The 70761-nt window shown below is 47.7% G+C and overlaps 2 protein-coding genes across 3 annotated transcripts; both read right to left on the bottom strand.

Annotated features, from left to right (window-relative positions):
- Positions 1-12296: 12296 nt before the first annotated feature.
- On the bottom strand, positions 12297-22895 carry LOC123365221 (maestro heat-like repeat-containing protein family member 1). Its single transcript, XM_045007926.1, has 14 exons — positions 22711-22895; positions 22148-22254; positions 21696-21818; positions 21138-21217; positions 20605-20710; positions 20036-20131; positions 19283-19381; positions 18713-18848; positions 18397-18491; positions 17665-17816; positions 16560-16707; positions 14653-14793; positions 13479-13636; positions 12297-12916 (listed from the first exon to the last, which is right to left on the bottom strand). Exons 2-8 carry the CDS (start codon positions 22205-22207, stop codon positions 18717-18719), a joined length of 696 nt encoding a protein of 231 aa, XP_044863861.1. The 5' UTR covers positions 22208-22254; positions 22711-22895; the 3' UTR covers positions 12297-12916; positions 13479-13636; positions 14653-14793; positions 16560-16707; positions 17665-17816; positions 18397-18491; positions 18713-18716.
- A 6561-nt stretch (positions 22896-29456) lies between these two features.
- LOC123365222 lies at positions 29457-54304 on the bottom strand. 2 transcript variants are annotated; one of them, XM_045007927.1, is made up of 12 exons: positions 49757-49861; positions 42284-42448; positions 41092-41609; positions 40530-40630; positions 40073-40195; positions 39522-39601; positions 39009-39114; positions 38460-38551; positions 30971-31060; positions 30401-30536; positions 30085-30179; positions 29457-29503 (listed from the first exon to the last, which is right to left on the bottom strand). In XM_045007927.1, exons 4-11 carry the CDS (start codon positions 40587-40589, stop codon positions 30174-30176), a joined length of 693 nt encoding a protein of 230 aa, XP_044863862.1. In that variant the 5' UTR covers positions 40590-40630; positions 41092-41609; positions 42284-42448; positions 49757-49861; the 3' UTR covers positions 29457-29503; positions 30085-30173. The 2 variants fall into 2 exon arrangements, with proteins under 2 accessions (XP_044863862.1, XP_044863863.1); XM_045007928.1 differs by lacking the exons at positions 39522-39601; positions 40073-40195; positions 40530-40630; ... (1 more) ...; positions 42284-42448; positions 49757-49861 and adding exons at positions 53245-53324; positions 53775-54069; positions 54249-54304.
- Positions 54305-70761: the final 16457 nt, after the last annotated feature.

Here is a 70761-nt window from a genome sequence, read left to right as displayed (position 1 = left end):
TCCATTTTAAGTAAAGTGTTTTGCATCAGTTTGCTTAGAATATCCACTGTTTTCCTTAATAGTTGCATATATTGTAGAACATGTTATACAAAATTCACTGAAGTACAATATTACATCCATGTGCTGCTTAAGCCTCTTTCTCTAACCAGAGATCTCTTAGGTTAGGCAAACTGACTCCAGGGCAGATTCAATTTCAATTTAAGTTGTTGTGTGGAGATTTTATATGTCAAGAATGCATCAAAAATTGATAGCTGTTTTTAGAGGCTCTCCAAACCACTAAGAAAACAAACAATCAAAAGTAGTGATAAACTCTGAGATGAAAAAGCCCCAACACACAATAAATCTTTACAACACATAAGTGCCACCTCAATTTATTTATTAGTCATAGGAGACTACCTGTAATTTACAGATAATTGTGGTGCCTCTTAAAAAGAGCACTTTAACATTGGAAAGGGGCACTTTTTCCTGATAAAACCATTTACTTGGAAGGCAAAGAACTCATCTTTGTTAATAACAAAGCTGAACAAAACCTTATAGCTAACAATGACTGACAAAAACCCATTAGTGTTGATGGTAAATCCATCTTTTGCACATAATCAGCTGGTTGCCATAATGCCTAAGTTTTACCCCTCAGTTAGTGTTGTGGTCAAGCTGTACTAGCATAATCTCAGCTTCCTCAAAAGACACTGACTGATCATGGATAACTGGAATGTGAAGCAACATTTTCAAACTGGCCCTTAAAATTGCTCCCCAGTTTTGTGCATTCATTCTTTGTGTCCCTAATAGTCTGCGTTACTTTGCTCAGCTACCCATGTGCAAATGTATCATTTTGTAGTACAGTGGGTACAAATGCACATTTTGCAGAAGCAGGTTTGAGGCCAACTGTTAAACATTTGCCTACATATATCACAACAAGATTGGGATCTTCCCAGACTCAGTATGGAGCATCTGTTGGGAAGGCTACATAATGAAGGGTGACCACCTGAAAGCTTAGAGGTCTATTTCAGTTTTGATCAGCAACCAGAATTTTGGATGTATATGCAAAGCATCTCTGAACTGTCTGAAGCTCTTAAACTGGCCTAGAAATCTCATCAGATCAGACTTTGTTGTGAGATTTCCAGTAATGAATACTTTTGGGGCAGAAGCCAAGAGGAGAAGTGTGTGGCTGTCAGGATAGTATATCGAAAAATAGTAAATAGAATAATAATAGGGAGTAGTAGAAATTAACATAAGATTTTCAACCCCCAAAAAGACTTCTGGTTTTAATTGTGTCTGGAAAGTTGGGGAAATTCTTATGAGTACCAATATGCCCAGCACAAAGGGTGAGATTTGGTAAAATGGAAGAATGGCGATACTGAGTCAGATCAGTGGTCCATCTGGCCCTATTTCCTGTCTTCTGACAGTGGCCAATGCCAGATGTTTCAGAGGGAATGAACAGAACAGGGCAATTATTATTCGATTCATTCCCTGTCATGCAGTCCTATATTCTGGCAATTGGTGGTTCAGGGAGACCTGGAGCATATCCCTGACTATCTTGACTAATTTTCATTGATGGATTTATCCTCTATGAACTTATCTAATTCTTTTTTGAACCCAGTTATATAGTAGTATACCTCTAGCTGCCAGTGGAGCTGTGTGAGCCATAATTTAAAAATTACCCCGTGAAACGGGGCCATATGTTTGCCAAGAAATCCAAAAATTCTGTGAAACTTGCTTGGTCTTAAGTTTCTTGACACGCCTGAAACCTACACCATGTTTGTTGAAAGGATCACTATGTTTCACAGATTCTCTGAGTGAACTTGGGCATATTTTGCAGTGAAATCATGTGAAATTCATTATTTTGCAAAGTTTGGATGCAAAACAAGCTCTGGCGCTGGTGACTTTTTTGCTTCTTTTTTACAGCCAGCAATTCTGTGCACAACCCTTTCTGGGTCTCCAGGGAATCCTAGGGAGTTCTGTGCCCACACAAGAAGAATCGGACTTGAAAAAGATTCCTGTCCCATGTTTGTCTGTAGGATTGAGGATCCAGACAGAAAGGGGTTAAGTGCCTGGAGGATCAAGATTGCTAAACCTCATCAGTTAATGAAATCCAGATGCTTTATGTACTAAAGAAGAAGAGAAAGAAAAAAGACAGTCTGCTCTGAATGCAGAAAAATGTGGACTGAGTGGTTTAGAAGCTACCAGTAAGATTTCTGGTTAACTTGGGACTGTGTTTTGTTAGGAAGGGGAGAACTTTATTTGGGGGCTGTATCTGTACACGAGAGGTGGTGGCAAGCATTGCAGGCTGGAGAAGCCTTGGGACACAGCTTGATTCTTCAAACCTCAACCACATGAGCAATCCTTACTCAAGGAGTAATCCCAATGAAATCAATGATATTACTCACATGAGTAAGGATTACTTACATGTAGCAGGATTGACTCTTAACAAACTATGCTCTTTTCTCTCCACCCTTTTTTCCCCACTCCATTTTCTACCTACAAGTGTGAGGAATTTCCTGATTTCTTCCATAAAATGATCACTGCCATCTTCAGCAAAACCACGTCTTCCAATCACCCTACTTTAATCCCTCTGTGTTCACATGCCTCATCTCCTTTTCAAGCTCCAGCTTTAGTCTTTTGTTCAGAAGTTGCACAGATTAAGTCTAGACATAAATGGGTGCCATACGCCCAGAGAATCCAGTGGGAGTTGCATCTGCTTGCACTAGGACTACGGATGGCCCAAAGAAATAGTCATTAATACCAAATTAATAATATGAAAGGTGATGTAGCAAAGTAATATGCACTAAAAATATGTTTAGAATTGTTTTATAAAGGAAAAAAGAAGAGTAGATACAAGATATAAATCTGGGAAAAGCACAACTATCATTCAAAATCTATCAACTGCATAAAATAAGGAATCTAAATGATTAACGGGATGTAAAATACAGTTAGAATTTATTAGATGATATATGACTATCTTAATTCTTTACACTGATGCAGTATTCAAAAGTCCTTTATACACCATAATGTATGTATAGTCATATGCACACATTATAAAGGGTTGTGCAGGTTCTGATGCTTATTGTTAAGATTTCCTGATACTTCCCATTATCAGACTCTGTTCTCAGTTGCTTATAACTTTACTAAATTTTAACTGTTTGGGGTGAAATTTTCCAATCTGAGTGTCTTCCTCAAGCTGAATTTGACGAGCAAGGGGCATGTGGAGGAGGTGGAGTTTTGGCTAAAATAGTTCAGCTGTTTCTGAAAATAAAATTAAGGAAAATATATATTTTTCCCTATGTTAAAAAAAAATCTTATAATCATTTGATTGAGAAGATTTAGTGCCCAAATATTTTGGAGCAGGAACTTGAAAGTTGGCAGGGGCCTACTCTGGCATCAGGGATGTGCCTTTTGCCATCCCTGTGAAAATTTGCCCAAATTTGGCCAAGTTGTAATTCTCCAAAATGCTCAGTTTGCACATGCTCAGTAGAGACTTGTTAGAGTTTGGCAGCTAAATTCTCTGAATAGTCTGTCTGCACAAAGGATGCTCCATCTCCTCAGAGCTCCTCCATGCCAACCAGACTGTACATACCCCATCCCCAGACAACAACAGAGCATGCTCCAGCCCAGAAATACAGGGGCAGAGCAGGACTTTCCCTGCAATTGTCTCCCAGTAACTGGGGAACACTATAGCACTGGGCACTAGAACTGAGACTGTCTCTTTTGTGCTCTCAGTGGTCCTCCTGCTGTTGTCTAAGCAGTGTGGATTAAGTGGAGGAGGCAGTCTGACTCAGATGTGGAAAGGTAAAGAATGGGTGGTTATGGGGGGATAGGGACAAGGTCAGGATCTGAGGGGGATAGGAGCATAGGCAAACAGAAGACAGGTGGGGATAGAACAAGCAGGGGAGAGGGGCAGGAGAAAAGTGGGTGTGAAGGGGGGAAGACTCAAGAGGGGAGGGGATAAGGGCAGGAACCATGGAAGGAGAATAGAAGTGTGGGTGGGCTGGGAGGGGGACAGGAAAGAGCTGGGAGGATAGCAGCAAGAGAGAGGATAGGGACAGGACAGGAGCTGGGGAGTGGGGCATAGGAGCAGAACAGGATAGGGACAGGCTGGGGGGAGGGGGGAGACAAGGGCAGAAGGGTCTCTAACCACTAAGGAACACTCCCCTTTAGAACTTGTAACTGAACCCAGGAGTTGTGGATCTCAACATTCCTTTGCTGTCTAGGAAATAACTATGAAATCCACTGGCAAAGCATGTGTCTCCATCCACCTGTAGTCTATCTACATAGACAATAACAGCCTTCTACTGCCATCAATTACACTATAGGTGCAAATGGTAGGGGACTGCATACTTTGATCCCAATCCTGCTGATGGCCCATGTGGAGGATCAGTATGGTTCTACATAAGAAAGTTTGTTTATTCAATTTTTAAGACTTTTTAAAAAAAATATTAGATTTTACTAAGTTAAAAGAACATGCATGCACAAGGAAGTGTGGTCAGGGGATTGAATTCTGCCTACATGATACTTCCTCCAAAGTTTTAATAGGCTTTTGGTATTCTTCACTTCTTGTCCTACATTATTGTGTAGAATTGCTGTCATCTGTTGAACAACTGCTGGCTTTCCCTTACCTCAGATAAAACATCCGTTCAGCTGTAAGATATATATATACACAGCGCGGGGGAGGAGGGGGTAGATGCGTGTATGCACCCATCTTCTAGAATTAGCACTGCAAGAGCTGAAATACTAGATGAAAAATCTATAAAATGCACTGTTACTGAGGTATTTAACTGCTTTAGAATTTCAGTATATAAATTATAAGTCAAATGAGGCAGGAAAACAAATAATTGAGAGGAAATCCCTTCACATTTAGACCAGTTATGTTTCTATAACTGGAAACTTAAGAAAACAAATGAAGTGCCAACTTTATTTTATGTGGGAATTATGGTTTGGTAGGAGATAAAATATTATCTTTTTTTTAAAAGGCCTGCTTTATCTTCATTAAGTTGGATGGGGAAACAGTTGAGTACTGTATTTTATACAGCTGTTGCTGAGGTTTTGAAATCCATTTTGAAGCGTAAGGATGCTATCAAATGGGCCAGTTGTTCAAGAAAGGAACATTTTTAAAATGTGGAAATGCTTCAGAGAGATTTTGACTCTAATATCTGTATTCCACTACGTATAAATAAATTAGTATTGGTATGCATTACCACCTGCCCTGGTTAAATGATTTAGGGTAAAATAGTTCTAGAGGGAATAAAAACAGATTCTCTTCATACAAAAGGCCTAATTTCACACATGCTTAGTGATGATAAGGATGGAGGGCAGGAGAATGGACATCAAGAGGAAAGATAATCTCATTGGTATTGGTACTAACAGGTAGGTGATCTTGGCAGCAGAATGACTGTGCCTAATCATCAAGGAGTCTGGGTGAAACTGAATAGAGACAATTAAGATGTCTGTACGCCAGTGCAAGGAGCTTGGGTAAAAAAGTGGAGGAACTAGAACTGCTGGTGCAGGAAGTGAAACCAGATATAGGGATAACAGAAACATGATGGAATGGTAGTCATGACTGCAGCACAGGTATTGAGTGGTCTGTTTTTCAGAAAAGACAGAAATAAAGGTAAAGATGGTGGAGTAACATATATTCATGATGAAGGAGTCTGTGAGGAAATTAGAAGTGATGGAATGGCTAAAACGGAATCTGTTTGCGTCAAAATCACTTTGGGAAGAAAGGTAACAGAGGCACCACTGGGATAGTGCTTGGGGCTTGGTACAGACCCTCCAGAATCCAATTTGGATATGCTTAGAGACCGCTTTAATATTTTAATGAAATAAATACTCCTGGGAATTGTGTGATTATGGTGTACTTCAATTTATTAGATATAGGTTGGAGGACTAATGCTATTGATAATAGTAGGGTCCAGATATTCCTGGGTATAATAGCTGATGGATTTCTTCATCAAATAGTCACCTAATCAACAAGAGGTGATGCCATTTTAGATTAGTATTTATAAGTAGCGAGAACCTCATAGAAGATCTGGTTGTAGAGGACAGCCCTGGTTTGAGTGATCATGAGTTAATTCAGTTTAAACTAAAAGGAAGGATAAACAAAAATAGGTCTGCAACTAGGGTCCTTGATTTCAAAAGGGCAAACCTTAAACTAAGGATATTAATTAGGGAAGTGGACTGGACTGAAAAACTCAAAGGTCTGAATGTGAAGGAGAAAGATCTGAATGTAGAGGAGGCAATCTATCTGAAGCCTGCATCTCAAGCAAGGGGGAAAACTGTAGAGAAGGGATGGAGATCAAACTGGATGCGCAAGCATCTCAAATAGTCTATTAAGAGAAAGCAGAAATCCTATAAGGAATGGAAGATGGGAAGGATCAGCAAGGAAAACTACCTCTTGGAGGTCAGAAAGTGTAGGAAAAAAGTGAAACTGTCAAAAGCCAAGTAGAGTTGGACTTGGCAAAGGAAATTAAAACCAATAGTGTAAGGTTCTATAGCCATATAAATAAAAAGGAACCAAAAGAAAAAAAGTGGGACCATTAAGCACAGAGGGGTCTGGAAATTAAAGATAATCTAGGCATGGCCCAACACCTAAATGAATACTTTGCCTCAGTTTTTAATAAGGGTAATGAGGAGTTTAGGCATAGCGGCAGGGTGGTTAATGTAAATGACGATATGGAAGTACATAAGAATGGCCATACTGTGTCAGATCAATGGTCCATTTAGCCCAATAGCCTGTCTTTTGACAATGGATAATGCCAGGTGCTTCAGGGGGAACGAACAGAACAGGCAGTCTTCAAGTGATCCATTCCCTATCGTTTAGTCCAAGCTTCTGGCTGAAATTATCACATTTGAGGTGGAAGTCAAACACAAACAATTTGATGGGACCAAATCTGGTGAAGGGGCTTGGATAATTGCCATCCAAAAATATTAAAGAAACCGGAACTTAAAATTACAGGAACAATAACAAGGATTTTTAATGAATACATAAACTCTGGGGATCATACCTTTTAACTGGAGAATTATTAATATAGTACCCATTTTTAAGAAAGGGAAAAAGGTGATTTGGGAAACTACAGGCCTGTTAGTTTGACCTCAATTATATGCAAAGTCTTAGAACACATTTTAAAAGATAAATTAGTTAAGGACATAGAGGTAAATGATAATTGGGATAAAATACAACTTGGTTGTACAAAAGGTAGATTGTGCCAGACCAACTTGGTCTCTTTCTTTGAGATAACTGATTTTTTTAGGTAAAGGAAATGCACTAGATCAAATCTACCTGGATTTCAGTAAGGCATTTGATACAGTTCTACAGGAGACTCGTGTAGACTCACTTCTCTGCATTTGGCATTCATTGTCACAAAACACTATCATTGATCAGAGGGGTAGCTGTGTTAGTCTGGATCTGTAAAAAGCAACAAAGAGTCCTGTGGCACCTTATGGACTAACAAATCTTTGTTAGTCTATAAGGTGCCACAGGACTCTTTGTTGCTATTATCATTGAGAAAATCCACATCTATTAATGGGGTCATTCTCTCCTTTTCCTAAATCTTGCACAAACCTTTCTATGAGATGTCCCCCAACATGATCCTGAACACTAATATTAGAATTTCCACCTCATCACGCTCTGCCATATTGGCTTCTCAGGAAAAGGCAGGGTTAGAAAATGCCTGTGACCTTGTGAGTCAGGGGACAGCACTTTTATAATAACAGGTTGGAGTTCAAGGCTCAGTTGTCAAAAAATAAGCAATCCATTGATGCTGTTGGTTAAATCACAGTTTGAATCACCCTTGGGTGGAGGGTCTGGGGGGTTGAGCAAGTAAAGTGGGGGTGTCCCCCTGTGAGTAGAGGCAGGTGGAGGGAATTTCCCCACGATAAGCTGATGCAGGTGTGATGGGTTGAATCACAGAAACCCCCTTGGGAGCTGCCAACTGATGTGCCAAGGCTACTTCTGCCCCTGATTTCCTACCCTGGCAGCTTAGGACTTCAGTGTCCTGCCTGGTTTGAGCCAGACCCACAAGCCTGCGGCAAACCCAGACCCAGGTCTGAACCACTTCCCCTAACAGCTGTAGGCTTAACTGAAAGCAGCTAACAGAGGTGTTCCTGTCTTTAACACTCAGATGCCCAACTCCCAATGGGGTCCAAACCCCAAATAAATCCATTTTACCCTGTATAAAGCTTATACAGGGTAAAGTCATAAATTGTCCGCCCTCTATAACACTGATAGAGAGATATGCACAGTTGTTTGCCCCCCCAGGTATTAACACATACTTTGAGTTAATTAATAAGTAAAAAGTGGTTTTATTAAATACAGAAAGTAGGATTTAAGTGGTTCCAAGTAGTGACAGACAGAACAAAATAAGTCACCAAGCAAAATATAATAGAAGACGCAAGTCTAGATCTAAGAAACTGAAAACAAATAAAACCTCACCAGTTCCAGTAAGCTTCCTTTTACAGACTAGACTCCTACTTGTCTGGGTCTAGCAATCACTCACACCGCACATGGTTACTGTCTTCTGTTCCAGTTCCTTTCAGGTATTCTTGGGGGTGGAGAGGCTCTCTCTTTAGCCAGCTGAATACAAAATGGAAGGGTCTCCCATGGGCTTAAATAGACTTTCTCTTGTGGGTGGATACCCTCTCCTCACTCCTATGCAAAGTCCAGCTCCAAGCTGGAGTTCTGGAGTCACCTGGGCAAGTCAGAGGTCCATGCATGACTCACAGTTTTTACAGGCAGAAGCCATTGCCCACATGGTATCTTGAATGTCTCCAGGAAGACTTCTTATGTGGATTTGAGCATTCCAAGATGCATTGTTCCTTAAGTGCTTCATGATTAGGCACTTAACTTTGCGAACTCCTTTCTCCAGGAACTGACCAAATGCTCTACTAAGGTTATTTAAAATCAAGCCAGTAAACGGCCAATATTCATAACTTTGAATACAAAAATGATACATGCATACGTGTAGGATTAATAGATTCAGTAGATCATAACCTTTACATAGATATGTTACATGGCATATGTAGCATAGACCGTATTCCAGTTATGTCGTATATATTCATAAGCATATTTCCATAAAGCCTTATGGGGAGAAGGGGGGCACTGTCACAACAGGTATGGGAGACAGTTGTGTGACACTAGGTTTGTAAGAGATAAGTACAGCTGATGATGTTTCTGTTATACTAGAAGCCTTTCTCCTCTAAAACAGTTAATATGGAAGGAGAGGCCACGATTCTAGGGCTAGCATCAGAGAGCAAATTATTTTTTTGAAATAGTTCCACTGGGTTGCATTTAGCTTATGTTGGGGACACAATTTCTGTGTGATGCTGAAGCAGGGAGGGGCACGCTGTCTGACCGGCACGATATCTGTGCTGTGTGTGGAAATTATGGCTGACATCTTAGGCACTTGTTCAGCAGCACTGTGCTTCTATAGTTAAGAGCTGACCACACAGTGCTACTTTGGTCATAAGTGTGGAAAGAAGAAAAATGTAAATGCTGTCTTGCAAATCTCTCTGCTGAGTGGAAGATTTACCTCAGATGTCAGGATACATAACATACAAGCATTCTTTGACCTTTACAGAAACCTTTTTATAGACTCTGCTGTAAAGCATAGACTGGTCTTGACATGGAATGACTTGCAACGAAATGAATTATAAATGAAATAACTCTCCTTACAGATCTGTTGAGGGGTTTGAGCAATGCCGTATCTTTAAAATTGTTTAATGTCTGGGAAGGCTGTGAGGTGATGCCCAAGTAGTCAGATAACACTGAGCAGTAAGGATTTCAGTTGCCTCCCTCGTATAGATACCCACACTTGAAAGTACTTTAGTGACTCCATTTCTAGGAGTCTTGCCAGACACTGTTCAGTGTTCTTAAAAAGCACTGTGATGGGGTATACAAATCCCACACTGGAGAAGAAGGATTAAGGAGCTCAGGTGACCCTGCCTTGCTGCACCTCCAGAGCCTGCACAAGCTGGAGACAGAGCTTTAAAAGGGAAGAAGCAGAGCAGCTCAGAGGGAGGCAGCCAGTGGATGGGAGCAGATCTGTGTTTTTGTGTTTGGGTTCTTTACTTTACTCTGGGGGAAGCGGGGACACTGGTAGGAAGAAATCCAGGGAGGCAGCTGCATGGCACTGCAGAATGCAGGTCTTCACTGTCTACCATTGAGCCCTGGATTGGAGCCCAGTGAAGAGGGTGGGCCAGGGCTCCCTTATCAACCCCTAAAGAAATGATAATGACAGAAGTCTATCTCTTGCTGGGGAAACTAGTTGGGAAAGATCTTGAAGGTGCAAGGGTCCAGACCCTAAGATCCTCACCCTAGGAGGAAGCCCTGAAGCCCTTGCTAACTTCTGAAGACTTCCACATTATTGAACTCCTTATTTGCAACCTGACAGGGGTGGACTTCAATGTATGACCTGGCTGTAAGGCTGAGTCGCTAAAAGGACAGACCCTCCCATGACAGAACTATAGTGAGAAAGGGGACTGCCCAGGAGGAAGACAACCAGGGGTGCCATTTAGGAGGGGCAGAGGGGCTCCTGCCCCCCGCTGTGTTTTGGACCAGAGGTCTGCTCCCAGTGCATGCTCTAGCTCAAAACAGAGCTCCTAACTGCAGCATGGCTTGAGTGTGGAATGTGATAAATTCTGTGCTGCTCCCAGCTTCTGCCCTTGGGCCTGGGAGTTTGTTTATAAACAGAGGCAGGGTGATTAAGATAACAAAAGGCTTGTCATTACATTAAATTAGGGATCATTAGATGTTCCTGAAAGCATTGCCAGGCACTCCAGTTAAAAGCTACAAAACAAAGGGTAAGAATAAATAATCTGTTTTCAGAATGGAGAGAGGTAAATAGTGGTGTCTCCCAGGGGTCTGTACTGGGACCAGTGCTGTTTAACATATTCATCAATGCTCTGAAAAAAGGAGTAAACAGTGAGGTGGCAATACAAAAAATTACACAAGATAGTTAAGTCCAAAGCTGATTTCAAAGGGTTACAAAGGGATCTCATCTCACGAAACTGGGTGACTGGGCAACACAATGGCAAATGAAATTCAGTGTTGATAAATGCGAAGTAATGCACATAGCAAAATATAATCCCAATTATACATACAAAATGATGGGGTTTAAATTAGCTGTTAGCCATCAAGAAAGAGATCTTGGAGTCATTGTGGATAGTTCTCTGAAAACATCCACTCAATGTGCAGTGGTAATCAAAAAAGCGAACAGAATGTTGGAAATCATTAGGAAAGATCTTGAATACTGCCTGCAGATCTGGTCACTCCATCTCAAAAAAAGATATATTGGATTTGGAAAAGGTACAGAGAAGGGCAACAGAAATGATGAGGGCTATGGAACAGCTTCTGTATGAGGAGAGATTTAAAAGACTGGGACTTTTCATCTTGGAAAAGAAATGACTAAGGGGGGGATCTGATAGAGGTTTATAAAATCATCACTGGTGTGGAGAAAGTAAATAAGGAAATATTATTTACTCCTTCATATAACATAAGAACTAGGGGTCACCAAATGAAATTAATAGGCAGCAGATTTAAAACAATTTAAAAACTATTAGCCAGGATGGGCAGGGATGGAAAACCATATTCTGCATGTCCCTAGCCTCTGTTTGCCAGAAGCTAGTAGTGGACGACAGGGAATGTATCACTTGGTGGTTGCCTGTTCTGTTCATTCCCTCTAAAGCACCTGGTATTGGCCACTGTTGGAAGACAGGATAGATGGACTAATTGGTCTGGACCATTGGTCTGACCCAGTATGGCCGTTCTGATATTCTTATATATAACCCAGATGTATCTGACCCCCACTGTAACCCACTAGACCCCACTCCCCTCCCAGAGCTGTGATAGAACCCAGGAGTCCTGACGAAGTCTCTCTCTCTCCACAGAGTTAGTAACAAAGTAAGAATATACATTAACATTTTAACCAGTGTCCCTAAAGTGACTTGCCACAAGATGTCAGAACACATTAGTATTAGAGCTCAGTGGGTCTAATATTTCATTCTCTTTCTTTTATATAGGAATTAGATACAGTGCTCCTGTCAGCTAATTGCTAAGTTATCTGCCAAAATACTAGAGTTTTCAGGTGCCTAAGTAGCCCCTGCAATCATGGTTAAATTACCCTCCCTGCACCACCAAAATTTGAAATGGTGCCCCTGAGTCCACAATACCCTGCTGTGCTCCCCCACAAGAGCTGCATTAACAGGCAACTCTGCAAGTGCCCCCCCATGCCTCTCCTTTTCCTTGGCCACATATATCATGTCCTTTTTCTGGTGGCTAATCCAGAAAAAGAGGAAATGAGCTCACTACTGCTACCACCTGGGGGATTTGTTGGGTTGAGATCAGCTGGTAGAAGCAGGCAGTAGCGACAGAATCTGAGACTGCAAGCTCCTAGAATGACCTCTTACCTTTATAGACCAGCCCTTTAATCATACACCGCTATTTTAAAGTTTAGTGTGATAGTAAAGAGACCCATTTTAAACCCTTCACCACACAAGACAAAGCCCATAGTATTCATTAACTATTTATTTCTACTCTACTGGCTCCCAAACTGCTTTTCCTCCCTACGGCCACCAGCCACCTTCGAGTTCTTCCTCTTCTCTCCCCGGTGGTGGTCACTTGATTGCCGGAGCTCAGCAGATGGTCCAGCTTTGCTCTTCCGCTTCCATTCTCCACTTCTTTGGATGGCTGCATTTACCATTGAGCAGCCTGATGGAAATACCTGAGTCCTCTGTCTGGGCACGCAGGCCCAGCAGCTAACACCAAAGCCCCACTGAGTGCAGGGGGAGGTTAGCCCGGACTGTCAGGAGTGGAGGCTTTGCCTATGGGGACTCCAGGCTCTGCAGCTGCTGCCGCCTACATGGTGAGTCCTCCAACCCATTGCCAAACAGCTCTTCCACATTCTGCAAGCTGGCCTCACTGGCTGACTATCTAGGAGAACAGAAACCCTTTGTTAGAGCAGGAGAGTCTCTTCAATGCTGCACTCTTTGCATGGCTCCCAGAAGTCACCGTGAAACATGACTACATAGCCCCTAGGAATCTCTCCAGGAGCTCCTGGCTCAGTCACTTGGCACCCACTAGCAATAGTCTCTGACAGTGGCATTGCAGAGGGGGGCTCAGCAGACAGTCCCTTCTATGTCTTCCTGAATGGGAAGGAGTTTGCTCTTGTCATTTAAGGACTGGCTGTCAGAGCCAGGGCTCCTGCATTCTCTTGCTTTGGAAGTGAGTGTGGTCTAGTGGTTGGAGCTGGACTGGTATCAGTACTGTGCTTCAGTCCTGTCTCTGTCAGTGATGTTGTGAGTGACTTTGTAGTCAGTCGCTTTCCATCCCTGTGCCCCAGCTAACAGGGATAATACTGACCCACCTCAGGGGCTAGCAGGGGTCACCGCTGTCAAGGCTCAGGTTGGAGTGAGTTGTGCTCTTGATAGCGAAGGGCCCAGATTCAGTCCTCATGGATCCCGTGGTGTCTGTATGTGGCCATGGTTGTACTCACCTAGCATTACAGACTGTTTAGCCTGTTTCTGGCCATGCGTGGTGCATCTGCCTCTGGCCCTTTCTGGCACACAGCTCCATCACACACAAGGACATGGCCCTCCAAGGACAATCTATCAGCTCCCATCTGGTGTTCAGCTCCAGGATCCATGGTGAGACCTAGCCAGACCATAGAAAGACAGGGTACTATTCTCCGCTGGAAACTGCTGGAGCTTCATCCTCTGCCCCCACCTATACCCCCAAGCAAAGGAATTCAAAAGTGGTCCCTGATCCCAGGTAAACAAAGTAGTTCAGCTGAGGCCAGGGTGGGTGGAATTACTGCTGGGACTGATTCTAAGAGAAGAGGAGATTTCTCCTCTGCTCTACGGAGATTCCCATAGGAAAAGCAGTTGTGGTGGGGGAGGTGGCAATACAAGCACTCCCCCTCAGCCCTGGAATAGCAGGCAACCAGGACTCTGGGAGCCAAGGGATTGGTGTGTCTTGCTGGGGGAGCAGAGCTGGAGAGCAGAAAAGGGCATTGGAGGAATTGTACAAAAGTCAATGTCATGGCCGGGTCATGGACAGCCAGACCTAGTGGTCAGAGCCAGAGCCAGAGTCCACATTCACAAGACAGGAGTCGAGAGTCAGCTGGGTCAGGATACTGGAAGAGCAGAAGCAAAAGACAAAATTGTGGTCAGAACCACAAATCGGATGAGTCACACCAAGTCAGGATGCCAAGAAATCAAGCCTGGGGAGCGGGAGCGGGTACAGCTAGCACACGGTCCAGAAGGGAGAAACTTGGGTGTTCGGACAGCTTCTTGTTCCTGCTGCTGGTTTAAGGTGGGCCCAGAGGCCAATTAGCTGCTCTGAGACTCTGCCAATAGGCCTCAGGGTGGAGCCTCAAACTGGGGCTGGACTTCATGAGTCCTAGGTAAGCAGTTGTCAGCATACTTCCAGGTGTAGGGCTGGAGTGTGGCTGCTCCCATGAACCCTGCAGACCCGGGTTGACGACCCATAGATCATGACAGTGAGTGATCTCTCCACGCTCAAACCTCCTGCAGGAAACAGTCTCCAGGATCCCGGACACATTCTCCGAGAATAAAATAAGGATGTCATGATGACAAATAGGCTATGTAACAGGAGCCCCCTCTTTGTTGCAAAAGCTCCAAGTGCCCAGAAGAGTGAACGGTTCTTACCTCCAGGAGATGCGTGGGATCTTCCATCTAAGCCTCAACGAGACCCATGTTGCTTGGTTTGACAGGATGAGATCATCTGTCCACTGCTTCCTGAGCTGGGCTGGCTGCAGCATACATCTGTGTGAGAGGCTGGGACGGAGACTGGAAGACAGATGTTACAATCAGGGTCCAGGCACCCCAGAAGGAAAACAGAGGGTCTAAAACTGAAAGACTAAGCAATCAAATCAGCTGATTCGACAGAGAATTATTGTACCATACAGGGACATCAAATAAGGTCTGTTAGGAAAGCGGAGAACACGGTGGTAAAGAATATCCTTGTGTGGTGTAAGTCCGGGTGGGGTATAATGAGTTGTGTATGTGTGCTGGAAATATGTTCTTAAAATATGTTTTGGGATCAGATTTGATAAACAAGTTTGGCTTAGAGACAGGAATGTGGATTTATCTGTCTGAGTCAAGCTTTGTAAGCCATAGGCTATGAAAGTACATTGACACTGAAGGTAAACAAAACAACCAAGCTAACAAACAGCAGCTTGGGGAGCACGCCAGGGGACTGAGTCTGCACCCCAGGAAGCTTTCCTGGCTGTGGAAGCACAGACAATGGACTTTGGGTAATAGAAGGGGAACAAAAGACATTTGAGTTCTCCATCACGTAGGGAACAGCACCCTTTGATTGTGGGAACATTGGATCCCCTGGCCTGGATGGCTGGAAATGCTGGTAACTTGATGTTATTCTGGAAACTGCTAAGGCAAAGATTGTGACTTGCTAAGATTCAGTTTTAAGTCACTACAAAGTGTGTTTTGGTTTGTTTGTTTGTTTGAAACTTGTCTCTTTCTCTTGCTTAGTATCACTTAAATCTCTTCTTTGTTACTATGCTTCCCAAACCACCTCAGTGTCGGGTGTTCAAGTGAAGTGTTGGGTCTCCAGCCTACCTAACAGCCTGAGTTGTGCCCTGTCTCTTTGAAGGTAGCAAATCTAATAATTTCCAAGTGGCGCTGGGCACAGAGTCCAAGGGCAGTTCCCCAGACATCTCCTGTGATGCCCAAAGAGAACAAAGGAGCATGAGAGAGTCAGGCCCCACTGACCCATGGCAACTTCCCATAGAAGAGGCTACACAGTGCTCCAGACACAGCCAGCAGGATCCTTCCCACAAGCTGGGCCATGTCTCTAATCCCCCTCCAGCCCCTCAGCTTCCTCCCCACCCCAGCCTCAGGAACCCCTCCCATCTCCCTGTTCTCCCCACCCACTCTCCAGTACCAGGCTGTTTCCATAATGGAAGCAGGCTAGTACCAGAGTTCGCTCACCGCTAGGTCCTGGCCAGGCTTTTACCTCCATGAGGGAGCAGGTTCTTCCCTCTCAGCCTCTTTGAGACCCTGCACTGCTTGGTTTGAAAGGACAAGGTGACCTGTCCTCACTGCTCCCTGAGGTGGCTCAGCTGCAGGCTGCGTCGATCTGGGAGGCTGTGACACACCCCAGGGCCTAACAGACAGCTGGGGAGGAGGCTCCTATTCATTTCACACTCTGAGAGTCCATAGAAGGACCACAGGTAGAATAAAGGGCAGGAGCTGAAGCTAGCCCTGAGCCTCTGTCCCATCCTCACCTCCTCAAATGTGGAGCTTCCTGAGCTTCAGTTGGGCAGACGTGCTGTAGCCCTGACACAAAGGCCCTTCTGCACCACATGAGGCAGGGAGAGCTCTGCCTGGGAGCAGGGGGAATGGGATGGGTGTCAGACCACGGAAAGAGGGGCAGGGAATGGGAGTGAGGGGAGGAGCTCATGCCCCAGATGAAGGAAGTTTGGGGGCAGAGGGAAGGACCCTGGTCCACAGAGAGGGGAGAGAGTTTCTGGCAGTACTAGGGGGCTCCATTTCCCCTTCCACTAGCCCCCCTTTACAGTGAGACAGAGCAGTACCTGCAGCAGGGAGCGGGAGTTGCTGAACATGGGCGGGAAACATTTAAGGGCATCAGATGAGGCACAGCCCTTGCAGCACCTCGGGCACCTGGTGCAAGTGCTGGATGATGCGGAGCTGGCACATCATGTTGGCTGTGACATCCTCTTGCTGCAAGGGAACGAGAACCTGTCAGAGACTCAGACAATCCCCAGGAATCAGGGAGGATTAAGAGCACCTGGAACCAGCAGCATTTCCAGCCAGCAGCTGCCCATGTCTGAGGGGTGGATCCACCCTCCTGATCGCCGGGATGGAGTCTTGTTGTCCTTTCTAGTGACCTCCAGTGCCAACCCCCCTCCTTGTAGGGCTAGCTCCTGCCACCTCCCCCTCAATGCCCCTGACAGCTGTTCCACCTCAAACCCACCTGGGGACACAGCTCAAGTTCTCAGAACCCTCTCCTCCACTCCCACCTAGGTAGGGCAGGGAGGGGGCTCCAGCAGGGGGGACAGGAGGGATTCTGGCAGCAGTGAAGTGGAATGTGGGGTGGTTAAGACCTTTCTCCAAGTCACTCCAGTGACTAACCCAGAAACTGCAGGATGGCAGACCGGGTGAATGGATCACGTCGGCAGCCCCTGCTGACTGAATCCTCCTGTTCCCTCTAGAGTGGGTCCAGCCCTGCGAGCAGCAGGACAAGCTTCCCCTGCCCATGTGCCTCAGAACTACCTGGTCAGTCGCCAACTCTGGATGGTGGCTCGGGTGACATGGACACTAGGCCATGAGGAACTGGGTGCAGCTCTGTGGGGCAGGGAAGGCTCACAGAAGGCACTAAGGGGACTCTCCTGCCCTTCCGAGGAGTAATAGGATAGCACTGTGTCCTAAGAACATGAGTCCATGATGAGGTAACAGTAGTAATTAATGAGCCTTGCTAAAGAGCTGAGTTGGAGCTGCTCAGAGGACAAGCTGGCTCCCTCCTGCTCATGGAGGTTAATTCATCTCCCTTCCCAGTAGCACCTGCTCCGACTCTCATTCCCCACCAGGCTCCTTGCTGCCAGGCCAGCGAATGGCGATAGGATGGGAATGAGGCCCTGGGCCCTGCCCCAATCTCCTGAGTCTAATGCAGCTGCTTACCTTGTCCCCCATCAGCTGCTGGGGGTCCCCCAGCAGGGAGTAGGCGAGGAGCAGCCCAGCCTGGCTGAGACGCAGGAGGGGTCGTGGATGGCCAACACTGCTGTCCGGAGGAAGTATCTTCTCTGCCCCTCTGAGAAGAACTTTCCGAAGACCTAAAACCAACAGGACATGAGGCTTTAGCAGATTGCCCACAACCAGGCTCCAAGTACTGGAGGTAGAATGGCATCACCCTCTAGTGGCAAAGGGGGAGGGTAAGAGAGTTGCTGTACCCAGTTCCCAGGTTGGGGCCATCTCCTTCCTGACTGGCAATGGCACTGGGCAAATCCCACCTCATTTCTCTGCTTCTTCCGGGTGCAGGAAATCTAACCAGGGTCTGATCAAGCAATAGTGACTGACTGCCCCAGTGCTCTCCTCTCAGACACTTCAGTATCAGCCAGGGGGACAACAAGCAGAGAAACACCAAGAGCCATAATCCTATATTAACTCATCCACCCAGGGATTCTCCTTATGCAACGTAGCAATGGATCCGTGTAAGACACTCAAATCACGGCAACTAGCGCGGTTCCAATGTGGGACCTTTAGTACCAGCCTCTCCCACTGGGTGCTGGATGAGGAACTCTGAGCTGTAAATAAGGAGTGGGCTCTTCTCCTGTCTCCAGGAGGCATCCACCGCAGGGAACTCAGCTAGCCCCACTTTCTGAGCTGTGTCATGCCCTGGCAGAGTGTCCTTACCCCCCCCATCCTGGCTGTGTTCCTGTAGCCCAGGAGCCTGCTGTCCTGGTGCCAGTCCCAGCACCACAGATCTTCTGCCTCATGGATGGTCAGCCCTGGGAAAGAGACACACACACGCATTTGGTATTCTGGTTGAAGTGCTTGTGTCCTTCCAATCACATTGGTGGCTGCACAGTGGGGTGGAGAAGAACAGAGACACAGAGAGACTCAACCTCCAGCTGGGGTCAGTCTGAGAGAAATTGGTTGGGGTCCCATTATCCACCTGTGGTCACTATCAGTCTCCTATCGGGTCCCATTTCCCAGATGGATTCCTTACCCTTCTAGTGCAGCAGCAGCTGGTAGAGCCGGTAAATCCCTTCCCTGGGCTGCCGGCTGATGTCCTTGGCTGGGTCACTGATGAACAGAGCCAGCTGTGCCACATGGTGACCCATCCTGGGGAACTCTGCTGGGTTCTAATGGAAGGGAGAGGAGAGGGGACTCCATCAGCATTTTCCTGTGAGCTCCCAGTGCCCCCTGGGCTAGGAGTCTCCTTCCCCTAAGTCCCTATGCAGGAAATGCTGGGGGGAGAGGAGCTAGAGATAAACCCTTCCGTTTCTCTGCTGCCGAGGGAGCCTGGTGCTGCTCCAGGATGCCAAGAAGGGACCCAAGGCCAGACACGAACCTGACTGCAGCAGGGGCTGGAGCATGATCCTCTTAAAGGCCCAGGGTCACCACTTAACCAGGACAAGAAGAACTTGATTCAATCCTAGCTCATTCCCTGCTCTGACACTGCCTCCCCAAGAGGAACACTCCTAACCCACAGGCCCTGCAGCAGCAGCTCCTTCAGCCCTTTGGAGACAGCCTACCTATGCCCGGAGTCAGGAAGCTGGGGTCAGAGGTCACTTACATCAAACTCAGGGAGGGTGTATCTGAGTAGGGCCGTGCTGCTCTTAATGGCCCTGGCTCTCTCCTGGGACACCCTGGACATAATCCAGAAGTTGACGTACTGTGGGTGAAAGAGGTAGGTCAGGATCAATGGGCAGGTGCACATGCTGTGCAAATGAGCCCCTCCCCAGCCCCAGGGGGCTGAGACATTATGCGCAGGGTGCAATATCCGAGTCATTGATCGGTGTTGGGGCTGGTCCCATCTTCCCTGAACTGATTTCTGAACAGTTCACCAGAAAGGAGACTGATCCCTTACCATTCCCCAGTACTAAAGTCCATAGTGGGATGAAGGGAATGACTGTGAGCACAATCCCCTCAGGAATCTCTGGGGCTATCAGAGAGAAGGGCTGATTCCCTGGGGTCCTCCTGTTTCTGTAGGAAGGAGCCTGTATCTCTTATCTGAGAACCATCTCCTGAATCTCATGGCGGGGGAGGGGGTTTTCAGACTCTCACTCCCCAAGCCAGCCAGGTGCCCTGCGCTTAGTGCTCAACAGAACCAGGCAGAGCTCTGGCTTAAAGTCCCAGCTCCTTCCTCTGTCCTTCAAGGAGGAAGGACCTGATACTGCATTGCACTGAGTGTCCTGACCAAAGAAAACATTCCACTGGGGACCCAGCTAGGAGGACAGACTAGAAAATGGATCTTCCAGTCTCTCCTTACCCAGTCCTCCTAAGAGTTCAAGTAAAATCGCTCCCAGCCCCTCCTCCTGAGGCTCACCTCCAAGATGTAGTGGAGCATGTCTGTTTCTGGGGACTCTGTCAGCAGGTTCCCCAGCATGGCATCCGGGAGCTCTGGCATGATCTTGTGCAGAGCCTGCAAGACAAGGGAGAGCCATGGGTCAGAGTTATGAAAACTGGGGCTACACTTGCCACTGGATGAGAAGAGGGGTCTGTGGGAAGCACTGGTGAGATTCCCAAACACATATCCTGGCATCTCTCATTCACATCCCACTGCAGGCAGTTAGAAAGGATTGATGACAGCTGGCTCTTTGATCCATGAGCTTAGCAGGTCTTTGCAGAGTGCCTCATAGGCATCAGAGTCTGGAACAGCCAAGTTGCTATGAATGGAAGCGGGGCAAAACATGGCATATGGAAGAAAGAAAGAAAGAAAGAAAGAAAGAAAGAAAGAAAGAAAGAAAGAAACCCCCCAGGGAAGGGTAATTCCTTCCCTCCCAGCTTGTTCCATCTCTGCCCACCCCACCCCTGTCTCTGGAGCTCCAGTGAATCAAGGAAGCAGGGAACAAAGGCCACTCTGGAGGAACAGGAGGATGAAGGAGGAGGATGTACCTGGACTTGGGTGGTGTCCTTCTCTGTGCCCAGGGTAAAGACAGCATGCAGGGCAGCTTGCATAAGGTGTATCTCCAGTTCTGGCTCCAGAGCAGGTTTCATGGTGCTGGCAAGAGAGAGGATCTGGTATTAGACTGTGCAGTACGGGGATGGGACTGGCGTCAACATGGACATGAAACCGCAGGGAAATAGGCACAGGCTGGCGAGAATGGAAACTGAGGCACCGAGCCAGGGAATGACATGGCCAAGGCCTCACAGACAGACAGTGGCAGGGCAGGAATAGCTCCTGTTCCCTGGACCCTGCTGCCCCTCCTGTATCTGACCCCCGGAGTAAGCCTCTCCCCAAGGCTCCTGTAATGTTCTTGGAGTGAAAAGAAAAGCCCAGTCAAGAGAGAGTGAACCTTCCCACCCCACCACCTCTGCCAGAGGAGCCACCCTTGGGAGGGGACCTGGGAGTGGGAGGGACAGGGACTCCCAGCCCTGGGCCTGAGCAGCACTTGGGCTAGGGGAGCCAGGCGGGAGGGTCTAGGTACCTGAGGTTGCCCACAGCAATCAGGGAGTTGGTGAAGACGGCGCAGGGTGGAGAGTCGTCAGGCAGCTCCTCAATGAGCTCCTGTGAGACGCGAAGGAGCATGTGAAATTCGGGCCCCACTGACATTTCCCCATGAGGAGATTACACAGCCAGTGCCCTACATGGCCAGCAGGATCCCCCCACCTGCCTCCCGCTCCTCTGATTCCTTCATGCCCATAAAACTTGTCCCCCTTCCAGGTTTCCTGCACAGCTCAGTCCCATTCCCCTTCTTCCTTCCTCCCTGTCAAAACTGCCCCCATCCAACACCCGCCCTCACTACTAAGCTGGGACCATCTGATTCCTTGTCGCCCAGCCTCAGCTGCCCTCTAGCCCCACAATTCCCCCATTTCCCACTAGTGACCAATCTCAGAATTTCTCCCTTCTCTTCTCTCCAATCTTCAGCCCCAGGAATCCCTGCCCTCTGCTGCCCCCTCCAACACCACCCATTAACCTGGAGATACCCCTGCCCATCCCATGTCTCTCTCCTCCCTCCAGCTGCCAGGAGCCATGCCTCACTCACCACAATCCTCTCCACCACAGCCACCTTGCAGCAGTGCAGCTCCAGTGTGTCCTGCCCTCTCTGCTGTGCAGCGAGACACGCGGGGTGGATGGCGTGCAGGAACATGCGCTGCTGCGCCTCATCCTGAACCCACAAGGAGTGGGGTTAGGGGAGAGAGAGCCTGTTAGCAGGGACATCCCGGTCCCACCCACACCAGTTCCAGGGCTCAGGCCTCAATGGGGAAAGTGGGGACCCGCCTATTGTCCAAATCACTCATGACTCCTACACAAGCAGGATCAGGAAGTGGAACAGTGCCTGTCAGGGGAGGAGTCCTCAGCTGGTGTGGGTCCCACATCATGGACAAAAAGGGGTGGTGGATCATCAGGGACAAGACCCTCTGCAGAGCGTCGGGATGCTGGGAAGGGACAGGACAATCTTGGTTCCAGCCCAGCCCAGCTGGGGAACATTTGTACCTTTCCTCTGCCCCGGAGCTGCTCTCTGATGACCTTGAGAGAAGCTTCATTTGTGGCCATGTCCAACCATTCCTCCTCCTCCTCGTCCTCTGAGTCCCTGGGGGTCCCTGCACCAGAGAGAGAAGGGAACAGGGTGACGCCTGCTGCCACTTGGGGGAAGGACGGAGGTGTGTTGATTAGAGCAGGATTAAAGTTCCCCTTTCCCACCTCAGCACCCAGGGCAGATTGGGCCCCACACCCCTTGTCAGGGATGCCTTCAGCCCCCAACAGCTTCAACGCCCATAGCAGAGAGGTCCCTCGCACTGTCCAGCATTCCCTAGGAGGTTCCTGTCTTCGCCCCCAGAGTATCAAGGACCAAAGTGGCAGCAACTCCTGATGCACCCACCCCCCAGTTCCTCTTGCTGCAGGGGCAGCTGTGTGACTGTTGCTGGTGTCAGTGGGGTTCGCGTGGCTCAGGCCAGACACCTGGGTTGGGGACCCCCCCATAGCACTGGTAGAGTATCTGGGCCCATGGTGTTCACAGCCCCGTCCTCACCCTCCCTGAGCCTAGGCTTGCTCCTCACCTGCAACAAAGCAGCAGCGCCCATCGGCCTCGCTGCTGCCAGAGTCCCAGGAGCTGCTTCTGTCCCAGGGGGAGTGGGCCAAGCTGCTTGTGCTGGGACAGGGATCTTCCACCTCCTGTCCTGGGAAGGCTGGCAGATCCTCAGTGACTGGGCAGGGCGATGCCTCCTGCTGGGAATCAGGGCTGGGCTCCTGGGGCCGGTGCTGCCCAGAAAACAAGCCCCAGAACCACCCTGCCCATCTCCCCTCCTGGGCTGGGTCCTGCCTGTGCAGCCGCATCCTGAGCCAGCTCCTTTTGGGTCTGGTTGGTGCCTCTCCCAGCTCGGCACCTGTGTTGGGAGCTGGTTTCCTCTGCCAGAAGGCTGGGCACTTCCACCTCCTGGCCTGGAGGGGAGCTGCTTCCCCGCCAGCGGGTATGGAGGGGCTGCTCTGCTCCTTGGGAAGATGGCAGCTGCTTCTCTCAGGCTCTGGGGCCACCTGCCGAGCCTTCTTCCTGAACATCCTCAGGAGCCTGGCCATCCTGGAACCGAGCGGGGAGCAGGTGTGAGTCTGGGGTCAAGGCAGCCACTCACTAATGGGCCTTTTCAGTCCCTCCCCATCCCTGCCCCAGCCAGTCCAGCTCCTCCCCCACCCCATAGGGGTGCAGCAGGGAGTGCAGTCTACACACACTGGCAGGAGATGGTTACATGATCTGCTCCCAACGTTCCCCCGCGTCATCCTTGGTGCTGCAATACCTGGGGAGTCTCCTCCTTTTAGAGCAGTGGGGTCAGTCACAAAGACCATCAGTTACTTTGGACAAGCAGCCCCCTCCTGTCATCCCAGGCCACACTCCCGCCCAGGCTAGAGAAGGAACAGTACCAAGGAGTCCAGACTTCTCCTGGGAAACCATTCCCCATGTCAAAGTTACAAAGTCCCTTGGCACTGGAAGCCCAGGGTCCCCTCATTCCCCATGGATTTCCATGTGCAGCAGCTCACAGAGTCTGGCCCAGCTCAGAGCCTCTCAGCCTGGGGAACAGTCTCCCACAAGCACACGTTTCCAAGCACACTGGAGACGGCTCCGGAGAAGGCTCTACCCGGTCTGACAGTGAAGGGCTCCTGAGGGCTGTTTGCAAATCCAATCTCCTTTGGTCGAGATTCTCTCCCCGTCTTTCTGCTTCTTCCCAGGGGAAACCACCTAGGAACCCTAATGCCACTCACTTGCTCTAGATGACGGTGTGATGGATGGCAGATGTTCAGGGTCTCATTTCCAGGCCCCTTCACTAACCACAGCTGCACACTCCCAGGCCCTCATGTCCGGTCCCCCTGCCTTTGAGAGGGAGTGTATTCTGCTGTAGTGACTGGATCAGTCACTCCTGGATTCCATTGCTGGCTTTCCTATTGACCTGTGGGACTTTGGGCAAGTTGCTCCCCCTCTTTATGGCTCACTTGGAGTCACATCCCTTTATGGGCTTTAAAAAAGACGATGATTAAAATTTGGCCCCAACCATTTCTTGTTTCTCCAGATTAGCCATTTTAACAAAGTTTAGAATTCTTGACGTTCACAATCTGGAAACCCCCCCTTTCTCCTTTGCAGAGGGCTTTAACAGCCCTTATCTCACCCAGACTCACTGCTGCCCAGAGTTAGAGAATTGTCCCTATTCCCACGGGACAGATGGGCATCCTGAAGTACAGAGATGGGAAGCGACCTACCCAAGATCCCACCTGTCCTGAGAAAGAGAAGCCACCTGTCCTGACTCCTGTTCTAACTAAGAGACAACAACCCCCCCGGAGGCAGGGATAGAGTCCAGGATATAATGTGGTTGGAAAAATTTTCATGGAAACTGTTTTCTGTCAGAAAATCCATTCAGACTAAACCAGTTTGTTTCTTGAAACCATAACAAGTTAGATGAAATTTCTTTGCAAAATATTTGTTTGCAAAACAAGACCATCTCCTGTTTGTCACAGTGCGTTAAATTGTCTCGTCGCACAGAAAGAGGAGACACTGATCAAGAAAATTAAATGAGATGCTTCAGTCTGAGCTAAGTAGTTGCTGCTCTTAACAATTTCAAAATAATAAAATACAAATAAAATAGAATCTTTCCGCTATCATAGTATGTCATAATCTGATAGGACTCAAGGTGATAGGACACCTCATATTCTGCACTGCTACTACTGACACTCTCCAATGGATCCCCATCCTCCACCCACTGTGAGGTAGGTAGGAGAGGACTGTTATTCCTACTTGACAGAGGGAGAAACTAAGGCTGAGAAAGGAGAAGTGACTTGTCTTAGGTCATGCAGCCAGCCAGTGGCAGAGTTGGGAATAGGACCCAGGAGTCCGGGCTTTCAAACTAACTATCTCATCTTGAATTTCATACATGTAATGATGAGAATAAAGGGCTCTCAAATGAGCTACAGAGCAACAATTGTACATAGTAATTATTCAGCAAGTATTCTAGAAGAACTGGAATGTTAGAGAGGATCATGAACTGCTCAGAGACAATTAATGCAGAGCAGCATCAAAACTTGTCAATTGGTTATGACTTGTTGGCTTGGTCTTAAAAGAGAAGAACAAAGAGCCAGGTCTCCTCCCTGTCAATAGTCCCCTGCTCAGCCAATCAGTGTTGGGACTTGGAGGGCTGGGAGGCTGAGGGTTCTCATCAAATAGCCCAAAGAACGGAATAGTTCACCTCCGGAGGGAACCACTCTTAGAGCACTATTCCAGCCCCACCTCTTTGTGAGAGTCTCCCACACTATGTGTTGGAGAGAACCCCCCTGGCTCCGGCCACCCTCCACACACACATACACAGCTTCTGGTGATGGGAGGAGCGCAGGGGAAAAGGACAAAACATGCAAGAGAAGAAGAGAAAGGAGTGAGAGACAGAGGAAAAGGGAAAACAAAAAGGAGAAACCCAATGTCCCCAGTGATACTTAGGAACAAAGTCCTAGATGGGGAATAAAATTCTGCCATCTCAATCTAGTGTTTTCCAGGCCTAGAATTCAGCTGGCACCTGATGGATCAAACTGAACAGGTTCCAAAAATCTCGGAGGCTCTTACCTTCTAAACAGGGATGTCTGTTTTCCAACAAAATCAGTAAAAGAAAAGGAGAAAACTCCAAAGAGGGTCCTCCTTATGCTCACAAATATGAAAGTGAATTCTCTCTCAGTCCTTAAGCAGAGACCTCGAGAAGAAGACTTGCTGAGGAAAAGCCACAGAGGTCTGTCTCTGAGGTTGCCCCCGTCCTGCACCCCTGTCCTGCCTGGCTGATGTCAGGGTCTCTCTGTGAGATCATCGCCTTCCCACCACCTTTGTCCAATAGGCTGAGGTCCTGCAAAAGGCCCTTGTGATGTCACTGCCACACCCGTCCCTCCCCTGCAGTGCTGATGTCCTGCTCCTAGCCAGTCATATTGGACGTTTGAGCTGCTTCCCTTGAATCACTCAACTCAATGAGTCTTCATTCTGGGGATCAAGGCTGCTATACAGTAAAAGATCAGAGGCTGCTTCTCAGGCCACAATCAGGTTTTCATATATTAGTAGACTTTATGGCCAGAAGGGACCATTAGAGCATTTAATCTGATCCCCTGCATATCCTAAGGCAGGCCTCCTGTATGTCAGAAGAGCTGGCTGGTTGTTTTACTCAAACCTTTTCCAGAAAGTCACCTAGTCTTCATTAGAAGACATCAAGAGATGGAGAAGCCATCATTTCTCTTGGAAGTTTCTTCCAACGATGAATTGCCCTCTAACAAACCTGGGTCTTATTCTAATTAGACTTTTTTGGATTTCTGCTTCCAGCCATGGGGTCTTGACATGGCTTTCTCTGCTAGATAAAAGAGCCCTTTTATATTCAGCATTTTCTCTCCATGAAGTCAAGCAACTCCTTTCTCATTCTTCTTTTGGATAAACTAAACAGATTGAGCTTTTTCAATGTCTCACTCTACAGCATCATCCCCATCACTCAAATAAGAATCTTTTCTGTAACCTCTCCAGTTTAATGTAATTTTCAAAATGTGGACACAAGAACTGGATTCAACATTCCATTATCAGTTTCATCAATGCTGTATCACCTCCCTTTCAATACTCACTAGTCTAGCCATCAAAGAATGGCTTTAACCTTTTTTTACCACAGCTTCACATTGACAGATCATGTTGAGCAGCTTATCCACTATGGCCCCTAAATCCTGTTCAGGGTCACTGCTTTCCAGTGGACTGTCCCCCATTCTGTAGGGTGCGGCCTGACTCTTTTGTTCCTGGAAGTATGGGTTTGCATATGGCTTTCTTAAACCCTAATTAGTCAGTAAATATTTTAAAAGAACTAGATCATTAGACGTGCTGAGGCAAAGCCACAGGGATCTATCCCTGAGGTTGCCCCCGTCCTGCACCCGTCCTGCCTGGGTGATGTCAGGGTCTCTCTGTGAGATAATCGCCTTCCCACCACCTTTGTCCAATAGGCTGAGGTCCTGCAAAAGGCCCTTGTGATGTCACTGTCACACCTGCCCCTCCCCTGTAGTGCTAATGTCCTACCTCAGTGCGGTCAGTTTGGATGTCTGAATTGGACCATGTGGACCACCCCACTCAATGAGTGTTCATTTTGAAATTAGCAAAACGTATGGCCAGAAGAGACAATTACAGCATGTAATCTGATCTCCTGAATATTGCAGACCTATTATATAGCACAGTAGCTAGTTTTTGACCAAACACATCATCTAGTCTTCATTAGAACACATCAAGAGATGGAGAATTCCGACCACTTCCCTTTGTAGTTTGTTCCCTTGGTGAATCATCCTCACTGTTGTGCCTTATTGCTAATATGAATTGGTCTCTTTTCAGTTTCCAGCCACTGGGTCTTGTTATGCTTTTCTCTGCTGTCTGATATTGTCTCTCCATGAAGTTACTTCAACACTTCAATGAAGTCACCTCCTGATCTCTTTTATAAGCTAAATTGGCTGAGCTCTTTCAACAGCTCACTAGAAGGCATTTTTCTCCAGCCCTCAAAATATTTTATTGCTCTTTGATGCCCCATCTCCAATTTTTCAACATCTTTTTCAAAGATGGACACCAAAACTGGATGCAGTATTCCGATATCAGTATCACTGATGCTGTGCCACCTCCCTATCCATCTCACTATGCTGCTCATTCATCTAATGATGGCTTTAGCTCTGTTCACCACAGCATCACACTGGAAGCTCATGTTGAACGTCTTACCCAATATGGTCCCTAAATTCCCTTCAGAGTCTCTGCTTTCCCGGATACACTTCCCCATTCTGTAGGTGTGGCCGGCATGCTTTGTTGGTTTGAAACAAAAACCCTATTTGTAATTTTGCTCATTGGCCCTGCTAGAAACGCCACCCTCCAACCTCCAAGCATTGTGAACAAGGACCATTCCACTGTCATGTCTACATGTCTGCTCTCTGCTCCACCTCCCTTCATCCAGGAATCTCTACAGCTGTCTCTCTTCATGGACTGTGGCCTTCTCCTCCTTGGCTCTTTTGAAAGCAAGGTGATTTTTGCTCCTCCTTGCCCCTATCGCCAAACCTTCTGCATGGTCCTCCTCCTTCTGCCCCCCTGCTGGCCACTTGTAGCACCTGCAGTCCCAGGCAGCAGACTTGGCCCAGCAGGTGTGGAAGTGTCTTCCAATGGAAGGAAACAGAGGCTACATTGATTGTATTGCCACGGGGGTCAGGGGAAGATTCCCCCACTTTGCTTTTTGTCTGTCCACAAGGACATGATTTGCAATACTGTGGAAGGTTCCTATATCACTCTTTCATAAATTCTCATGTACACTCCATCTCACTTCTGTCCTTAGAAGATTCAAACACTCACAAGCCCACAGTGTGCAGATGTGTAAGTAACAGCGATTTTACATGAGAACATAGGAATGGCCTTACTGGGTCAAACCAAACGTCCATCTCACCCAGCATCCTGTCTTCTGATAGTGGCCAATGCCAGGTGCCCCAGAGGGAATAAAGAGAACACGTAATCATCAAGTGATCCACCTGTCGCTCATTTTCAACTTTTGGCAAAGGGACACTAGGGACATCATCCCTGCCCATCTGGCTAATAACCATTGATGGATCTATCCTCCATGAATTTATCTAGTTATTTTTCAAACCCTGTTATAGTCTTGGCTTTCACAACATCTCCTGGCAAAGAGTTGCATGGGTTGCATTAACCTGTTGATGTTACTTTAAATCAATTAAAAAAATGAAGAAGCTGGTTCTGGCTAATGCAGGGTAGGCTGAAGTCGTATTTTGGGCACATTTACCAATACGGGCTATGACTTTGTTTCTGGCAGGGGAATCCCTTAATATTTTAGAAATACTGGAAAACCTGGCAATTTTTCAGGCATGTGATGAGATCCCATCAAAGTATGCAGAGGAGCTATTCAGGGAAATGGTGCGTGAACAGAACATCAGTGAATGCAATGGTTTAGTAAGCTACCGGCGACAAAGGAAAGGTGGTCTAAAGAGCTGGGTTGGAGCTGCTCAGGGGACAAGCTGGCTCCCTCCTGCTCATGGAGGTTAATTCATCTCCTTTCCCAGTAGCACCTGCTCTGAGTCTCATTCCCCACCAGGCTCCTTGCTGCCAGGCCAGCGAATGGCGATAGGATGGGAATGAGGCCCTGGGCCCTGCCCCAATCTCCTGAGTCTAATGCAGCTGCTTACCTTGTCCCCCATCAGCTTCTGGGCTTCCCCCAGGAGGAAGTAGGCGAGGAGCAGCCCAGCCTGGCTGAGACGCAGCAGGGGGTTGTGGATGGCCAGCACTGCTGTCCGGAGGAAGTATCTTCTCTGCCCCTCTGAGAAGAACTTTCCGAAGACCTAAAACCAACAGGACATGAGGCTTTAGCAGATTGCCCAGAATCAGGCTCCAGGTACTGGAGGTAGAATGGCATCACCCTCTAGTGGCAAAGGGGGAGGGTAAGAGAGTTGCTGTACCCTGTTCCCAGGTTGAGGCCATCTGATTCCTGACTGGCAATGGAACTGGGCAAATCCCACCTCATTTCTCTGCTTCTTCCGGGTGCAGGAAATCTAAGAAGGATCTGATCAAGCAATAGTGACTGACTGCCCCAGTGCTCTCCTCTCAGACACTTGGGTATCAGCCAGGGGGACAACATGCAGAGAAACACCAAGAGCCATAATCCTATATTAACTCATCCACCCGGGGATTCTCCTTATGCCACGCACCAATGGATCTGTGTAAGACATTCAAATCACGGCAATAAGCGAGATTCCAGTGTGAGACCTTTAATACCAGCCTCTCCCACTGGGTGCTGGATGAGGAACTCTGAGCTGTAAATAAGGAGTGGGCTCTTCTCCTGTCTCCCGGGGGGCATCCACTGCAGGGAACTCAGCTAGCCCCACTTTCTGAGCTGTGTCATGCCCTGGCAGAGTGTCCTTACCTCCCCCACCCTGGCTGTGTTCCTGTAGCCCAGAAGCCTGCTGTCCTGGTGCCAGTCCCAACAGCACAGATCTTCTGCCTCATGGATGGTCAGCCCTGGGAAAGAGACACACACATGCATTTGGTATTCTGGTTGCAGTGCTTGTGTCCTTCCAATCTCATTGGTGGCTGCACAGTGAGGTGGGGAAGAAAAGAAACACAGAGAGATTCATCCTCCTGGTGGGGTCAGTTTGAGAGAAATTGGCTGGGGTCCCATTATCCACCTGTGGTCACTCGCAGTCTGCTATCGGGTCCCATTTCCCAGATGGATTCCTTACCACTCTGGTGCAGCAGCAGCTGGTAGAGCCAGTAAATCCCTTCCCTGGGCTGCCGGCTGATGTCCTTGGCTGGGTCACTGATGAACAGAGCCAGCTGTGCCACATGGTGACCCATCCTGGGGAACTCTGCTGGGTTCTAATGGAAGGGAGAGGAGAGGGGTCTCCATCAGCATTTTCCTGTGAGCTCCCAGTCCCCCCTGGGCTAGGAATCTCCTTCCCCTCAGCCCCTCTGCAGGAGATTCTGAGGGGAGAGGAGCCAGAGCTAGACCCTTCATTTTCTCTGCTGCCAAGGGAGCCTGGTGCTGCTCCAGGATGCCAAGAAGGGACCCAAGGCCAGACACGAACCTGGCTGCAGTAGGGGCTGAAGCATGGTCCTCTTAAAGGCCCAGGGTCACCACTTAACCAGGACAAGAAGAACTTGATTCAAGCCTAGCTCATTCCCTGCTGTGACACTCCCTCCCCAAGAGGAACACTCCTAACCCACAGGCCCTGCAGCAGCAGCTCCTTCAGCCCTTTGGAGCCAGCCTACCTATGCCCAGAGTCAGGAAGCTGGGGTCAGAGGTCACTTACATCAAACTCAGGGAGGGTGTATCTGAGCAGGGCCGTGCTGCTCTTAATGGCCCTGGCTCTCTCCTGGGACACGATCCAGAAGTTGACGTGCTGTGGGTGAAGGAGGCAGGTCAGGATCAATGGGCAGGTGCATGTGCTGTGCAAATGAGCCCCTCCCCAACCCCAAGGGGCTGAGACATTGTGCACAGGGTTGAATATCCGAGTCATTGATCACAGCACTTTAGAAGGGGATTCTTTCCCCCAGGACAAGGCTTGTATCCTGCAGATCACAACTTGTCAGTGTCTCCCTAGATTGGGAGAATGTTTGGTGTTGGGGCTGGTCCCACGCTCCCTGAACTTCTGATTTCTGAACAGTTCACCAGAAAGGAGACTGATGCCTCGCCATTCCCCTGTACTAAAGTCCATGGTGGGATGAAGGGAATGACTGTGAGCACAATCCTCCCAGGAATCTCAGGGGCTATCAGAGAGAAGGGCTGATTCCCTTGGGTCCTCCTGTTTCTGGAGGAAGGAGCCTGTATCTCTTATCTGAGAACCATCTCCTGAATCTCAAGGTTGGCGGGGCGGTGGGGTAGGTTCAGACTCTAACTCATGAAGCCAACCAGGGGGTCCTGTGGTTAGTGCTCAACAGAACCAGGCAGAGCTCTGGCTTGAATTCCCAACTCCTTCCTCTGTCCTTCATCAAGGAGGAAGGACCTGACACTGCATTGTGCCGACTGCCCCGACTAAAGAAAACATTCCACTGGGGACCCAGCTAGGAGGACAGAGTAGAAAATGGATCTTCCAGTCTCTCCTTACCCAGTCCTCCTAAGAGTTTGTTGCCGACTCAAAGAGCCCAAGGCGGAGCAACAGCGGGATTCGTTGCCCGGTGTGCGTCGCACTAATTATTACACCAGGGTGGAGAAGCAAAACCAGGTTTATTTGAGTCCCAAATAAGGTGTCAGGGAGAATAGCATTCTCAAATCCTGCACACCCGCGCGCAGGCGGGGTCCCAGCATTTATACCCCACTTGTTTGTGTAAGCCTTTTGTTCGGTTTTCCCCCTCACCCCTCCCTTCCCAGCAGCAGCTACATTAGGTATTACATTTCAGCGTGTTAGAAAAGGTTCTCATGCACAAGCTTATCTATGGCCTTCACAGAACAAACGCATACAGATTTTCCTTCCCCCTTTCCCCCTCCTCCCCGCCGCTTCTGCTGTTTCAAACTCCTACATTTGCAAGCGGAGATTGCTGACAGCTACACATTTTGCTTGCAGTCTGTTAGCATCTTAGGCTGGTTAAAGTTCACAGCATGTAAGAACTTTGGTTCACTTCAGGCCCAAAGTCACAACTTTGGTTTACTCAGGCCTAGTGGCACCAACAATTCCCCCCTTTGAGAATACTCAACAAACTTTTGGCGAGTTTTCTCAAACTTTAAAAACAAAAAAAACAATGAAGCTTTACAGATATATGTACAACTGCTCTTTTGAGCTTAGTTACCCCCAACCCAGGAATGAATGCATGGACAAAAGAGTGGAATGTTTATTTAACAACTAAGGGATTGGGACACTGACTATAAATCAGGTAGGTATACCAAGTGGTTTAATTTCCCAGATGTCTCGGTGAATAATTCAGTCCCATATGCATGCTCCCCATGGACCCAGCAGGATTCGGTATGTGGAAACCACACCCACCCTAACCGGTCCATATGCTTGGAAGGAGCACTGTGAATGTCCCCACTTCCATTCAGAAAGTGTCCAAGTATGTCTTCATGACCACAGATCAGATGGTACTCCTGATGCATCTGTAAGGGCAGTGGGCCAAGTCTGGTCTAGATCCCACTGCAATACCTTCCCAGCCTCAGTGATATGCAATACCATCTCTGTCAGTAACTTCTGGGTCATAGAACTAAGGGCTGAAATGACATGTAACTCACCAACTCCAGCCTGTATTTAAGATAGCTGAGTTTCAAAAATAAGGCTAGTAGCCTTTTCTAGTTGGCCCAATTTCTTATTATGTTCCTGTCTTTTAAGATATTGGCCCTAGCCCACAGGGATCTGCTCAATTCTCTTTCTTTCCAGAGGAAATAACCCAGGCCCTCTGTTGTGCTAATTTAATGGCATCCCCTTGTGAGCAATCTGGGTATGTAGAAGTGATTTGAAAACTTGATAAGGGCAATGTCATTTAAAATCCAATTAGGAGGGCAATACATACTGAAGGATTTATTCAAAACACAGGGCACAGCCTGTAGATTAAACCCCAAAAGTCAATTAACACCACATTCCCAATCATGGGTCCCATAAATTTCTTTCTTGCCAGTGTACAATTCTTTGTTTCTTTACCAGGGTCAGTTCTTAATGTCCTTTTAGTCAGGAATTCCTGGACTTTGGCAATGTCAGTGGAGTGAGTGTTTCTTCTTCTTTTCCAAAACAATTGTGGTTTAGCATCCTACAGGGGAGAGGTTTCCAGCACATATCACCCTGTAATAGCTTTGCTTTTTCTAGAAAAGTCTAAAGGCACAGCTGGTCTGTCAGTGGACAAGGGAGAGGTTGTCCAGAAGCTGTCCAGAAGCACAGTAGAACTAGAAGAAAGAATAGGCTAATCATCAATAGGAAAATTCTTCTGATGTGGAGGGGTTTTTTTGCAGTGAGAATCCTGGGTCCAAGCAGTCAGTCTTTGGCACTTCACAGCAGTGTTGGTAGACAGGAGGACTTGGAAAGGGCCTTTCCAGCGTGGAGCCAAGGCAGTCTTTCGTTGATGGATCTTTATGTAGACCCAGTCTTCTGGTTCCAAGGAGTGGGCAGGGCTGCTAGGATCTTTGGGTTGTTTCTTCTTTACCTGTGAGAAAAAAAACCTAACACATTGCATTAGTGTCTTTGCAGATTTTACAAATTTTATAGTTGCATGGGCAAATTTAAGTCCCCCCTTTTTCTGGTTTTTAGCCAAGTAATGGTTCTTATACTTATTAGTGCCAAAGGAAGGGCATCTGGCCACTTTAAGTTTGTCTTAGCACAAATCTTGGCCAGTTTATTTTAGCATGTTAGCTATTATTTTTTTTTTAGTTAACTTATTTTTTTTTCTTTTTTCATTTTTTTTTTTAACCTATAAAGGAAACTTTTACTTATACACCTTTTGTTAACAATAAACACATACACAGTACATTAGTTTTATTTAATGTATGCCACATATACCCTTTTAATAAAATAACCTTATTACAGAGCTTTAGAACAACAGGCCAGGACAAGCACACCCACTTTGATGAGTTTACTTAATATAACCTTTAGTTTAATAGCTTTTTACCATCCCAGCCCTCTGGCTAGAAGTCTGAGGTAGCCAGAAGGATCCCATGTACAATATGGGGAGTGGGTTAACTTTTCATGTCCTTGCTTTTAAAGACTGTTAGTATGCAAATTTTAATAACAATTTTTAATTAAAAGATTTGGCTAATAAAGTTTTTTTTTCTTACTTAGGAAAATGTATTAGACTTTAGTATATCACATTTTTCTGATATATTTAAACACTTTGTATTTTAAATTGAACAAAACAAGTATCTGCATTTCAATTTAACACTGCCACTTGATTTTAAATTAGATTATCCCATAAAAATATTAAACACAACAATTCTGGCCACTTGAGACAGACACCACAAGACAGAACATAGAACACAAAACATAATTGTTACTCTGTCAGTAAATGCATGATATGTTGAATGCTGTTCAGCTGGTATTAGTTTTCTTTGATTATCTGAAAGACAAAGCAAAAGTTTACCCCCTTCTGGGCAGTCAATTATTACTTAAAATATACGAATACTCTTGTTAATTCAGGAGAATTACCCCATATTTTCTTTGCCTGAATTTATTTACAAACATTTCAAAGACACCAAAAACTTTTTTTTAGCATTTTTACAAAGTTCAACTGCTGTTCCCTCCAGCAACTAAAGAGTTAACTTTTTATTTTTTCTTAAAAATTACATGCTCCTTCCTTAAATTACTTGCTTTTTTTTTTAGCAGCCACTTACCAATTTAAATTACCATTTCAAATATTCTCCTGAGTATTTGAAATTTCCATGCTTATACTCACTTACTTCTTTTTTTACTACACCCTTAAAAGTTTCCAACCTGTTTTCCCATCTCTCTGTTGCCTGCCTCGCCTGGGCCCGATCCTGCTTTTCTTGCTGAATTGTCCCTATCCTGGACACAAACTTATTCCATTACCAGTTTAGCTAGGAGGGTGGGCTTCACAACTAGCCCCCACCCTTCTGGTCTTTTTCCTAAAACATTTTACTCCCAAAACTACTCAAGTCCTCCCTAGTAAGGCTTGCCACCTGGCAAAAATACACGGCCATTGGGTAAAGGCCATTTACTTAACACACAATTCAAACTTCTAAAGGGGGTCTACCCAGAGACCCACCCATTTGTCTGCTGACACTTAAACAGAAAAGAAAATTACACAGAGAGCAGAGAAAATTACAGTCAAAGCCAGATTTTTCCACTTCTATTACATTGTCCGTCACAGGGGGCGGGACAGAATTATCTCAATACAACCTCAGAGCTTCATCGCACACATGGCTTCCACCCTGAGGAATTACGAACGAGAAGTTCAGTTCCGCCCACACACCCAACGCCCAAATGAACAGAGCAGAAAAACCAACAGTAACCGGTTAAACAGAACAGAGCTAAAACTAGATAGTGCACCAAAACCAGATAGTGTTTTCTTATTCTATTAGGGCTCACCTTTAACCATACAATCCTTATTATATAATACCAAACAATACCAAACAAAGCAAACATAAAATAACAAGGGTAAAACAGATGGTGTAAATTCTGCAAGGCTTCCCAATTCTCTATTGCTCACCAAACTGACAAATTTCTGTTACCAATTATTCCTTATGTCAGGTGATCAAACTGACATTGCAGGACTGGGGGGGGGGTAGAGAAATCACACCATATATCCAAATTTTAAAGCTTCATTAAAAATAATAAAACAACAATGGAAAGTATTGGGAACACTCCCACATCACTCAGGAAAAAATATGAATGCTCCAAGCCTTAAGCCACTTTAATACTTACACATATCCAGACTGGCATGTCTGTGTATAATGTTCAGAGAAGGGAAATAGGTGGACGGGAGATTATCCTGTATACAGCTTGTCCAGCATTTCCAACATGCTTCCACTCTTGGGATGGCTGTTCTTTTACACCCTGGAATCTCCTGCGGCGTCTCTTTCAGAGATTCCAGTTCAGGTCAGCTGCCTGTCCGGCTTCAGGGTTGCAAAAACTGTTGGATCTCACTGAACCGTTAAGCTTTGCAAATGCAATCTTAGTTCTGTAACTTATACTACCCTTGGTTTGCCTCTGTTTATTTTCCACAACCAGCTGGGGCTGAAAGCAATTTTACTTAGCATAGTCTGTGTGCTGGCTCTTGACCTTGTAGCAGAGCAGCTCTCTCTTTATCTCTGGGGTTAGCCGAGTTTCAAATTAACCCGTTCCTAGACAAATTGCTCACACTGTGTCAGAGGCTTTTCTTTGTGATTAAAAGCTCCTCTGAGATATATGATCTTATCTAGATTGAAGATACCTTCTAATGGGCACTGTTTAGATGGATTTTCACACATGTGAAGATTCCAATTCTCTAAATACCTGCAGGTTTTAGGACCATAATGTACGTACATGGAACATGCTGGGGTACCCTTAGGGGGTGAGGTAGAATTTTTAGACTGTCCCTTTACCCACTTTCCACTTGCACACACAGAGAGGGTACCCTGTCCGCACTAGCGGCTCATAAACTAAGAATCTCTCCCTACAGAACAGTCACACAGGGGAGACTAACAAGGATGACTGACTTTCCTACATCCCCTTTCAGCAAAGAGCGTCGGCTAGTCTCTGGGAGACACAGCGCCGTATACTCTAATTGCATCCAATGAGATGATCAGACTGTCAGTAGCCCACACGGAAAGGAAGGGGGGGGAGGGAAGATGGGTTCACACATTCCTAGACCCAGGCAGCTTCCTCGCCGGACGATGCCAGGCTGAGTCAGCCCACCGTGGGTTGGATCTCCTAAAGATCCACTAGTTACTGGGCTTGCGTTAGACTACTCCTGATCATTAGCAATCGCTTCACAGGGCAATCTGGGCGTCTTCCAGCAACGAACACTCACACAGGTATACACACACACACACACACCAAGGCCATTGTTTTCTATTACCACGATGCATTTTATCTTGCTGCACAGTCAATAAATTTAAATGGCATGAGCCCAGCAGAGACAGACATTCCCACGGACAGTTCTTCTCCCAGTGCAGCTCTGGGGCATATGATGAGGGATTTTTACAAGAGCTCTACATACAAACAGCTTCAGAAGCTACCCATTCGCTGACAAAACAGAAATAATTGAAGGATCATGCTGTAATTAAGTGATCCTTCTGGTGGCCACCTTTCCTGGCTCTCTAACTGATACTGAGGCCAGTCTACTGTATAAAATCTTTTCAGTTCACTTTTAGTCATTGGATCTGATTCAAACACTCTCCAATTCATCAGAATGCATTCTAAGGGTGTACACCATACCCTGCCTGTACTCTGTTCCTGCCCCATACCACGGGCTTGCCCTTGACCCACTATAGGACGCTCTCTTGTCTAGTGGGAATTACAACGGCTGGGCGTCCCCAGCCTCAGGCAAAAGTCCACACCACTGGACTGTTCCTACCTTCTCCACAGGACCGGTTCCTCACCGTCGCCCGCAGCTGCTTCTCCACTATCTGAGTGCGTTGCACCGTTGTGTCCTCCAAGGTCAGCCTGACGTGTCTCTGCCGAGGCCCCCGGTAAAGACACCAGTGCGCGCTAGGCATCGGCTGTGACCATCGTCCACCGGCCATTGGAGGAGTCCGGGCAAGGCACAATTTTGCCTCGAGCCCACCCAGGGACGCCAAAACTGTTGCCGACTCAAAGAGCCCAAGGCGGAGCAACAGCGGGATTCGTTGCCCGGTGTGCGTCGCACTAATTATCACACCAGGGTGGAGAAGCAAAACCAGGTTTATTTGAGTCCCAAATAAGGTGTCAGGGAGAATAGCATTCTCAAATCCTGCACACCCGCGCGCAGGCGGGGTCCCAGCATTTATACCCCACTTGTTTGTGTAAGCCTTTTGTTCGGTTTTCCCCCTCACCCCTCCCTTCCCAGCAGCAGCTACATTAGGTATTACATTTCAGCGTGTTAGAAAAGGTTTTCATGCACAAGCTTATCTATGGCCTTCACAGAACAAACGCATACAGATTTTCCTTCCCCCTCTCCCCCTCCTCCCCGCCGCTTCTGCTGTTTCAAACTCCTACATTTGCAAGCGGAGATTGCTGACAGCTACACATTTTGCTTGCAGTCTGTTAGCATCTTAGGCTGGTTAAAGTTCACAGCATGTAAGAACTTTGGTTCACTTCAGGCCCAAAGTCACAACTTTGGTTTACTCAGGCCTAGTGGCACCAACAAGTTCAAGTAAAATTTCACCCAGCCCCTCCTCCTGAGGCTCACCTCAAAGATGTAGTGGAGCCTGTTTCTGGGGACTCTAACAGCAGGTTCCCCAGCATGGCATCCAGGAGCTCTGGCATGATCTTGTGTAGAGCCTGCAAAGCAAGGGAAAACCATGGGTCAGGGTTATGGAAACTGGGACTACACCTGCCACAGGATGACAAGAGGGGTCTGTGGGAAGCACTGGTAAGACTCCCAAACACATATCCAAGCATCTCTCATTCACATCCCACTGCAGGCAGTTAGAAAGGATTGATGACAGCTGGCTCTTTGATCCATGAGCTTAGCAGGTCTCTGCAGAGTGCCTCGTAGGCATCAGAGTATGGAACAGCCAAGTTGCTATGGATGGAAGCGGGGCAAAACATGGCATATGGAAGAAAGAAAGAAAGAAAGAAAGAAAGAAAGGAATCCCCCAGGGAGGATTAATCCCTTCCCTCTCAGCTTGTTCCATCTCTGCCCACCCCACCCCTATCTCTGGAGCTCCTGTTTATCAAGGGAGCAGGGACCAAAGACCACTCTGGAGGAACAGGAGGATGGAGGAGGAGGATGTACCTGGACTTGGGTGGTGTCCTTCTCTGTGCCCAGGGTAAAGACAGCATGCAGGGCAGCTTGCAAGAGGTGTGTCTCCAGCTCTGGCTCCAGGGCAGGTTTCATGGTGCTGGCAAGAGAGAGGATCTGGTATTAGACTGTGCAGTATGGGGATGACTGGCACCAACATGGACATTAAACCGCAGAGAAATAGGCACAGGCTGGCGAGAATGGAAACTGGGGTACCGAGCCAGGGAATGACATGGCCAAGGCCTCACAGACAGACAGTGGCAGGGCAGGAATAGCACCTGTTCCCTTGACCCTGCTGCCCCTCCTGTATCTGACCTCTGGAGTGAGCCTCTCCCCAAGTCCCCTATAATGTTATTGGAATGAAAAGAACAGCCCAGTCAGGAGAGAGTGAACCTACCCACCCCGCCACCCTTGCGAGGTGCCCTGGGAGTGGGAGGGACAGAGACTCCCAGCCCTGGGCCTGAGCAGCACTTGGGCTAGGGGAGCCAGGTGGGACGGTCTAGGTACCTGAGGTTGCCCACAGCAATCAGGGAGTTGGCGAGGACGGCGCCGGGTGGAGTGTCATCAGGCAGCTCCTCAATGAGCTCCTGTGAGACGCAAAGAAGCATGTGAAATTCGAGTCCCACTGACACTTCCCCATGAGGAGATTACACAGCCAGTGCCCCACATGGCCATCAGGATCCCCCCACCTGCCTCCTGCTCCTCTGATTCCTTCCTGCCCATCAAACTTGTCCCCCTTCCAGGATTCCTGCACAGCTCAGTCCCATTCCCTGAAAACTGCCCCCATCCAACACCATTCCGACTACTGAACTGGGACCATCTGATTCCTTGTCCCTAAGCCTCAGCTGCCCTCTAGCCCGACAATTCCCCCATTTCCCACTAGTGACCAATCTCAGAATTTCTCCCTTCTCTTTTCCCCAATCTTCAACCCCAGCAATCCCTGCCCTCTGCTGCCCCCTCCAACACCACCCAGCCCTCCACCCATTTACCCGGCGATACCCCTGCCCATCCCATGTCTCTCTTCTCCCTCCAGCTGCCAGGTGCCGTGTCTCACTCACCACAATCCTCTCCACCACAGCCGCCTTGCAGCAGTGCAGCTCCAGTGTTTCCTGCCCTCTCTGCTGTGCAGCGAGACACGCGGGGTGGATGGCGTGCAGGAACATGCGCTGCTGCGCCTCATCCTGCACCCACAAGGAGTGGGGTTAGCGGAGAGAGAGCTTGTTAGCCAGGGACATCCTTGTCCCACCCACACCAGATCCAGGGCTCAGGCCTCGATGGGGAAAGTGGGGACCCGCCTATTGTCCAAATCACCCACGACTCCTACACAAGCAGGATCAGAAAGTGGAACAGTGCCTGTGGGGGGAGGAGACCTCAGCTGGTGTGGGACAAACATGCCCATTTTGGGGATCCCACATCATGGACAAAAAGGGGTGGGGGATCATCAGAGGGTCGGGATGCTGGGAAGGGACAGGACAATCTCGGTTCCAGCACAGCACAGCTGGGGAACATTTGTACCTTTTCTCTGCCCTGGAGCTGCTCTCTGATGACCTTGAGAGCAGCTTCATTTGTGGCCATGTCCACTCATTCCTCCTCCTCCTCTGAGTCCCTGGGGGTCCCTGCACCAGGGAGACAAGGGAACAGGGTGACACCTGCTGCCACTTGGGGGAAGGACAGAGGTGTGTTGAGTAGAGCAGGATTAAAGTTCCCCCTTCCCACCTCAGCACCCAGGGCAGATTGGGCCCCACACCACCTCTCAGGGATGCCTTCAGCCCCCAACAGCTTCAGAAGCCCATAGCAGAGAGGTACCCCTCACTGTCCAGGACTCCCTGGGAGGTTCCTGCCTCCACTCCCTGGAGTATCAAGGACCAAAGTGGCAGCAACTCCTGATGCTCCCACCCCCCAGTTCCTCTTGCTGCAGGAGCAGCTGTGTGACTGTTGCTGGTGTCAGTGGGGTTCACATGGCTCAGGCCAGACACCTGGATTGGGGACCCCCCCCCCATAGCATTAGTAGAGCGCCTGGACCCAGGGTGTTCACAGCCCCATCCTCACCCTCCCTGAGCCCAGCCTGGATCCTCACCTGGAACAAAGCAGCAGCGCTCATCGGCCTCGCTGCTGCCAGAGTTCCAGGAGCTGCTTCTGCCCCATGGGGAACGGGCCAAGCTGCTGGTGCTGGGACAAGGATCTTCCACCTCCTGTCCTGGGGAGGCTGGAAGGTCCTCAGAGACCGGGCAGGGCGATGCCTCCTGCTGGGAATCAGGGCTGGGCTCCTGCAGCCGGTGCTTCCCACACAACAAGCCCCAGGACCACCCTGCCCATCTCCTCTCCTGGGCTGGGTCCTGCCTGCGCAGCCGCATCCTGAGCCAGCTCCATTTGGGCCTGGTTGGTGCCTCTCCCAGCTCGGCACCTGTGTTGGGAGCTGGTTTCCTCTGCCAGAAGGCTGGGCACTTCCACCTCCTGGCCTGGAGGGGAGCTGCTTCCCCGCCAGCGGGTATGGAGGGGCTGCTCTGCTCCTTGGAAAGATGGCAGCTGCTTCTCTCAGGCTCTGGGGCCACCTGCCAAGCCTTCTTCCTGAACATCCTCAGGAGCCTGGCCATCCTGGAACCGAGCGGGGAGCAGGTGTGAGTCTGGGGTCAAGGCAGCCACGCACTAACGGGCCTTTTCGGTCCCTCCCTATCCCTGCCCCAGCCAGACCAGCTCCTCCCCCACTCCTCATGGGGCCAAGGAGTGCAGGCTACACACACTGGCAGGAGATGGTTACATGATCTGCTCCCAACGTTCCCCCGCGTCATCCTTGGTGCAGCAATACCAGGGGAGTCTCCTCTTTTTAGAGCAGTGGGGTCAGTCACAAAGACCATCAGTTACTTTGGACAAGCAGCCCCCTCCTGTCATCCCAGGCCACACTCCCACCCAGGCTAGAGAAGGAACAGAACCAAGGAGTCCAGACTTCTCCTGGGAAACCATTCCCCATGTCAAAGTTACAAAGTCCCTTGGCACTGGAAGCCCAGGGTCCCCTCATTCCCCATGGATTTCCATGTGCAGCAGCTCACAGAGTCTGCTCCAGTTCAGAGCCTCTCTGCCTGGGGAACAGTCTCCCACAAGCACACGTTTCCAAGCACACTGGAGACGGCTCCGGAGAAGGCTCTACCCGGTCTGACAGTGAAGGGCTCCTGAGGGCTGTTTGCAAATCCAATCTCCTTTGGGCGAGATTCTCTCCCCCTCTTTCTGCTTCTTCCCAGGGGAAACCACCTAGGAACCCTACTGCCACTCACTTGCTCTAGGTGACGGTGTGATGGATGGCAGATGTTCAGGGTCACCAGCTGTCCCTCGCCCTCCTCCTCACTCCCCAAGCCCAAGGCAGGCTGGAGAGGATGGTGACCTGAGGAGTTACCCTGCCCAGCCAGCAGGCAGGGTGATGACACTGGGCGATCGACTGGCTGTGAAAAGAAGAGTTTGTCTTATTGCCAAGGGCTGGAGAAACTCAGCCAGCAGTAGGGGGTGCAGAACGCTGCCATAGTGCGGGGGTTACAGCACCTCCCAGCTCCTGACATCCCGGCACTTAACTCACCTTCATGAAGCCTCCCAACCATCTTGCGCTGTAAGGATGGGCCCCCAACCCTACTGATGGGAAACGGGCCTGGGGAGGGGAAGATACCGGCTCAGGGTCACATCAAGTGTCAGAGCTATGGATGGGACCCAGCAGGTCTCATTTCCAGGCCCCTTCACTAACCACTGCTGCACACTTCCTGGCCCTCATGTCCGGTCCCCCTGCCTTTGAGAGGGAGTGTGTTCTGCTGTAGTGACTGGATCAGTCACTCCTGGGTTCCATTGCTGGCTTTCCTATTGACCTGTGGGACTTTGGGCAAGTTGCTCCCCCTCTTTATGGCTCACTTGGAGTCACATCCCTGAATGGGCTTTAAAAAAGACGATGATTAAAATTTGGCCCCAACCATTTCTTGTTTCTCCAGATTAGCCATTTTAACAAAGTTTAGAATTCTTGACGTTCAACATCTGGAAATCCCCCTTTGTCCTTTGCAGAGGGCTTTAACAGCCCTTATCTCACCCAGACTCACTGCTGCCCAGAGTTAGAGAATTGTCCCTATTCCCCCGGGACAGATGGGCATCCTGAGGTACAGAGAAGGGAAGTGACCTACCCAAGATCCCACACAACAAGGCAGTGGCAGAGCCAGAAAGAGAAGCCACCTGTCCTGACTCCTGTTCTAACTAACAGACAACAACCCCCCCGGAGGCAGAGATAGAGTCCAGGATATAAGGTGGTGGGAAAAATTTTCATGGAAACTGTTTTCTGCCAGAAAATCCATTCAGACTAAACCAGTTTGTTTCTTGAAACCATAACAACTTAGATGAAAGTTCTTTGCAAAATATTTGTTTGCAAAACAAGACCATCTCCTGTTTGTCACAGTGTGTTAAATTGTCTCATTGCACAAAAAGAGGAGACACTGATCAAGAAAATTAAATGAGATGCTTCAGTCTGAGCTAAGTAGTTGCTGCTCTTAACAATTTCAAAATAATAAAATACAAATAAAATAGAATTTTTCCGCTATCATATTATGTCATAATCTGATAGGACTCCATATGATAGGACACTTCATATTTTGCACTGCTACTACTGACACTCTCCAATGGATCCCCATCCTCCACCCACCGTGAGGTAGGTAGGAGAGGACTGTTTTTCCTACTTGACAGAAGGAGAAACTAAGGCTGAGAAAGGAGAAGTGACTTGTCTTAGGTCATGCAGCCAGCCAGTGGCAGAGTTGGGAATAGGACCCAGGAGTCCTGAGTTTCAAACTAACTAGCTCATCTTGAATTTCATACATGTAATGATGAGAATAAAGGGCTCTCAAATGAGCTACAGAGCAACAATTGTACATAGTAATTATTCAGCAAATATTCTAGAAGAACTGGAATGTTAGGGACGATCATGAACTGCTCAGAGACAATTAATGTAGAGCAGGATCAAAACCTGTCAAACATAGAATTGGTTATGACTTATTGGCTCGGTCTTAAAAGAGAAGAACAAAGACCCAAGTCTCCTCCCTGTCAATAGCCCCCTCCTCAGCCAAACAGGGTTGGGACTTGGAGGGCTGGGAGGCTGAGAGTTCTCATGAAATAGCCCAAAGAATGGCCCAGGTCACCACTGAGGGGATCACGCTTAAGGACTATTCCAGCCCCACCTCTTTGTGAGGGCCTCCCACAATGAGAGTTGGAGAGACACGCCCCCCCGCCCCGGCGCCCTCCACACACACATACACAGCTCCTGGTGATAGGAAGAGTGCATGGGAAAAGGACAAAAGATGCAAGAGAAGAAGGGAAAGGAGGGAGGGACAGAGGAAAAGGGAAAACAAAAAGGAGAAACCTCAATGTCCCCTGTGATTCTTAGGAACAAAGTCCTAGGTGGGGAATAAAATTCTGCCATCTCAATCTAGTATTTTCCATGCCTAGAATTCAGCTGGCACCTGATATATAAGAGTGAACAGGTTCCAAACCTCTCGGAGGCTCTTACCTTCTAAACAGTGATGTTTGTTTTCTAGCAAAATCAGTAAAAGAAAAGGAGAAAACTCCAAAGAGGGTCCTCCTCGCACTCACGAATATGAAAGTGAATTCTCTCTCAGTCCTTAAGCAGAGACCTCAAGAAGAAGAGTTGCTGAGGCAAAGCCACAGGGGTCTGTTTCTCAGGTTGCCCCCGTCCTGCACCCCTGTCCTGCCTGGCTGATGTCAGGGTCTCTCTGTGAAATCATCGTCTTCCCACCATCTTTGTCCAATAGGCTGAGGTCCTGCAAAAGGCCTTTGTGATGTCACTGCCACAACCGCCCCTCCCCTGCAGTGCTGATTTCCTGCTCCTGGCCAGCCACATTGGGTGTTTGAGCCAGGGCCGCCCAGAGGGGGGGGCAAAGGGGGCAATTTGCCCCGGGCTCCGCAGGGGCCCCCAAGAGAAGAGCGGAGGCTCCCGCCTCTGCCCCTCTCCTGGAGCCTTGGCGCATCAAGCGCCGAGACTCCGGCCGAGTCCCTGAGCCCTGCCCCGATCCGAGCCGCGTGGTGAAGGGGCGGGGCTGGGAGCTCCAACGGGGCCTGAGCCCCGTCCCGCTCAGAGCGCCGTGGGGAGGGGGCGGGGCAGCTGCCTCCGCTCGGCGTGGAGCTCACAGCCCCACCCCCTCACCACTTGGCTCTGAGCGGGATGGAGCTCGGGCCCTGCCGGCGACGCACTCGGTAAGAGGCCGAGGCCGGGGCCGGGGAGAAGCCGGGGCCGGGGCCAGGCGCGGGGGGGAGAAGCGGCGGCCGGGGCCAGGCGGGGGGGGGGAGAGAAGCGGCGGCCGGGGCCAGGGGGGGGGGGGGGGCGCGAAGCGGCGGCCGGGGCCCGGCGGGGGGGGGGCGAGAAGCGGCGGCGGGGGCCAGGCGGGGGGGGGCGAGAGACGCGGGACCCGCCGCCGTCGAAGCGCAGCCCGGTCTTCGGCGGCGGGGGGCCCCTTCTGTTCCGGGACCCGCCGCCGAAGTGCCCCGAAGGCCCGCGGCGGGGACCCCCCCCCCGCCACCGAATTACCGCTGAAGACCGGGCTGCGCTTCGGCGGTAATTCGGCGGCGGGGGGCTCCCGCCGCGGGTCTTCGGGGCACTTTGGCGGCGGGTCCCGGAACGGAAGGGCCCCCCGCCGCCGAAGACCCCGGAATCCTCTGGGCGGCCCTGGTTTGAGCTGCTACCCTTGAATCACTCCATTCAATGACTCTTCATTCTGGGGATCAAGCCTGCTATACAGTAAAACATCAGAGGCTGCTCCCCAGGCCACAATCAGGTTTTCTTAAATTAGTAGACTAATGGCCAGAAGGGACCATTAGAGCATCTAATCTGATACCCTGCATATCCTAAGGCCTCCTGTATGTCAGAAGAGCTGCCTGGTTTTTTTACTCAAACCTTTTCCAGGAAGTCTGCTAGTCATTAGAAGACATCAAGAAATGGAGAAACTATAATTTCTCTTGGAAATTTGTTCCAACGATGAATTTCCCTCTAACAAATCTGGGTCCTATTCTAATTAGACTTTTTCAGATTTCTGCTTCCAGCCATGGAGGTCTTGTCATGGCTTTTTCTTCTAGATAAAAGAGCCCTTTTATACTCAGCATTTTCTCTCCATGAAGTGAAGCCACTCCCTTCTCATTCTTCTTTTGGATAAACTAACCAGATTGAGCTTTCTCAATGTCTCACTATAAAGCATCATCCCCATCACTCAAATATGAATTTTTTCTGTAACCTCTCCAGTTTTTTAAGGTAATTTTCAAAATATGGACACAAGAACCGGATTCAATGCTCCACTATCAGGCTCATCAAAACTGTATCATCTCCCTTTCCATACTCACTACTCTATCCATCCAAGGATGGCTTTAACCTTTTTTACCACAGCTTCACATTTACAGATCATGTTGAGCAGCTTATCCACTTTGGTCCCTAAATCCTGTTCAGGGTCACTGCTTTCCAGTGGACTGTCCCCCATTCTGTAGGGTGCGGCCTGACTCTTTTGTTCCTGGAAGTATGGGTTTGCATATGGCTTTCTTAAACCCTAATTAGTCAGTAAGTATTTTAAAAGAACCAGACCATTAGAGAGAGAATCATGAATTGCTCAGAGACAATGAATGGAGAGAAGCAGCAAGAGCAATCAAATACATGTATGGTTATGACTTATTTCCTTGGTCTTAAAACAGAGTAGCAAGGACCTGAGTCTCCTCCCTCATAACAGCCCCATGCTCACCCAATCAGTGTTGAGACTCTGAGAGACAGGAAGCCAAGAGTTCTCACCAGATGTCCTAAAGATGGCCTAGGTCACCTCCGGAGGGAACCCCTCTTAGAGCACTATTCCAGTCCCACCTCTTTGTGAGGGCCTCCCACAATGAGACCTGGAGAGCAAACCCTGGAGAGCCCCCCGTCTTGCCTGGCTGATGTCAGGGTCTCTCTGTGAGATCATCATCTTCCCACCACCTTTGTCCAATAAGCTGAGGTTCTGCAAAAGGCCCTTGTGATGTCACTGCCACACCCACCCATCCTCTGCAATGCTAATGTCTGCCCCAGGCCATCCAGTTTGGAGTTTTGAGCTGCTCCCTGTGGACCACCCCACTCAATGAGTGTTCATTTTGAAATTAGTAAACTTTATGGCCAGAAGGGACTCAGAGAGAGGGGTACATCTCCTGGACAGGAGTTAGAGGATCTTTCTTTCAGACACACAGCTGTCAATAGTTTGGAACACAAGCCTTATTTGTAATTTTGTTCATTGGCCCTGCTAGAAACGCCACCCTTCAACCTCCAAGCATTGTGAACGAGGACCATTCCACTGTCACGTCTACATGTCTGCTCTCTGCTCCACCTCCCTTCATCCAGGAACCTCTAGAGCAGTCTCTCTTTATGGACTGTGTCCTTCTCCTCCTTGGCTCTTTTGAAAGCAAAGTGATTTTTGCTCCTCCTTGCCCCTATCGCCAAACCTTCTGCATGGTCCTCCTCCTTCTGCCCCCCTGCTGGCCACTTGTAGCACCTGCAGTCCCAGGCAGCAAGCTTGGCCAATGGAAGGAAACAGAGGCTATATTAATTGTACTGCCATGAGGGTCAGGGGAAGATTCCCTCACTTTGCTTTTAGTCTGTCCACAAAGCCATGATTTGCAATTCTGTGGAAGGTTTCTATATCACTCCTTCACAAATTCTCGTGTACACTCCATCTCACTTCCGTCCTTGAAAGATTCACACATGCTCAAGCCCACCCTGTGCAGGTGTGTGAGTAACACTGATTTTACATAAGAACATAGGAATGGCCTTACTAGGTCAGACCAAAGGTCCATCTAGCCCAGCATCCTGTCTTCCGACAGTGGCCAATGCCAGGTGCCCCAGAGAGAATGAAGAGAACAGGTAATCATGAAGTGATCCACCTGTCGCCCATTCCCAGCTTCTGGCAAACGGACGCTAGGGACATCATCCCTGCCCATCTGGCTAATAACCATTGATGGATCTATCCTCCATGAATTTATCTAGTCATTTTTCAAACCCTGTTATAGTCTTGGCTTTCACAACATCTCCTGGCAAAGAGTTTCGTGGGTTGACTGTGCTTTTACCTGTTGATTTTTCTTTAAATCAATTAAAAGAAAAGGTTCAGAGAAAGGCAACTAAAATGTTTAGGGGTTTGGAGAGGGTCCCATATGAGGAGAGATTAAAGAGGCTAGGACTTTTCAGCTTGGAAAAGAGGAGATTAAGGGGGGTTATGATAGAGGTATATAAAATTATGAGTGATGTGTAGAAAGTAGATAAGTAAAAGTTATTTTCTTATTCCCATAATACAAGAACTAGGAGTCACCAAATTAAATTAATAGGCAGCAGGTTCAAAACAAATAAAAGGATGTTCTTCACACAGCGCACAGTCAACTTGTGGAACTCCTTGCCTGAGGAGGTTGTGAAGGCTAGGAGTATAACAGTGTTTAAAAGAGAACTGGATAAATTTATGGAGGTTAAGTCCATTAATGGCTATTAGCCACGATGGGTAAGGAATGGTGTTCCTAGACTGTGTTTGTTTCCCAGAGGGTGGAGATGGATGGCAGGAGAGAGATCACTTGATCATTACCCGGGGTGAAAGTAACTTACAGGATTTACTGGTACTGCTGGAGTCCTGAGGGGGGCGTGGCCTCATCCAGAAGAGGCGTGGCCTCATCCAGAAGAGGCATGGCCTCTCGAGATTTAAAGGCCCTGGGGAACCAGCTGTGGCTGGGAGACCCAGAGCCTTTAAATCAACCAGGGGCTCCCAGCTGCAGAGGTGGCTGGGAGCCCCCCAGTGTTCAGGGGCAAATTAAAGAGCTCAGGACTCTGGCCGCCAGGGGGAACTCTGAGCTTTGCGGGGCTGGGGCAGGGATTTAAAGGGCCCAGAGCTCCTGCTGCTGAGGGAAGCCCAGAGCCCTTTAAATCCTGGCCCCAGCCCAGCCGTCAGAGCCACGGCCGGGGTTTAAAGGGCTCTGGGCTGCCCGCAGTGGCGGGGAGCTCTGAGCCCTTTAAATCCCAGCCGCGGGCAGCCCAGAGCCGTTTCAATCCCCGCCGTGGAAGTCGATGCAGTCCGGCACAGCGTACTGGCTCTTGCCGGTACGCCCTACCGGACCGTACCAGCTTACTTTCACCTCTGTCATTACCTGTTAGGTTCACGCCCTCTGGGTCACCTGGTATTGACCACTGTCCATAGACAGGATACTGGGATAGATGGACCTTTGGTCTGATGCAGTACGGCCGTTCTTATGTTCTTATGTTATGTTATGTAAAAACATTAAGCTGGATCTGGCTGATGCAGGGTAGGCTGAAGTTGTATTTTGGAGACATTTAGCAATACGAGCTATGACTTTGTTTCTGGCACGGGAATCCCTTAATATTTTAGAAATATTGGAAAACCTGGAAATTTTCCAGGCATGTGTTGAGATCCCATCAAAGTATGCAGAGGAGCTATTCAGGGAAATGGTGCGTGAACAGCACATCAGCGAATGCAATGGTTTAGTAAGCTACCGGCAACAAGGGAAAGGTGGTCTAAAGAGCTGGGTTGGAGCTGCTCAGGGCACAGGCTGGCTCCCTTCTGCTCATGGAGGTTAATTCATCTCCCTTTCCAGTAGCACCTGCTCTGACTCTCATTCCCCACCAGGCTCCTTGCTGCCAGCCAGCAAATGGCGATAGGATGGGAATGAGGCCCTGGGCCCTGCCCCAATCTCATGAGTCTAATGCAGCTGCTTACCTTGTCCCCTTGGCTTCCCCCAGGAGGGAGTAGGTGAGGAGCAGACCACGTAGCAATGGAGGAAGTATCTTCTCTGTCCCTCTGAGAAGAACTTTCCGAAGACCTAAAACCAACAGGACATGAGGCTTTAGCAGATTGCCCAGAACCAGGCTCCAAGTACTGGAGGTAGAATGGCATCACCCTCTAGTGGCAAAGGGGGAGGGTAAGAGAGCTGCTGTACCCAGTTCCCAGGTTGGGGCCATCTGCTTCCTGACTGGCAATGGCACTGGCAAATCCCACCTCATTTCTCTGCTTCCTCAGGGTGCAGGGAATCTAACCAGGGTCTGGTCAAGCAATAGTGACTGACTGCTCCAGTGCTCTCCTCTCAGACACTTGGGTATCAGCCAGGGGGACAACATGCAGAGAAACACCAAGAGCCATAATCCTATATTAACTCATCCACCCAGGGATTCTCTTTATGCCACGCACCAATGGATCCGTGTAAGACACTCAAATCACAGCAACAAGCGAGATTCCAGTGTGAGACCTTTAGTACCAGCCTCTCCCATTGGGTGCTGGATGAGGAACTCTGAGCTGTAAATAAGGAGTGGGCTCTTCTCCTGTCTCCCGGGGGGCATCCACTGCAGGGAACTCAGCCAGCCCCACTTCCTGAGCTGTGTCATGCCCTGGCAAAGTGTCCTTACCTCCCCCACCCTGGCTGTGTTCCTGTAGCCCAGGAGCCTGCTGTCCTGGTGCCAGTCCCAGCAGCACAGATTTTCTGCTTCATGGATGGTCAGCCCTGGTAGCGAGACAGAGACACACATTCATCATTCTGGTTGCAGTTTCTGTGTCCTTTCAATCCCATTGGTGGATGCACAGTGGGGTGGAGAAGAACAGAGAAACAGAGAGACTCATCCTCCTGCTGGGGTCAGTCTGAAATTGGCTCGGGTCCCATTGTCCACCTGTGGTCACTCGCAGTCTCCTATCTGGTCCCATTTCCCAGATGGGTTCCTTATCCCTCTGGTGCAGCAGCAGCTGGTAGAGCCGGTAAATCCCTTCCCTGGGCTGCCAGCTGATGTCCTTGGCTGGGTCACTGATGAACAGAGCCAGCTGTGCCACATGGTGACCCATCCTGGGGAACTCTGCTGGGTTCTAACAGAAGGGAGAGGAGAGGGGACTCCATCAGCATTTTCCTGTGAGCTCCCAGTCTCCCCTGGGCCAGGACTCTCCTTCCCCTCAGCCCCTCTGCAGGAGATTCTGAGGGGAGAGGAGCCAGAGCTAGACCCTTCATTTTCTCTGCTGCCAAGGGAGCCTGGTACTGTCCAAGATGCCAAGAAGGGACCCAACGCCAGACACGAACCTGGCTGCAGCAGGGCTGGAGCATGGTCCTCTTAAAGGCCCAGGGTCACCACTTAACCAGGACAAGAAGAACTTGACTCAAGCCTAGCTCATTCCCTGCTCTGACACTGCCTCCCCAAGAGGAACACTCCTAACCCACAGGCCCTGCAGCAGCAGCTCCTTCAGCCCTTTGGAGCCAGCCTACCTATGCCCGGAGTCAGGAAGCTGAGGTCAGAGGTCACTTACATCAAACTCAGGGAGGGTGTATCTGAGCAGGGCCGTGCTGCTCTTAATGGCCCTGGCTCTCTCCTGGGACACCTTGGACACGATGCAGAAGTTGACGTGCTGTGGGGGAAGGAGGCAGGTCAGGATCAATAGGCAGGTGCATGTGCTGTGCAAATGAGCCCCTCCCCAACCCCAGGGAGCTGAGACATTGTGCACAGGGTGGAATATCCGAGTCATTGATCACAGCACTTTAGAAGGGGATTCTTTCCCCCAGGACAAGGCTTGTATCCTGCAGATCACAACTTGTCAGTGTCTCCCTAGATTGGGACAATGTTCGGTGTTGGGGCTGGTCCCACGCTCCCTGAACTTCTGATTTCTGAACAGTTCACCAGAAAGGAGACTGAGGCCTTACCATTCCCCTGTACTAAAGTCCATGGTGGCATGAAGGGAATGACTGTGAACACAATCCTCCCAGGAATCTCAGGGGCTATCAGAGAGAAGGGCTGATTCCTTTGGGTCCTCCTGTTTCTGTAGGAAGGAGTCTGTACCTCTTATCTGAGAGCCATCTCCTGAATCTCATGGTGGAGGGAGCGGGTTTTCAGATTCTCACTCCCCAAGCCAGCCAGATGCCCTGCGGTTAGTGCTCAACAGAACCAGACAGAGCTCTGGCTTAAAGCCCCAGCTCCTTCCTCTGTCCTTCAAGGAGGAAAGACCTGATACTGCATTGTACCGAGAGCCCTCACCAAAGAAAACATTCCACTGGGGACCACACTAAGAGGACAGACTAGAAAATGGAACTTCCAGTCTCTCCTTACCCAGTCCTCCTAAGAGTTAAAGTAAATCGCTCCCGGCCCCTCCTCATGAGGCTCAGCTCCAAGATGTAGTGGAGCCTGTTTCTGGGGACTCTACCAGCAGGTTCCCCAGCATGGCATCCAGGAGCTCTGGCATGACCTTGTGCAAAGCCTGCAAAACAAGGGAGAGCCATGGGTCAGAGTTATGGAAACTGGGGCTACACTTGCCACAGGATGAGAAGAGGGGTCTGTGGAAAGCACTGGTGAGACTCCCAAACACATATCCTGGCCTCTCTCATTCACATCCCAGTTCAGGCAGTTAGCAAGGATTGAGGACAGCTGGCTCTTTGATCCATGAGCATAACAGGTCTGTACAGAGAGCCTCGTAGGCATCAGAGTATGGAATGGCGAAGTTGCTATGGATGGAAGCTCTGCAAAACATGGCATATGGAAGGCAGGAAGAAAGAAAGAAGGGAATCCTCCAGGAAGGAGTAATCCCTTCCCTCCCAGCTTGTTCCATCTCTGCCCACCCCACCCCTGTCTCTGAAGCTCCAGTGAATCAAGGAAGCAGGGAACAAAGGCCACTCTGGAGGAAGAGGAGTATGAAGGAGGAGGATGAAGGAGGAGGATGTACCTGGACTTGGGTGGTGTCCTTCTCTGTGCCCAGGTTAAAGACCGCATGCAAGAGGTGTGTCTCCAGCCCTGGCTCCAGGGCAGGTTTCATGGTGCTGGCAAGAGAGAGGATCTGGTACTAGACTGTGCATTACGGGGATGGCACTGGCGCCAACATGGACATGAAACCACAGAGAAATAGGCACAGGCTGGCAAGAATGGAAACTGAGGCACCGAGCCAGGGAATGACATGGCCAAGGCCTCACAGACGGACAGTGGCAGGGCAGGAATAGCACCTGTTCCTTGGACCCTGCTGCCCCTCCTGTATCTGACCCCTGGAGTGAGCCTCTCCCCAAGGCCCCTGTAATGTTCTTGGAGTGATAAGAACAGCCCAGTCAGGAGAGAGTGAACCTTCCCACCCCACCACTTCTGCCAGAGGAGACACCCTTGGGAGGTGACCTGGGAGTGGGAGGGATAGGGACTCCCAGCCCTCGTCCTGAGCAGCACTTGGGCTAGGGGAGCCAGGTGGGATGGTCTAGGTACCTGAGGTTGCCCACAGCAATCAGGGAGTTGGCGAAGATGGCGCAAGGTGGAGAGTCGTCAGGCAGCTCCTCAGTGAGCTCCTGTGAGATGCGAAGAAGCATGTGAAATTCGGGCGCCACTGACATTTCCCCATGAGGAGATTACACAGCCAGTGCCCCACATGGCCAGTAGGATCCCCCCACCTGCCTCCCGGTCCTCTGATTCCGTCCTGCCCATCAAACATCTCCCCCTTCCAGGATTCCTGCACAGCTCAGACCCATTCCCCTTCTTCCTTCCTCCCTGTCAACACTGCTCCCATCCAACACCATCCTGACTACTGAGCTGGGACCATCTGATTCCTTGTCCCTCAGCCTCAGCTGCCCTCTAGCCCCATGATTCCCCCACTAGTGACCAATCTCAGTATTTCTCCCTTCTCTTCTCTCCAATCTTCAGCCCCAACAATCCCTGCCCTCTCCTGCCCCCTCCAACACCACCCAGCCCCCACACATTAACCCGGCGATACCACTGCCCAGGTGCCGTGTCTCACTCACCACAATCCTCTCCACCACAGCCGCCTTGCAGCAGTGCGGATCCAGTGTGTCCTGCCCTCTCTGCTGTGCAGCGAGACACGCGGGGTGGATGGCATGCAGGAACATGAGCTGCTGCGCCTCATCCTGCACCCACCGGGAGTGGGGTTAGTGGAGAGAGAGCCAATTAGCCATGGACATCCCTTTCCCACCCACGCCAGCTCCAGGGCTCAGGACTCAATGGGGAAAGTGGGGACCCGACTCTTGTCCAAATCTCCCACGACTCCTACTCAAGCAGGATCTGGAAGTGGAACAGTGCCTGTCGGGGGAGGAGACCTCAGCTGGTGTGGGACAAATACCCCCATTTTGGGGTCCAACATCATTGACAAAAAGGGGTGGGAGATCATCAGGGACAAGACCCTCTGCAGAGTGTCGGGATGCTGGGAAGGGACAGGACAATCTTGGTTACAGCCCAGCCCAGCTGGGGAACATTTGTACCTTTTCTCTGCCCTGGAGTTGCTCTCTGATGACCTTGAGTGCAGCTTCATCTGTGGCCATGTCCAACCATTCCTCCTCCTCCTCTCCTCATCCTCTGAGTCCCTGGGGGTCCCTGCACCAGGGAGAGAAGGGAACAGGGTGACGCCTGCTGCCACTTGGGGGAAGGACAGAGGCATGTTGAGTAGAGCAGGATTAAAGTTCCCCCTTCCCACCTCAAGCACCCAGGCAGATCGCCCCCCCGCCCCTCAGGGATGCCTTCAGCCCCCAACAGCTTCAGAAGCTCATAGCAGAGAGGTCCCCCGCACTGTCCAGGACTCCCTGGGAGGTGCCTGCTCCCCTCTCTCCCTCGGGAGCATCAAGGACCAAAGTGGCAGTAACTCCTGATGCACCCACCCCCCAGTTCCTCTTGTTGCAGGGGCAGCTGTGTGACTGCTGCTGGTGTCAGTGGGGTTCGCGTGGCTCAGGCTAGACATTTGGGTTGGGGACCCCCCCCCCACAGCACTGGTAGAGCATCTGTGCCCAGGGTGTTCACAGCCCCGTCCTTACCCTGCCTGAGCCCAGCCTGGCTCTTCACCTGCAACAAAGCAGCAGCGCCCATCGGCCTCGCTGCTGCCAGAGTCCCAGGAGCTGCTGCCAGAGTCCCAGGAGCTGCTGCCAGAGTCCCAGGAGCTGCTGCTGTCCCATAGGGAGCGGGCCAAGCTGCTGGTGCTGGGACAGGGATCTTCCACCTCCTGCCCTGGAGAGGCTGGAAGGTCCTCAGTGACTGGGCAGTGCGATGCCTCCTGCTGGGAATCAGGGCTGGGGTCCTGGGGCCGGTGCTGCCCACACAACAAGCCCCAGAGCCCGTCTCCCCTCCTGGGCTGGGTCCTGCCTGCGCAGCCGCATCCTGAGCCAGCTCCGTTTGGGCCTGGTCGGTGCCTCTCTCACCTCAATGCCTGCGCCAGGAGCGGGTTTCCTCTGCCAGAAGGCTGGGCTCTTCCACCTCCTGGCCTGGAGGGGAGCTGCTTCCCCGCCAGCGGGGATGGAGGGGCCGTTCTGCTCCCAGGGAAGATGGCAGCTGTTTCCCTCAGGCTCTGATGTCACCTGCAGAGCCTTCTTCCTCAACATCCTCAGGAGCCTGGCCATCCTGGAACCGAGTGGGGAGCAGGCGTTAGTCTGGGGTCAAGGCAGCCTCTCACTAATAGTCCAAAGAATGGCCCAGGTCACCACTGAGGTATCACACTTAGAGCACTATTCCAGCCCCACCTCTTTCTGAGGGCCTCCCACAAACCTCTCCCCCGGCATCCCTGCTCCACACGCAGAGCTCCTGGTGGTAAAAGGAGAGAAGGGGAAAAGGACAAAAGATGCAAGAGAAGAAGAAAAAGGAGGAAGGGACAGAGGAAAAGGAGAACAGAAAGGAGAAACCCCAATGTCCCCAGTGATTCTTAGGAGCAAAATCCTAGGTGGGGAATAAAATTCTCCCATCTCAATCTAGTGTTTTCCATGCCTAGTATTCAGCTGGCACCTGATCGATCAGACTGAACAGGTTCCAAACCTCTCGAAGGTTCTTACCTACTAAACAGGGATGTCTGTTTTCTAGCAAAATCAGTAAAAGAAAAGGAGAAAACTCCAAAGAGGGTCCTCCTCGAACTCACGAATATGAAAGTGAATTCTCTCTCAGTCCTTAAGCAGAGACCTCGAGAAGAAGACTTGCTGAGGCAAAGCCACAGGGGTCTGTCTCTGAGGTTGCCCCCGTCCTGCACCCCTGTCCTGCCTGGCTGATGTCAGAGTCTCTCTGTGAGATCATCGTCTTCCCACCATCTTTGTCCAATAGGCTGAGGTCCTGCAAAAGGCCCTTGTGATGTCACTGTCACACCCACCCCTCTCCTGCAGTGCTCATGTCCTGCCCCAGGCCAGACAGTTTGGATGTTTGAGCTGGTCTCTGTGGACCACCCCACTCAATGAATTTTCATCTTGAAATTAGCAAACTGTATGGCCAGAAGAGACAATTAGAGCATGTTATCTGATCCCCTGCATATTGCAGGCCTATTGTATAGCACAGTAGCTAGTTTTTGACCAAACACTTCATCTAATCTTCATTAGAAGACATTAAGAGATGGAGAATTCCCACCACTTCCCTTTGTAGTTTGTTTCCTTGGTGAATTATCCTCACTGTTTAATATTTGTGCCTTATTTCTAATATGAATTGTTCTCATTTCAGTTTCCAGCCACTGGGTCTTGTTATGCTTTTCTCTGCTAGATTAATGAACTGTTTAATACCTGATATTTTCTCTCCATGAAGTCACTTCAACAAAGTTACTTCCCAATCTTTTTTATAATCTAAATAAGCTAAGCTCTTTCAATAGCTCACTAGAAGGCATTTTTCTCCAGCCCCCCAAAAATTTTATGGCTCTTTGCTGCCCCAGCTCCAATTTTTCAACATCTTTTTCAAAGATGGACACCAAAATGGGATACAGTATTCCAATATCAGTCTGACTGACGCTGTGCCACCTCCCTATCCATCTCACTATGCTGCTCATTCGTCTAATGATGGCTTTAGCCCTGTTCACCACAGCATCACACTGGAAGCTCATGTTGAACGTCTTACCCAATATGGCCCTGTAGCGAAGTGATTACCCGCTCCTGAGCTGCGGGGCTTGAAGCAGCCTAGAAGAGGGCTTTGGCTGGGGGAAGAAGCCTGGGCTGATTGGGGAAAGTAGGCTCAGCTGTGGCCTTGCCCCAATCAGGCCCAGGTGGCCCCTATAAAAGGATGTGAGCCAGAGGCCCAGGCACTCTCCCTCTGCCTGTAGAGGGAGAAGGACCTGGCTGCAGGGAGCTAGACACAGGGTACTTGAGTGGAGCAGGGCTGGGGAAAGGCAGAGGAGCTGGGGAGCTCCAGCCTGGAAAGCCCCAGGCTGCGAACTAGCACAAGGCCAAGAGGTACCGGGGGGGTGCAATGGGCAGCCAAAGGGGTAGGCCAAGGCAGCAGGTCCAAACCCTCCTTGTCAGTGATGAGTGGCTGATACTGCAGTCTGCCCCAGTGAACGGGGGCTAGATGGAGACTGGGCAGTAGCCAAAACTGAGGCAGTGTTCCCCTTCACAAGCACCTTCTGTGGGCTTGCAGTTTTTAAAATATGTTGACTCCAAATGTTGTGTAAATTGTTTTAAGAATGGACTGTTACATTGTGGAATTCCATTTTGGGAGTTCAATATAAGAACCTGAAGAGATTCAAAACCACGTAAGCTTTCCTCTCACACTTTGTGATGTCACCACACTCCTCAATAGTTATAGTCCCATAATTCACACATTATTTACTTTGTAATTGGCCCATGGTAGAAGTTTTACAGAGAGCGCAGATGAGAGAAGTTGTCAGTATATGTGCTATATGCATCATCTGGCCTACCCCATGATTTTTAATGAACTAGGCTCCCATCCTGCAAACATTACAAATGTGCTTAAATTTACTATGATGAGCACTCATAATAGGAGTAAAGTTAAACACATGCATAATTGTTTGCAGGATTGGGATCCCAGTGAAGACTGTAACTAGCATAAAATAAGTGTTCCTAAATAAGATGGAACATAATAAAGTGGAATGCAACCTACAATACATCAGGTTTCATTATCATATTCTTATGTTTTGAGTATTGTATACATAATCTGTTTCATAGTCATGATGGTGTGCAATTAACTGTAAAGTGAAAAATGGTGGGTTTTCTATACTTTATTGTTGCTCAATTATCTCCGTGACAAATTGCTAAGTATACAGGTCAAAAGGTGAATTTCTAACTGCCAAGTGCCAGATGCCTGGAAACTTACTCTGAAATTTGAAAATAAAACTGTATTCCTTTTGTCATACATCATACCCAGGCAGTAATGAAGATTCTTCATTTAGAAGTTAGCTGATAATTTATTCTTACCACTTCTTCACTCTCTTTCAGCTGTATTGGCTCAGCAATGGTAAGAGAAGTAAAAAGCAGACCTGGGCTAAAGCTGCAAAAAATGCTCCAGGAATATTCATTCAAATGTATTTACTTCAGCTTTTTATGTTCCTTATTTGTGTTCTGTGAATATGTGAGTGATTACATTTTGCTGGCATATATATGTTCTCAGAAAGCAAATTTCAGAGCACCAGCATATATGCAAACCAAATTTTAAATGTCCATGAGCAAGTTCTTGCCTCAGGTGTGCTTAGATGCTCACTCAATCTCAAATTGAAATTATCCCAAGTGATATATCTGAACAATCGCTGCTAAGCAGTGCAGCTCAGATTTTGAACATCTCTGAGAAGGCACAGTGCACCAAATGTGAAAAGAGCAAGTGAGTAGAGAATTCAGATTGGTAGCCTTTTACACCTGCTATGGACAGGTGAAAATTACTACAGCGAAGAATAAGGCCCTAAAATATTTGGGAGAGACAATGGGATTTGTGCTCTAGAATCCCATATGGATTACTGAATCTCTCTCCCTTATCACTTTCCATAGTATTTTATATTTCAGTTAAGTTTTTGTTTTAATTACTTCTATGTTCCAGTACGTATGGTACTTTCCATTAAGATTATAAAAGCTCAGAAATAGTCTAGATTACACACCACCTTAGCTCATATAAGTGCTCATGTATCATATAAATATGTATTTAGATACATGTTAATGTGCATAATGTTGACAAGATAGATATAACTGCTCATCTTTCTATGCTTAAATACTTCTCTCCTTGGCTTCTGATTAAACCAGACCTTAAGAGTCTCTTTTGCTCAGATCTTCATGTTCCTGGGAACATTTTAGACATTAAAATTCCAGACATTACGGACTGTCTCACTTCTTGGTCTTCTTTCAAAGACTACTTCAGTTCTCATTGATTCTTGGACTATTGCCATGAAAGACAATGACAGCTTGATCCTTATCAGTGATGCATCTGTACACACACGTGGAGTTTGCATACTTAACATTTTAAAAATCTATAATAGATAGGGTTGTAGTGCCCCTTAATTCCATAGCTAGAGAAAACACCAGTGAGTTGGAGGAGAAGATGCTGCATTTGGAGCTGGCTGCAAGATTCTCAACAGGCAGCTTCTACCCTTCTTCAGTCCCTATGGCAGTGGCTTTAGGAGGAGGAGGAGACTGATAATGGTCTTTTTTCCTCTGGCTAGCAAAAATAACAGCTTCACAAATTGGGAGGTGGATCATAACCTGCTTTCCCACTTATCTTGTTTCTGGCAGTAGCAGTAGCTCCTAGAAGCCCATTTCCTCTATTAGTAATTTTCTGCTAGTTTTACACTGTTTCTTGCAGATATGGATCTGGATAAATAAAAAGATAAAAGATGTCAGTAGAATAACAGAACTGGGGACTTATGGCCTCCAGTATTTCATTGCCTGAATTTTAAGTTACTGCATCTCCAAAGCACATCTGAAATCACTAACTTTGTTTTATCCTCTCATCATATGAAAATACATTAAAAAAAAAACCCTTCAAGAGACACTCTTAAAGCAAACTGTGGACCCCACCCCAAGAAAAGCATGATTTTGTGCCAAGATTCTAGTTCAATTTGCACTATCAAAACAGAGTTCTTTAAGTCAGATTTATCTTTTTGTTCTCACTTATCTTAAAATGCAACATGATTTTCTGGCATTTTAAAGTCTCAAATTGGATCAAGGGTGAATAACAACTTGGATGCTAATGGGTATTTACACCTGTGAAGTTTCTGGGGCCAAACACAGAGCAGTATATATTGGGTACTTTAATTATGATTATCAGCATCTTGCAAAAAGTAACAAAACTCTGTGTCACTTGAGCAGATGTTCATCATAAATGGAACTAAACACATTGGGAATACACTGCAGTCATCTAGGATGTGCAGTCAATTACAAATGGAGATTGCCTGTAGGCTTGCTCCTCTTCTCACTGAGGAGTCAACAAGAGTTTTTTGCCATTGACTTCAATGGGACAGCATCAAGCTCCTGAGCTGAGTTCTGATTCAATACACTTTATTTGTTTTTATAGACTAGAATAATAAATGCATTGTTACAAAATAATTTGTTAGTGGGTCTAGTTAGGCTACATCCTTGTAACTTTTTGCCTGTTTCTCTTTCTTCTCTGTTATCAGAGCAGTATCTTATTTGGTGTTTGCTATGTTCTGCCTTTTAAGCTCTCCATTAAGCAATGAACAATTGGTGTGTATTTAATCATTTTCAATATATGTTGAATATTGTCTTGCACACATGAAACTTATACACATTTTCCGGTGGTTTGTTTCCAGTCTCCATCTCTTTGCATCCATAAAAACTGCTGAAGATCATAATGACATCTGCTGATCTTTTGTTTTTGAAAACCGTCTGCAACCACAGAACCGAGAAGTGAGCTGAGCCCAACAAAAGTAGGCTGTGATCCAAAGCCCACTGAAGTCAATGGAAGGACACACATTGACATCCCTGACTTCAATGGGTTTTGGAATAGGCCCATAGGGCCAGATTTTGAAAGGTATTTAGGTACCTAACAAGGCTTGATTTCAGTGGCATTGGAAAATCCCACTAATAGTCCTTTAGAGGGGTGTGCCTAGAAAAATGCTCCTGCCAGTGAATTTTCACTGTGCACACCTAGGTGAAAGTGTCCATAGAAAAACAAATATGTTGTATTTCAAGTTGCAGTCCACCCATAACAACTTACACATAGAAACCTTCTGTATAGGGATTCTTCACTAGAGATCTTTCTGGTTAGCTGTCTCCCTGCCATCCATTCCCAAGATGCATGCCCTGCTCTGTGTATGGAGTGATTTGGAATACAGGATGGAGAAAGGCAGAGGTACATCCTAACTTACCTGTTCTGTGGCTGCCTCCTTTCTTGAGAATACATGTGTGCAGTTGCTGTCATGAGCATCTAGCACACAGTAGGTTGCAGGGCTGCTACAATCAGGTCAGACTTCTGTATCAGATATGGACTGGCTACAGAGCTTCCTTCCCAGAGAGCTAAACCAGAGATGTGTGCACTATAATGCACTGCCAGGTATACCTGTTTTACGATGTTATGTCACACATGGTGCCAACTAGTGGCTGAACAGTATGATACAGTTTAATGTTCCATTACAGTTTCAATCAAAGAAATGATGGTAGCATAACTCCAATGGAGCCAGACCACTGGGGAGTAAGGAAAAGTTGCAGAGGGTTCAGGGATCTCAGGGAGCAATTTCCACTAGGAAAACCTTAGAGTTTCTTCCCATTGGGACGTCTGGTTTGGGTTTGACCATGGGACGGTATGATGTAGCTTTGAGATAAAACAAAAGTCTTTAGACATCAATTACCTTTTCAGGGACACTAGAGATGATGCAGATTATATTTGCCAGAAAAGAACTCTGAATATATTGTTGGTAGTCTGTGAGGAAAGAGGAAAGAGAGGCTGGCAGATACAGGCTGGAGAAAGTCTGGAAGGTCCAAGCCTTTCAAAACTCATAACTCAACTACAATATAAACAAAAGGTCTTACTCTTTGGGAAAATATGTGGAAGAACAACCTGCCAGGAAGCTGGAGAACTTTGGTTCAGGTTTTGCTGATGCAAAAAGGAAGAAAATAACAAGTAGAACACTTATTACTTGACTGCAAGGAGGTCAGTCCTCAGATACTAGTGTTGATGTTGTTGAAGGTAACTTCAGAGCTAAATATCTACTGTGTGTTGGGTGAGCAGAGAATGATCACAAGATTTTGTAGTTTATTTCACACAGTATTTTGGTGATTTGCTGGAGAAGGAAGAGCTCCTGGAGAGATTTTAAGGCCTTTAACACACCAGGGCAACCCCTAGAGCATCACCTGGAAAAGGTACAATCCCAAGTCATTTTGATTAACTGCATTTTGATTCCATATGGTGAAATCCACCCATCTACTATGGTGAGAGGGTTATTACAATGCTAATCAGAAAAGGTGTCTTTCTATCTAGATTACTTTAAAGGGCTAAATGGGGAAAAGAGGGGAGTTTTGTCTCAGTGAGGTAGATAAAGAGCAGGACTGGACTTTCTTTTGGATGATTCCTGCTCTTCTGACAATGAAAGATGTTCAGAAACACTTACATACCATAACTGTACCTCTGGGGAAGGCAAAAGTGCTCTGTTGGCAGTAATCTAGAAAGAGAAGTGGGAGAACAGTCTGCTCTACAACGTGTACAGCTGGCTGAAGTGTTTTCTACAAAGAGGCCAGAGAGTGGCCCTATTTTACTTGCTTTGTACTTCTCTGGCAGAATGCCAACTGAGCCACCTGCTGGTGATTCCCCTGGTGGTGTATTTTAGAGCAGCTCTATGGAAGCTCCAAATTATTCTGAAGGCTGAACCAACCCCAGGATTGGGGTAGTGGAGGGGAGGTATACAGTCACCTTTGCTTCCCCTTTGAATCCTGTCCTATGTGAAGCTCAGCTAAATTTGAGAATTGGGCCTGATTAGGAATGTAGCTCTTGTTTTTTGATTAGTTAACTTCTGAACTAATGTTTCAATATTCATTATGTGTTTGTTTGAACACTTTGTACTAGAAATTTTCAGACCATGGGTTGTTTGCAAGTCACCATTTTATTGGTCACGTTAGTTGTAGTATTGTTTCTGCTCCCTGATAAGATGAATGCAACATTTGGAAACTGAACATAGAACATAAGAACGTCCATATTGGGTCAGACCAAAGGTCCATCAAGCCCAGTATCCTGTCCTCTGACAGTGGCCAATGGCAAGTGCCCCAAAGGGAATGAACAGACAGGTATTATCTAGTGATCCATGCCCTGTCACCCAATCCCAGCTTCTGGCAAACAGAGGCTAGAGACACCATTCCTGCTCATCCTGGCTAATAGCCATTGATGGACCTATCTTCCATGAATCTATCTAGCTCCCTTTTGAACCCTTGGCCTTCACAACACCCTCTGGCTAGGACTTCCAGAGGTTGACAGTGCGTTGCATGAAAAAATACTTTCTTGTGTTTGTTTTAAACCTGCTATCTATTAATTTCATTTGGTGGCCCCTTGTTCTTGTATTATGAGAAGGAGTAAATAACACTTCCTTATTTACTTTCTTTATACCACTCATGATTTTATAAACCTCTATCATATCCCCCCTTAGTCACCTCTTTTCCAAGCTGAAAAGTCCCAGTCTTATTAATCTCTCCTCATATGGAAGCCGTTCTATACCCATCATAATTTTTGTTGCCCTTTTCTGAACCTTGTCCAATTCCAATATATCTTTTTTGAGATGGGGCGACCACATCTGCATGCAGTATTCAAGGAGTGGGTGCACCATGGATTTATATAGAGGCAATATGATATTTTCTGTCGTATTATCTATCCCTTTACTGGAGAAACTCATAGTAAATAATGGACACCTGCTTTGTTAGGACAAATAATCTGTTGGGATTCATAGATATTCATCTGTTGTCTCATTATTTATGATTATTCAAACTTTAGATACCTTAGTGATCCAAACTGCATGTTCATTTGCAAAACCATACCTCAATCTTCTCTAATAATAAATATATGTATCACAGGCTTGATCTTACTTCCACTGACTTCAGTGGAAGGTTTGCTATTGATTTCAGTGGAAGCAGGAAGTAGGCACAATATAGGTTGTTCAGATTTTTTTCTTGAGAAATATTGATTAATTAGGAAATCTGGTAAATGGACTAGATCCTGTTTCCCTCTCTTAAACTAGTGTAAATCAAGAGTAACATCACTGAAGTCAACAGGGTTATTATGTAACCTCATTGTCACCACACTGGAATCAAGTCCCTCATGCTTAGTGGAATTAGTGTTAATTACTAGGATTTATAATATCAATTTTTAATAGTTTCATTTGGAAAGGTCATTGGATCAGTAGCTGACATTAGGAATTCAGACACACCATGATCATACAGTCTGCTTTTTCAGCTCATAGGGATTTAAGAAACAATTGGATCTACTAATTCTTAGTAGAATCAAGGTTTAATGACTAGAAGAAGCAAGGCTAACTAATGTTATTAATTTCTATGTCACTCAGTTTTTAATCATTGCTGGTTTAACAGCATCTGATCTGGCAATGAGCTTCTGGGAAGTGTCAGTCATGACACTTCCCAGTGGCCAAATGGCAGAGACGTCAGCAAAATAGTGCTACTATTCAGGAAGTCTTATTCCTTTGTTTTGTTTGAACTTTGTCTGCTGGATGCCATTTACATTGTATTTGACCTTGGTCACTGGGGACCATGCTTTTGGTTTGTGGCAGTGCAGTTCCCACCAGAGAGATGTGAAGATCAGATATCCCATGTGGACTAGACATGTGATGCCTGAATTTCACCTCTGTTTGATATACCATGCAATATATTTTAAATTAAGAGTCTGGTTCTGATGCCAGTTATGTAAGTATAAATCAAGAACAACCTCCATTAAGGGTAAGGCTTTCAAAAAGGAATGGTGATTTTTGGGAGCCCCATTTGAGACACCTTTAAGAGGCCTGATTTTCAGAGGGTGGATACTTAGAGCTATTTGGAAAGCTGGATACCAAAACACCGAGGCACCCAAAATACCCTAATCAATTCTGAAAATCTTGCTCATAGTATGTCAATGGAATTTAGATGTGAAAATAGAATCAAACCCCACATCTATAGAAAATATAAGATTATATCAAGCTGTCCAGTCTATTAGCAGTTATTTTTTTTTGGTAACCCACAGATCATTTTGCAATCAAATCTACAGAGTAAAATAGTAATCTCAATATTCTAGTACACTTATTCAATGCTCTTGTAAAAGAGAAAAAAATTATCTAACTGAACAGAGTCTAAGCCTTGGACATCCTGATTAATCTGAGTTGCTACTGCTTGGCTGCTGATTAAAGTCCTTCCTGTTAGTAAGACAATTCTACGTATTCTGTGTAGAAAACTGATAACACTTTAGGCTGAGTTATCTGCTTCTTGATACTACGCCAATATCTTGAGTGGGCAAATGCATGGTCTTCTCTGCTAAGTTTCAGCTTATATTTCTCATTGAGGAACTGAAAATGTAATAGTTACTTTAGACCACAACCTGTGCTGTCGGCCTGTGTTCCTCCTAGCTGGTGAAGGCCGGTGTAGAAGCAATAGATCCATCAGTCTCTCCGTTAAGAAGGGCAAGATGCAACTGATTGCAAAGGAAGCTTCCATGAATCCTTTGCCCAAGAAACTATTGCTTGACATAGACAATCTGTGAGACAAGGTGGGTGAAGTAATATCTTTTATTGAGCTCTTACAGAGCTCTGTGTAGCTTGAAAGCATGTCTCTCTCGCCAACAGGAGCTGGTCCAATAGAAGATATCACCTCACTCACCTAATACCCTGGGACCGACATGGCTACAACAACACTGTATAGACAATCTGGCCAGTTATCAGCATGTTTCCAATCTTCCCTCTTTGGGTAAGGTGCTGGGAAAGCTGTTGCAAGATGCTTTTTTCATTATCTATATGTCTCTGATCTCCTGGATACTTGTTAACTTAGCTGCAGGTGGATTTAGCACAAGAACCATACTGGTTTCATTGATCAAATGATTTCCTTCTAACAATTAACAGTGACTACGTGTCTATGCTGATATCAGGTCTGTCTGATTCCTTCAATATTATTGATCATGAGGTATTGCTGACTTGTATATCAGGAGTGGGTAAAATTGTTATTGAGTGACTACATTTTTTACTAGCCCAGAGGTTGGGGATTTGCTTGTTAGCCCCAGGAGCACTCATACAGGATCTGGTTGCTGCTTTTTTTCAATTGTTAGGAGGAGGTTCATGTAGAGATGTTAGTGTTGTCAGTATGCTGATGACAGCCAGTTTTATGTCTCACCCCGGCTGGACTAGTCAAGATGATTTGAATCCCTTTCCCAGTGTCGAGTGGCAATTGTAGCATAAATGACAGCAAGATGGCTGAGGGCCAATCTAGATAAGATGGAGGTGATGTTGGTAGCTTGGGAGGAACAACAGGAGGTTATATATAACTTATATCAGCCCTTTTGACTAAGAAACTGCATCTGTCACTTGGTATCTGGCACCATAATTTGCGGGTCTGATTAGCCCAACGACTGTCAGATGATCCAGCAGCAGCTGTTGTCAGGATGTTTTTTTTCCTGTCTGTGCTTATCCAGAAGGGAATAGCCTCTTCTTTTTGGTGTGTATCTTGCTGCATGCTTTTGTCACTTCAACATTAGGTTAATGCAGTGTGCTTTACGAGAAATTGATTTAGAAGCTGAAACTAGAGCAAAATTTGGCTGACCACTTGGGACTCAACCCTGTGACCTTGTGTGCACCCTCATAGGATCAAGGGGTTATAAAAAGCCACTTTTCCTCTTACACAGGCTCCCTGAATTTCCAGAGACTAGGTTAGGAGGTGGAGCAGCTGTCATCAGATTGCTATTCCCCATCCTCTGCAGGTGGTGGTGGACAGGGGCAGAAAATGGAGCCTTGGTGCCATTTCCCTCTTAATATGCCAGTGCACAGTCAAGAGCCAGCACAGAAGGAGAAGTGAGCTGCAACAGCAAGTGAGGCTGGCACAGCTTGCTTCTTGCCTGGAATGAGGAGAAAGCATCAGATTGTGTCTCCCAGCGTTACAAACCGGTTCATGTCCTGCTCCTGGAGCAGCTCTGATTGGTTGGACTTGTAAGGCCAGTTGAGCCCTAGGTGAGCAGAGTGTGCTGCACTGAGCACTCATTAGCTTCTATGTTGAACCTAAAAGTGTTGACTTTGATCCACACACCCCTTATTGGCTTGGTGGCTTCAGAGCCTGCCTCATGCCCTGTGCCAGGTGGGCACAGTTGTAATCAGTGGAGGTGTTTGAGCTTCAGGCCCTACAATATAAGGGAGAGGGAACTGCTGACAGTGCAAAGTCCCTCAGTTTTGAAATTCACTCCCTATTCACCTCATGGTCACTGTGCTGGGGAGGACTCCCCACACTAGCCCTGCAAAAGCTGAATTAGGCCAGGTGGGTCCAATCAGCTAATTAGGCTGCTAGCAGGGGAGAGTTAGACTGGAGGCAGCCAATTAAGGACAGGCTCACCTGTGCAGGAATAGGAAGGGCCTGTATAAAGCCAGGTAGCTGGCTGCAGAGAGGGGGGCTGCTATGATGATGATTATGGTTGATTGATGATTATTAATGGTAATGGCAGTGAAAAGCTGCAGCCACTTCCTGAGTGGGGGGAGTTGGAGGTTGGTAAACCCAGAGAGGGGTGAAGCCAGTTATGTAAGAAGAAGCACAGGGAAACACCAGCAAGAGATAGGTCTGGATAGGGACTGTGGCTGCTTGTTGTAGAGTCCCTAGGCTAGAGCCTAGTGTAGAGGGTTGACCTGGGTTCCCCTACCAACCACAGAGGAGTGGTGCAGAGTATTGGAGGTGCCAGCCAGCTGGCAGGTCTGGAAAGAGTGTGAATTCCTTGCAAGGGGAGGACTTTAGTGACCTGACTGGAGGGCCAAGCCACAGAGGATGCTGCACACCCAGGAGAGAACAGATTAGCAGAGCAAGACAAGATGAGAGAGGATAACACCACTGGGAGAGCTCAAGCTGGCAGAGCTAATCCCAAGGACAGTCAGCAGCAGGTGCTGTTTGTGGTGAGTGGATCCTGTGACTGTTTCAAATAGCTTGACTTTATTCAACTTCAGGGCACTCTGCAATGTTTGTAAATCTCTTTTCCTGGGCTTCTTGGGAGGGTGGCCATTCAGAGGAAATGGGGATTGGTGGGGTGATAAAGTACTGCTCAGTAAGAGTCACAGTATAAGGATCTGTCCCTATAGAATTCTACTTGGGTATCTAAACAATGGTTTGAGCCTGTGGACCCTTGGGGATCTGCAGACTATGTCTAAGATCAACATCTCTCTTTGAAAATGTTTAGGGGTCCAGATATGAAAAAAGATTGAAAACCACTGATCTAAAACATCAACCACTTAGTGTTTCTAAACGCTGAATGAAATGGGGTTAAAAAAAGGCTATGAAACAAGTAGCTTGGCAAATATCAACTTCCTTAAATGAGATGCATTGCTAAGTGCCATCTGCTTGATTTATGAATACATTTAGATAAAAATAATCTGATCCAGTAATAAATGTTGTATATGGCAATACAAGAGCTAATTTTACAGCTATATCCAGAACTCGGTCACTTTGACCTTGACATGCAGTAATTTGATAGTTTTCTCCCTGCTTTCCAGGTGAAGAATTTAAAAATTCACTAGGGAAAAGAAAATAGATAATGACCTTTTTATCAAGACATGTCTTTTGTTGCCTGTTACCACACTGTCAGGGACTCTTATTTATTATACTGCTGCATTGGTTTGTATGCTTCTTTCCATTTTCTAATCTACCTCTTGCTTGTATGGGCCCATTGTCAAAGCTATACTTCTAGGGAACTGGATAGGGGTCCCTTCAAAACTTGACACTATTACTCCTTTAATTGGCTAGAGTGCAAGGTGAAGGTGATATAGTAGACAATTGCATGGGGATTCAAAAGAATACAAACGGATATTGGAATGTTGTGGGCGATAGTGCTCTTGCTACTAGTTATAAACTCAAGAGATCCAAACACATTTTATTATTTCAGTGTATGTAATAACTATTTTCAGTAGCACTTACCATGTGCTATATGAATATAAAGTGTGTGTGTGAGAGAAGGAAACAGACTGAGGATGGAGGTGGAAGAGGAAAAAAGAGGACAATGAGAGGGCACAAGGTGATGAGGAAAGGGTTGGGTGGGAGATGTGAGGGGGAAAAAAACTGAAGTGGGGAGAAGAGAGAACATAGGAAGAGGGGAGACAGAAAATGGAGAAAAAGCAATAGAAAATGGAAAAAGAGAGAGAGGAAAAAAGCCAGAGAAAATCCATCAAAACCAAAAGATCGATCAGTCACAGACAAGGTGCATTAAAGGCCCTGATATTGTGAAGATTTCTGCATGTGTTTAAATGTGACATTGTGAGTAATCCCACTGAAGTCAATGGAACTAATCAGAGCACACAAAATTAAGCACATGTGTAGGCTCCTGCAGAGACTTATGGGAAAACCAAGCTATATTGATGGGTTCAGAAGCATCAAGGAAGAGAAAAGTGCCACCAGACCCTGGCAGAACACCAGATGCAAATCCCACAGACATATCTCCACTGCTGCAATGATCAGTACCTTCACCCCGACACTTTCAAGATCCAGGAGTCCAACATGTGGTGTACCTCATCCAGTGCACTAAATGCCCCAATAACAAGTATGTGGGTGAAACAAGACTATTACTACGTTCTCAAATGACCTAATGCAGGACAGTGATAAAAGACAAAGACATCATATCACCTGTGGTTGAACACTTTTCAAAAAGAGGTCAGATACTGGGTGATCAATCACCTCAATCTCAAAGGAAACCTGCACAACACTTTCAAAAGATGAGCCTGGAAGCTTAAATTCATAACTTTGCTAGACACTAAAAATAATGGACTGAATAGAGACACTGGATTTATGGCTTATTACAACAATCTGTAACCCGCTAAGAACCCCGCCAGTTGCTTTCCCGTCTTTCATCCCTATGACTGGAGGGGTGTTAATGAGCCATTACACCATGAATGGTCCCTTGAAATGTGTTAACTACTTGTATTTTGAGCGACAGTTTGAGTTAGTTTCCCAGACCTGAGGAAGAGCTCAGTGTAAGCTTGAAAGCGTCTCTCTTTCTCTCTCACCAACAGAAGTTGGTCCAATAAAAGGTATTGCCCTCACCCTCATTGTCTCTCTAATAGCCTTGGGCTAACATGGCTGCAACAACGCTACAACAACACTGAGTACAAGGAAGAACGATGTCACTTAACTTGGGGTAGGCAAACTACAACAAATTGAGGAGGAGAGAGAAAAGGCTGTTACAGATATTTTGACATTAAAAATTTTATGGAATATAGATATATTTTAAACACTTATGTTATGACCTGTATATGTTGTACAAGGATGGACCTAGGATACCGATCCTCTATAATGTGTGACTAAAATAAGCAGGAGCAGCAGTTACACAGACCTTACAACCTGGTCCCTGTCCAGGATCCTTTGTTGCTGAAAATGTGTAGCCAAAGAAATCTGACCTATACACTCTGTCATAGGTTGCAATTAATATCTGTTCTGAGCACATGCTATTGACTATGCAGCTTACGTGTACTGCACAATAACTTGTAGTAGAGCTGTCCACAACTTTCCTCTGCTTCTGTGTGAATCCTAAACTCAGTGTAATAGTTTCCCCATTAAACAGTTCTTGCTCTGCCTCTAGCACTATGAGCTTAATTGAAAACCCACTGAATTTGACTATCAGTGATAGGCTTTGGCCCTTGCAGAGGAAGACAATAGAAATATACAGCAGCATTAATATAGCCAAGCTACATAAGAGTATGCATAAATCACTCACCATAACAAACATATGAAAGCCTGGGGTATGTCTCAGAACAGACAAATTTTATATATATATAGTGAAGGGGAAAAGTCATAGGTTCAGAACTCAGTTTGGATGCTTAGCCAAGTCATCAGAACCTATGGAGAACCCAAGAAAGGGAGATGGCATGAGAGGGTGCTGAGGACATTGTGGGGGTTT

The sequence above is a fragment of the Mauremys mutica genome, chromosome 2 (assembly GCF_020497125.1).
Source record: "Mauremys mutica isolate MM-2020 ecotype Southern chromosome 2, ASM2049712v1, whole genome shotgun sequence".
In the NCBI taxonomy this organism is placed as follows: Eukaryota; Metazoa; Chordata; order Testudines; family Geoemydidae; genus Mauremys; species Mauremys mutica.
This window is presented reverse-complemented; position numbering and strand designations above follow the sequence as displayed.

Bases quoted from the DNA above. Each gene is read 5' to 3' on its own strand.
- LOC123365222 (XM_045007927.1), bottom strand. From the start codon at position 40,589: ATGGCCACAAATGAAGCTGCTCTCAAGGTCATCAGAGAGCAGCTCCAG. The intron at 39,115-39,521 runs GTACCTAGACCG...CTCTCTTGCCAG, and splicing joins ATTGCTGTGGGCAACCTCAG to CACCATGAAACCTGCCCTGG. The intron at 31,061-38,459 runs GTGAGCCTCAGG...CTTCACCCACAG, and splicing joins GGCTCCACTACATCTTTGAG to CACGTCAACTTCTGGATCGT.
- LOC123365221 (XM_045007926.1), bottom strand. From the start codon at position 22,207: ATGGCCACAAATGAAGCTTCTCTCAAGGTCATCAGAGAGCAGCTCCGG. The intron at 21,218-21,695 runs GTGAGTGAGGCA...CGCGTCTCACAG, and splicing joins CTGTGGTGGAGAGGATTGTG to GAGCTCATTGAGGAGCTGCC. The intron at 18,849-19,282 runs GTAAGTGACCTC...CCCTTCCATTAG, and splicing joins ACACCCTCCCTGAGTTTGAT to AACCCAGCAGAGTTCCCCAG.